This window comes from Triticum urartu, chromosome 5 (genome assembly GCF_003073215.2).
Source record: "Triticum urartu cultivar G1812 chromosome 5, Tu2.1, whole genome shotgun sequence".
NCBI classification, from domain to species: Eukaryota; Viridiplantae; Streptophyta; class Magnoliopsida; order Poales; family Poaceae; genus Triticum; species Triticum urartu.
The window spans coordinates 651,243,510-651,301,841 of NC_053026.1; the positions used below are offsets into that span (position 1 = coordinate 651,243,510).

General features: G+C 45.0%; 6 protein-coding genes and 1 pseudogene across 8 annotated transcripts; 1 reads left to right on the forward strand and 6 right to left on the reverse strand.

Moving 5' to 3' along the window:
• Window positions 1–10,183: 10,183 nt before the first annotated feature.
• On the forward strand, window positions 10,184–16,957 carry LOC125511579. The gene is made up of 20 exons (XM_048676988.1): window positions 10,184–10,350; window positions 10,440–10,711; window positions 10,805–10,898; window positions 11,000–11,082; window positions 11,181–11,401; window positions 11,553–11,691; window positions 11,923–12,005; window positions 12,139–12,351; window positions 12,437–12,793; window positions 12,868–13,039; window positions 13,278–13,469; window positions 13,553–13,759; window positions 13,855–13,947; window positions 14,049–14,248; window positions 14,364–14,891; window positions 15,135–15,215; window positions 15,307–15,392; window positions 15,465–16,118; window positions 16,223–16,373; window positions 16,498–16,957. The coding sequence occupies exons 1-20, from the start codon at window positions 10,251–10,253 to the stop codon at window positions 16,589–16,591; spliced, it is 4,020 nt and encodes a 1,339-aa protein (XP_048532945.1). The 5' UTR covers window positions 10,184–10,250; the 3' UTR covers window positions 16,592–16,957.
• Window positions 16,958–21,364: 4,407 nt separating this feature from the next.
• LOC125511580 lies at window positions 21,365–31,750 on the reverse strand (annotated as a pseudogene).
• A 63-nt stretch (window positions 31,751–31,813) lies between these two features.
• On the reverse strand, window positions 31,814–33,670 carry LOC125511584 (2-oxoglutarate-dependent dioxygenase 11-like). The gene is made up of 4 exons (XM_048676991.1): window positions 33,258–33,670; window positions 32,834–33,081; window positions 32,407–32,731; window positions 31,814–32,269 (listed from the first exon to the last, which is right to left on the reverse strand). The coding sequence occupies exons 1-4, from the start codon at window positions 33,468–33,470 to the stop codon at window positions 32,027–32,029; spliced, it is 1,029 nt and encodes a 342-aa protein (XP_048532948.1). The 5' UTR covers window positions 33,471–33,670; the 3' UTR covers window positions 31,814–32,026.
• Window positions 33,671–33,853: 183 nt separating this feature from the next.
• LOC125511582 (2-oxoglutarate-dependent dioxygenase 11-like) lies at window positions 33,854–35,634 on the reverse strand. Its single transcript, XM_048676989.1, has 4 exons — window positions 35,352–35,634; window positions 35,016–35,263; window positions 34,450–34,774; window positions 33,854–34,306 (listed from the first exon to the last, which is right to left on the reverse strand). Exons 1-4 carry the CDS (start codon window positions 35,580–35,582, stop codon window positions 34,064–34,066), a joined length of 1,047 nt encoding a protein of 348 aa, XP_048532946.1. The 5' UTR covers window positions 35,583–35,634; the 3' UTR covers window positions 33,854–34,063.
• A 302-nt stretch (window positions 35,635–35,936) lies between these two features.
• On the reverse strand, window positions 35,937–37,863 carry LOC125511583 (2-oxoglutarate-dependent dioxygenase 11-like). Its single transcript, XM_048676990.1, has 4 exons — window positions 37,587–37,863; window positions 37,235–37,482; window positions 36,538–36,862; window positions 35,937–36,397 (listed from the first exon to the last, which is right to left on the reverse strand). Exons 1-4 carry the CDS (start codon window positions 37,809–37,811, stop codon window positions 36,155–36,157), a joined length of 1,041 nt encoding a protein of 346 aa, XP_048532947.1. The 5' UTR covers window positions 37,812–37,863; the 3' UTR covers window positions 35,937–36,154.
• Window positions 37,864–38,051: 188 nt separating this feature from the next.
• LOC125511585 (DNA-directed RNA polymerases II, IV and V subunit 9B-like) lies at window positions 38,052–39,875 on the reverse strand. Its single transcript, XM_048676993.1, has 4 exons — window positions 39,742–39,875; window positions 39,547–39,622; window positions 38,964–39,122; window positions 38,052–38,363 (listed from the first exon to the last, which is right to left on the reverse strand). Exons 1-4 carry the CDS (start codon window positions 39,768–39,770, stop codon window positions 38,283–38,285), a joined length of 345 nt encoding a protein of 114 aa, XP_048532950.1. The 5' UTR covers window positions 39,771–39,875; the 3' UTR covers window positions 38,052–38,282.
• Window positions 39,876–41,209: 1,334 nt separating this feature from the next.
• Window positions 41,210–48,056, reverse strand: LOC125511586. Of its 3 annotated transcripts, none has more exons than XM_048676995.1 (15): window positions 47,808–48,056; window positions 47,395–47,489; window positions 47,091–47,209; window positions 46,961–47,019; window positions 46,639–46,721; window positions 46,310–46,428; window positions 46,183–46,238; window positions 45,770–45,855; window positions 45,459–45,577; window positions 45,338–45,390; window positions 45,144–45,251; window positions 43,992–44,144; window positions 43,001–43,910; window positions 42,114–42,252; window positions 41,210–41,907 (listed from the first exon to the last, which is right to left on the reverse strand). In XM_048676995.1, the coding sequence occupies exons 1-15, from the start codon at window positions 47,962–47,964 to the stop codon at window positions 41,707–41,709; spliced, it is 2,457 nt and encodes an 818-aa protein (XP_048532952.1). In that variant the 5' UTR covers window positions 47,965–48,056; the 3' UTR covers window positions 41,210–41,706. The 3 variants fall into 3 exon arrangements, with proteins under 3 accessions (XP_048532952.1, XP_048532951.1, XP_048532953.1); XM_048676994.1 differs by having other exon boundaries at window positions 46,636–46,721; XM_048676996.1 differs by lacking the exons at window positions 46,310–46,428; window positions 46,639–46,721; window positions 46,961–47,019.
• Window positions 48,057–58,332: the final 10,276 nt, after the last annotated feature.

Here is a 58,332-nt window from a genome sequence, read left to right on the forward strand (position 1 = left end):
GACACTTCACCATCATCTTCACCTTTCTCGTTGGGGCTTGACGCCTCCCAGTATTCCAGCTCCTCACCGCTCCATGCTTCTTCATCGTCTTCCGCATACGCCTTGTCACCACCGACAACATACTCAACACCTATAACATCAGGTATACCATCTTCATCCACGTCAAGGCACATCACAACAAGTTCCTTTTGAACAATGATCCCGTAGAGATCGCCGTTAAGAAAAGCGACGTCAAATACGGAGTAATAGGGCATCTCTCCCCGTTCGGGCAATCATACACCAGACTTTCCTGGACGACACAAGATAATGGGATAGTTGTTGTTGTTGGTCGTCACGGCGACGAGATCATCTTGGTCAGACCGCATGAGCACCTTGCGGATCTCGAAGCTGTCCGAGACCTTTCCGATGACAGAGTCCAGCCCAGGGAGCGGCACGATGGCGTTGGTGAAAGGGTTGTGCAGAAGATAGTTGCGCCGCCCCGTGATGGCGTCGGAGCGGTAGAGCGCGAGCCAGCTGCCGTGGGCGCCTATGAATCCCGTGTTGTCAGGGAACGGAACACGCCGGTGAAAACCGCAGTAGTAGTCCATGAAAATGCCGTCTGCGTGGATGATCCACGACAGCCCTGGAGGCACGTGGTCACGCACCGCCGAGTGCCATGGACGGCACACGGCACGGAAGCGGGCACGGTCGTCGGGGAAGGAGAGGCGGCCGATGAGCAGTCCTAGGAGCTCCGACGGAAGATCGGCCCACCGTTGAGAAGGCCGCGAAGCCGACGCCATGGTTGGAGTCGATCTTATGCTGCGCCAGCGGCGGTGTTCGACTACTAGCGCAGCGCAGAGATAAAAGATGCGTTGGTAATAAATATAGATACAGGGAAAGGAGATCCGATCGATATGGGGAATCTGTAAAAATCCACGTCGAGACGGACAAGGTTAAGAGACGGCCTCGACCAGGTTATATATTGAAAAAAATATATGCTATTTCAAACCACGGGCAATCATGAGATGGACTATATCTCTCTCCCGTGATGATGTGTTGCCGGCTCTAAACGTGCATCTATAGAGAATTGCGGTTTATTTTATTTGTTTTTGTGCGCCAAAAGTCATATACTACCTACGTTTTTATTTACTTCTTTTTTGAACACCTGTTTTTATTTACTTCGTATATTGGTTTTGTCTCCGGTCTAACTTTCCAAACTTTGACCAAGTTTGTAAAAAATAAATAACATCCACAATACCAAATCAATGCCATTAGAATCATCATTCAACATATATTCATACCATTTATATTTTTTATTATGAAAGTTAAGATTGTTCTTGATAAATTTGGTCAAACTTTAGAAAATTTGACTGAGGTAAAAGTTAATATACTGAAAAAATAAAAACGGAGGGAGTATTAAATAAAGTGGACCCTAATGAGAATTTTCTACAGTTGCTCTAAGCATGGATTGTCCCTATCACATCCTTTTGGAACTCATAATTGTTGCAGATGCACGTATATTATGTATAGACAAATAACAAGTTCTCCATTATGAATAAAAAATAAACATCACATTAATTAAACAACTAACTCTCGTGGGAAAAACCACGTTGACATCCTCCCAATTATTTCTTTTGGGGTTTGAGACTCTTGGTCTATTACGTCATGTACATGTGCGAAGTAGCAGATTAATCCATCCTCCTCGTCACTAAGTGCAGGAACATATGTTGAGTGACGGTCGCTCACGTACAATGTGCCTGTCATCTCCGTTGGAACCCACTCACCGGCGTCCATGTCCGCCTCTACAACATCCATCTCGAGTGTGTAGCTTCTAGATGTATAAGGGCATCTCCAGCCGTTGCCCCCCCCCCCCCCCCCCCCCCCCCCCCCCCCCCCCCCAGGACGCATAAAAATCGCCCCCTGGGGGCGAACCGGCGATACAATCGGCGCTGGGGGCGGTTTTGCGCCCAGTCGTCGCCCCCAGGCGTCGAAATTGGCCCACTTTGCAGCCCAATTTCGGCGAATAAAGGGCCCATATGGGCGAGAATACCAGCTACATTTAAAGGTAAATCGTTTGCTACCCTTGACCCTAATGAACTTGCTTCTTATACTACTAAAGTGGATCTTTGTATTGGTAATAGTAAGGAAGAGCAAAAAGATATTATCCTTGACCTAATTGACAAGGAAAAAATTAGATGTCTACAATTTGCTAATGAAAATCCAGAGATTGTTCTCCCTGACAATTTAGATTTGATGGATCTGAGTGTTCCTACCTTTGTTCCTAGGAAGGAGGATTTACCATATACTGGATCGGTTGGCACTGCTGGTTCAGTTATGGAATGCCCAATCTTGAATAATAAGAAAAAGCCGTGTGGCCTATCTCACCCATTTAAAGTTAAATGATAGGAGCTTTTTGGAATATTCGCGGTCTAGGTCAACCTGGAAAAATTCAGTGCCTAGGAGATTTTATCTGTAATAACCATGTGGATTTCTTGTGTTTCTCTGAAACCAAAAGAGCAATCATTGACACTTATATCCTTAACAGCATAGCTGGCAGGATAATCTTTGATTGGCATTATCTGCCTGCGATTAACACGGCTGGTGGGATCCTTGTGGGTCTTAGAAATGATCTGTTTGAAGTTATTGGTTTTGCTAATAAGAAATCTTGCATTGTTGCAACTCTGAAAAATAAAGCAGATGGTTTCATTTGGCATCTTATTGCTGTATATGGTACATCTTATAATGAATTTAAACTAGAATTCATTGCTGAATTGCATGAGGTTATGGAGGGGCTCACTTACCCAGTTTTACTTGGGGGTGATTTTAACTTAGTCAGGTCCACGGCTAACAAGAATAATGGTGTTATTAATAATCAGTTTTCGTACCTCTTCAATGATTGGATTAACAAATGGTCTCTTATGGAGATCAATGTGGCAAATAGGAAGTATACTTGGAGTAATAACCAAGACAAACCTATTTTTGCCACTATAGATAGAGTTTTTACTTCTCTTTCCTGGGATGCTCACTTTCCTTTGTCAGTAGTTTCTGCACTTCCTCGGGTGGGGAGTGACCATGCACCTTTGCTTTTGGACACAGGGGCACGGAGGGTTACCTCCCCCAAGATTTTTCGTTTTGAGAAATGGTGGTTTGACCACCCTGATTTTAAGAAAATGGTGATTGACACCTGGAACACCCTTGTTCCTGGAGAAACAGCTATAGATATTTGGATGAATAAAAGTAAGCTATTTAGGAAGAAAGCTAGAGGGTGGAGTATTAACATTGAAGCAGTTAGTAAAAAAAGAAAGAGGGAGCTTTTGCTCGAGTTCGACATTCTTGACGTGTTCTCTGAGAGAAACCAGATTGATGATAGGGATAGGATCATGATGGAGGAAATTAAAAAAGAACTTGCTCAAATCTGGAGCAAAGAGGAAACTGCCTTGTGGCAGCGATCCAGAGATCGTCGAATTATTGATGGGGACAAGAATAATGCTTATTTTCACACATTGGCCAACCATAGACATAGGAAGAATCATCTTCCCGAGTTAGTTGGGGATAATGGTCCAGTTTACACCACTCAGGAAATGTTGGGGGTAGCTACCACCTATTATAAAAACTTGTTCTGTTTTGAAAATAAACACAATATTTGTCTCGGTCCTTCCTTCTGGGAGAAAAATGAGTTGGTTACTCAAGAAGAGAACGACCATTTGCAAAAAAAACTTTTCTGAGGAAGAAATTAAAGAGGCGATCTTTGGGTCTTATGCCCATGGCGCTCCAGGCCCAGATGGACTATCTTTTCTGTTTTATCAAACCTTTTGGGAGGTTATTAAAACTGACTTCATGGCCCTGGTCAGAGATTTTGAAGAGGGCAAGCTAGACTTACAACGTTTGAATTTTGCCTTGATTGTTCTTATTCCAAAAGAACCTGATGCCAGGGAAATGAAGAAGTTCCGGCCTATAAGTCTGAGCAATTGTGGGATTAAAATTTTCTCTAAAGCCATGACCAATAGGGTATCCCCCGTAGGACGTAGATTGATTTCTTCTAATCAAACTGCGTTCATTAAGGGGAGATACATCCTGGAGAGTGTGGTTATGGCACATGAGGTGATCCATGAAATTAAAAAATCAGGCTCACAGGGTTTAGTTCTTAAATTGGATTACGAGAAAGCGTATGATAGAGTTAGTTGGGAGTTCCTATTTGATATGCTTCATTCGAGAGGTTTTGGTCCGAGGTGGATTTCTTGGATCAAAGGTACTCTCATCAATAGCACGTTTAGTGTGAGAATAAATGACACTACTGGTCCCTACTTTGTAGGAGGTAAAGGTCTCAAACAAGGGGACCCGCACTCTCCTCTATTATTTAACTTGGTTGCTGATGTTTTTACTAAAATGCTCAAAAAAGCTGCTTCTCAAAATTTAATATCTGGGCTTCTGCCTCATGTGATTCCTGGAGGTGTGGTTAGTCTGCAATATGCAGACGACACTATACTTTTTTTTGGAGAATTCTACTCAAAAAGCAAGAAATTTTAAATGGCTTTTGTCATGCTTTGAAAACCTGTCTGGGATGAAAATTAATTTCCACAAGAGTGATCTCATGACTATCAATGTGGATGATGCAGTTGCTAAGGAATTTGCTCAAATATTTTGCTGTAAAAAAGGCTCTTTCCCTATTAAATATCTGGGAGTGCCTCTGCACTATGATAAGTTAAAAAAGGAGGATTTACAGCCTATTATTGATAGGATCATTAAGGGCATATCTGGCTGGTTGGGGAGATATCTCACGTATAAAGGGAAAATTATATTACTATGTGCTTGTGTGATTAGCATTCCTGCTTACTTGATGTCTGTGATCAAGTTTCCTAAGTGGGCAATTAATGCCATTAACTCCCAAATGGCTCATTTCTTTTGGGGAAATATAGGAGACCAACACAAGTACCACCTGGCTAATTGGGGCCTAATTACTAGGAAGAAGGAATTTGGAGGTTTGGGGGTGCCTAACATTAGAGAGTATAATATGGCTTTACTAGCCTCTTGGGGTAAAAGATTTTTTAATAATCCTGACTTAGATTGGGTTAAACTTCTCTTGTACAAGTACAGAGTTAACTCTCCTAATCTGCTCTGGGCTAAAAGTGAAGGGGGCTCTACCTTTTGGAAGAGCATAACTTGGGCCCTGGCTGCTGCAAAAATCTTTTATAGATGGAAGCTGGGCGATGGAAAACTCATTAGTTTTTGGCATGATGTATGGGTGGGGGATTGTTCCCTTAAGGTACAATTTTGGGATTTATTTAGTATTTGTAACCAAAATGACAGTATAGTAGCCCAAGTGTGGGATGGTAATGATTTAAAATTAACCTTTAGAAGATGTGTTGATCTTCGTGGTATGAACCGCTGGGAACAACTTGTTTATGTGATCAAGCAAAATCCTCCTCTGGATGGAGTGGATACCCTGATTTGGGGCTTAGAATCCAATGGGACTTTCTTGGTTAAATCCTTTTATAAACAAATCAATTTTAGTGGGATAGTTCCTGCTATTAGTGATAAAATGTGGAAAATTTTATGTTCGCAGAGCATCCATATTTTCCTTTGGTTATGTGTTCACAATAAGATTCTTACTAGAGATAATCTTGCGAAAAGGAGGGGAGTTGAAGACCCTTCCTGTTTATTTTGCTCTGACTTTGAAACTGTTCAACACCTATTGTTTGACTGTGTGGTGGCCCAACAAGTTTGGGAATTTGTTGCAGAAGCTTTTGATATTGACAGAATATCTTGTTTTGAAAATATTGTGTCCCTCTGGCATATGCATAAGGAAAATGCTGTTTTGAATATGGTGACAACTGCTGCCTTGTGGAGCCTGTGGAGCCTGTGGAGACTAAGAAATGAGTTTTGCTTTCAGGGGCGCAAATGGAGAAGTATGAAGTGCATTCTTGCAAAACTAAGCTGCTTTTTACACCAATGGAAAGTTCTCTGCGACGATGGGCAGGCGACTCTACTGCTACGATGCATCCTTCTGTTGGACAAACGGCGTGGGGAACTCCTCCGGATCGCATGGAGATGATGCTGGGAGAGACCAACTGAAAAACTAGGCGCTGGAGATGACGGATCATTCTTGAAGATCTTCCTTTCGTTTTCCGTCGTTTCTCATTTCTGTTGGTGCTCTGTAATAAGTAAAATTATGCTCCTAGCCTCTAAACTGCTATATGACTTTAGGCTTTTATCGTTGATTTAGCTGCTCTGTAGTAGTCGGATGCTATTATGTAAAACTGGTGTCTGGTGTTCTCTGCTTCATTCTATAAAATGGGGCGGGGGGGGGGGGGGGGGCAACCCCCTTTCTTTAAAAAAAAAGAAGATCTACGCGCCGCGATCACTTGGATGATAGCCGCATTAGGACCTCCCGTCCCCTTGTTGATATCTTTTACCACTTCTAGGCAGTCTGATGCTACTACCATATTCTGAATATCAACATCATCTGCTAGGGCAAGAGCTTCACTGCATGCAAAAGTTTCGAGCATCATTGGATCACCAGTTTCCTTTTGTACGTGTAGCATTACTGGGAGAAAGACGAGCGTTCAGGATGGGCTGGCCCGTTAAACGTTTCAACCATTCCGGTTTTGGGAAGGTTTAGCCGATTTTTTCCCCGGTTTGGGAATCTTCCTTCTAGGAGGTTCCTGAAGCGGGTTTTTTTCCTGTTCTTTTCTTTTTTAGTTTTTTCCTGTTTCTTTTTCTTTCTTTCGGCACCCTGTATCTTCAAAAAAGAAAGCTATTAATGACCGTTTCGATCAACAAGCACGCCGGCTGCTGTCACTTCCATTTTCTTCTTTTTTCATGTTTATTTTCTTTTTAAAAAAGTTTACTGAGCTTATTGAAAAGAAGCGTAAATTTTCAAAAATGTTTGTTTTTCTTAAATTGTTCAAAACTTCAAAACAAATCCTGTTTTCCAATTTTGTTAACAAATTTAGAAAAATTGTCGCCTTTTCCCCAAAAACGGGGCTTCAAAAATTGTTCACATACGCATTTTTTTAGCATTTTCAAAGCTTTTATTTAGAGTTTAAAAAAATCTCTCTCTTTTTTTTCAAAAATGTCCGTGCTTTCAATTTTAGTTTTGCTCCCGGACGGCGTCCAAGCTTGAGGATTTGGCAGTCTATTTCGATAGAAGATGGTGGATCCAAGCAGTGGCAGAGCAAGACAAAAACCACTGAGGGGCAAAGGTAGATGGCAAAGATCTGGGGGCAAAACACTAATTTTCCTCTCATCTAGGCCCTTCAAAAAATCTTCTCACTTTTCTCCAAAGTTGGGTGGGTGGGTCCCCTTGGCCTCAACATAGCTTCGCCACTGGATCGAAGACCTGTGGTCGTCCATGCGTCCTTTGGTCACCTTTCCCCTGGAAGCAGCTGTGGTAACTGCTCCAGGGCGTTGGTTCGTCCGTAGGTGGTTGACTTCCTGACCGCAAGATAAAAAGTCTTGCCGGCTCTACAGAGGAGCAACGTCGGCACTGCAGCGCCATCCCCTTGTCCTGAAGGTTGTTGTCGGAGATACCCCAGATGTTTGTTTTTGATTTCTTGTTTGTTTGGGTTGTTTTTTTGTAATGTTGGTTCTTTGAATTTATTGAGCTTAGGCTTTTTTTTCACTAGTGCTAATTTTTTTGGTTCTTAGATTAGAATAATTTGCTTTTCGAGACAATATAATTATCTGGTAAAAGGCATGAAAATGGAGGTAAAATATGGTAGAAATCAGCCCACTCCGTTTTCACCCAGTTGACAATGGATTGCTCAAACGCGGGAGCTGTTTCTCGCATTCAGCGAGTCTAAAGATTTCTCTCGTTGAAGCATTCCGATTATCGGGCCGGCCCACTGTCGCACAACGAAATAGAAAAACCTTTCAAGAAAACAAGGGTGCGAGCAAACTTGGCCAAAATGGGCCGGCCCGGCCCGGCCTGGGTCCAACGGGCAAGGCACAGCACAGCACGGCCCGGCCAGGCACGCTAAGTACTCGGCCCGGCACGCGTGCTGGCCTCTTTGGCCCAGGCACGACCCCTTCACTACACGGGTCGGCACGTCGGCCCGTTTGTCCCGAGTAGGCACGTCGAGGCACGGGCGCAGCCGCGCAGCATCAATCGTTATTGCCTCATTGGCATTGCTGAAGAAAAAATGATGGTTGGCGACTCCAGGAATAAGGAATTGCAGTGCGCTCTTGAGCTTGTGTCGTGCTAGAGGCACATCGATTTTGCAGGAATAAAGAATTGCAGGCAGGCACGTCCCCCTGGTCCCTGCCTGGCTGCCTCCCTGTCCCGGGTATACGGTGTTTCCTAAATGGCGGCCGTTCCTTCATTAATTTCCAAACGGCGCACACCCCTCGCCACGTTTGGGCCGGCCCATTTCAAAAAAAATGGGCAGAAGCTGGGATTCGAACAACCGTTGCCTTAGTTCTACGATAGACGCAATACCACCCGACCTGCTCACATACGTGTGATTAAGTACATGTTTTTCATTCATTTCTTATTTCTTCAGCTTGATTTGTTTTTTCTTTATCCTTTTTTATGTTCGCAATAAAATTCTTCAAATCGATGAGCTTTTTTTTCAATATTGTGAACCATTTTTTTAAGATGATGAACTTTTTCTTAAACTCTTGAGTTATAAGAAAAGATATTTTTTCCCCAAATTTGAAGAAAAAATTTCAATTTTGTGAAGAAAAAAGAACAAATTAACATTTTTTCAAATTCGATGAACTTTTTTTTCAAATTTGATGAATTTTTTTAATATGACGAACTTTTTAAATTTCAATGAAAAAAGTTCATCCATGATTTTCAAATTTGATGAACTTTTTTCAATTCGACAAACTTATTTTTCAAATTCGATGAACCTTTTCAAATTGGATGAACTTTTTTCAAAAATTAATGAACCTTTTCAATTTGGATGAACTTTTTTCAAATCAATGAACTTTTTTTCAAAATCAAAGAACTTTTTTCGAAAATTGATGAACTTTTTTCAATTTATGATTTTTTTTCAAAATTGATGAATTTGTTTCAAAATTTTTATGAACTTTTTTCATTTTTCATGAACTATTTTTTAAATTGATTGACGTTTTTCAAATTCAATGGACTTTCCTTGAATAGGGGCAACATTTTTTGTATGTTCACGAACTTTTTCCCGAAATCTGTGAAGTTCTAATTTTTTGAAAGAAAATCATGTATGGGCAGGTAGTTTTTAAAGTGTTGGAGCTGCATTTGATCACTAGTAACAACATGTTGTAGCGGTTAGCCGAACGCTTGTAGAATGGTATGACTTCCGACTGGCTTTCGAAAGAGAAGCCCACTAAGCTTCCCTGTATGAGCCAGGTATGGTAACCAGCGCAAAAGGCGCCCGTTAGGAGCTCCCCGGGTATACGTAGGTAGCAGTAGGTTTTGCTCAAGAGAAATGTGCTAGTCGTGCCGTGCCGTGCTGGCGCACATGCCTGGCAAGGCAGCCCAGGCACGGCCCACTAGGTCACGTGCCGTGCCGGCTCGTGACGGGCCAGGCACGCGGGCTATCGTGCCGGCCCGACAATACCGGCCCCTTTGGCTAGGTTTGGGTTTTACGAACGAGCATAGAGCCGTTCAGATACGAGGGGCACACTACTTGAGGTAAAACACTGGAGGTTTTTTTATTTCTTCATTTTTCCTTTTTTGGTTTCTTTGGTTTTTTGTTTGGTCTTGTTATTTTTCTTCGGTTTTGTTTTATTCATCATTATAATTCGATTTTCTCCATTTTTTTTCATTTTCTTCTATGGTTTTTGTTTTGTTTTCTCGATTTTTTGTTTTCCTTTGGTGTTTTCTTATGTTGTCATTTTCACTCTACATTTACGCACATGTCAAAAACATTTTTTGTAACAAGTGATCAACATTTTTTGTACACAAGTTCAACATTTTTCAAATACTTATTCAACATTTTTTCATATACTTGTTCAAGTTATTAATACTTACTCAACATTTTCAAAAGCTTGTTAAACATTTTTATTTTATATACCCATTCAACATTTTAATACATGTTTTTTTGAGGGGTTCACAGTTTGTACATAGGAGTATTTGAATAATTTGAACAAGTATATGAAAACAAGACAAACATGGTGCCCATTTTGTTTCCGCTCCGTTTTAACTGACCGCCGTTTGATAAAAAAAAACCTCCGAAGGCGATCTCGTTTGGGCCCAAAAGCTTAAACCGCCAGAAAAGAAAACCCTACTCCCTTCCTTCAAAAAAAAAAAAAAACCCTACTCCCCTCTGCTCCCACTCCTCCGCCCCGCCATGGCCGCCGGCGACCGCCGCCTCCGGCTGGGCTCCTACCTCGGCGACGTCTCCGCGCTCTCCTTCCTCCCCTCCTCCCTGCGCTCCCTCCTCCTCGCCGGTAACTTCCCCTCCCTCCCCTCCCCCTCCCCCTCCCCCTCCCTGCGCTCCGTACGCTCAGCTCACCTATTACGCCGCGCGCTCTCGCAGGGACCGGGTCGGAGCTGCTCGTCTACGACGTGGACGTCGCCAGGCTCGTCGCCTCCTTCCGGGTCTTCGACGGCGTGCGCGTCCACGGCATCCAGCCCCGCGGCTCGCCCCCTGCCGACGGGCTCACCCTCGCCGTCTTCGGCGAGAGGAGGGTGAAGCTCCTCAGCCTCCGCGTCGACGCCGAGGATGGCGGGGCGGTCGCCGTGCGGCTGGAGCTGGAGCAGAGGCTCCCCGGGTTCGACCACTGGGTGCTCGACGCTTGCTTCCTCGAGGTATGCACGCTCGGTCGTGCTGTCCGGTCCCTGCATTCGCGCAGGGAAGCTTCGTTTTCCTCTGCCATTCATGTTCGTTTGTTTTCGGCGCAGGTGGACAGGCTGCTTGCGATCGGTTTGGGCGACAATTCAGTGGCATTGTGGGATTTGACGGACCATGTGTTTGTTACCCGAGTGAATTCTCCAGGTTCGACGACAATCGATGTGTTGCCCTAAAGTTCGAAACTATATTCTCTACGCCAGAATTTGTATTGATATACTTGCTTCTGGTGTGTTTTGTGGATGCAGAGAAGTGCCTTCTGTATTCAATGAGAATGTGGGGGGACTCTGTTCAATCCCTCCTCGTGGCGTCTGGTACCATTCTAAACGAGGTAATCTTATAATGCAACAAAATTTTGAGACACACAGAGTTTTGTTTTTATGTATGAACATTACCATAACTCATTAACTCCATCATATCTGTTTTCAGATTCTTATTTGGAAATTGGTACCCGAAACCCTGAGTACTTCGTTATTAAGCTCGGACGAGTTGGGTGCTACTGGTGTAGATAACAGTGAAAATGTTCATCTTAGTGATAATAAATACATGGCTGTTCATATTGGAAGGCTGAAGGAACACGAAGGTTCAATATTTCGAATAGCTTGGTCCTCTGATGGATCAAAGTTCATGTCCGTTTCTGATGATCGCAGGTCAGGTTCATTCTGGCTTTCACTTCTCTGCATTATCTGTGTCAGATTTCCTTTGCTGAAGTATCTGTATCTAGCTTCTGGAACTTTATTGTTTCAAATGGCCGTCTTTTGTAATATTGATCTTATGTGCTTGGCTTCATTGTTATGGCAGTGCTCGCATGTGGATGTTAAGTTGTCAGCCACAGGATCTTACCAATCAAACAGCCAAAATTGATGATGTGGACATTATACCCAAACTGACACTTTTCGGACACAGTGCTAGAATTTGGGATTGTTGCATATCTGATTCTGTAAGTTTGTTGCACTTTGCCTTTTCATCTTTCAGTTTTGAAGGTGGATTTGCCATTATGCTTGTTTAGCGACGGCCATTTTCTCAGTTCTTTTCTACTCACAACTCTGTCATGGACACATACCATATTATTGCATTAATGCTTTTTTTGCGACAAAAGGGGAACTTGATCATCTAGCTGTTATTGTAGACGAAATACAGCTTACTGTTTTCACCTCAACTTGCCTTTTAGATAGTTATAACTGCTGGTGAGGATTGTACTTGCTGCATTTGGGGCATGGATGGAAAGCTAATCAAAACATTCAAAGAACACATGTAAGTTGGGAAGATCAACTTAGATAAAGTGTAAGGCGAGCAAATTAAGTATGTCGGAGTTTGACTACCTTGACTTGCAACAAGTGCTTCCCTTAGTAAAACTTAATTTTCTATGCTGCATCTATTGTTACAGTGGCCGAGGATTATGGCGATGTTTATATAATCCAAGCTCACTAGTTCTGATCACCGCTGGGTTTGATTCTGCAATCAAAGTGCACCACCTACGTAACTCCTCTTTTCATGACATATTGGAAGAAAACGTGGCCCCGGATGGTCTGAAATACGATTCTGAGGTGTTTGAAATATCTTCTCCTATAGTATCAGGACAGCATGGTGCCTTGGATAGGTATGGTGTGCTTCCGTGTTTTCTTGTATTATCTCCATTTTTCATTGTGATATAGTGTGAGTGATTGTTTTTTTGTTTATCACAGCAAAAGCGAATATGTCCGATGCTTACATTTTGTGCAAGAAAATGTTCTCTATGTTGCCACAAACAATGGATATCTGCATCATGCTGAGCTCTCTGATACAAAAGATCCAAGATGGACTGAGGTTATTCAGGTCACTGAGAAAGCACCAATTATATGTATGGATGTAATGACAGGGTGCTCAGACATTTCTTTGGATAAGGAGGATATAATTGCCCTTGGAGACGGTCGAGGAAATGTTACTATCGTCCGTTTAAGCAGTCCCAGTCTTGAACCTAAAATAGATTTATCTGTTACCTGGCCAGCTGAAAAGGATAGGCAACTACTAGGACTATACTGGTGCAAGTCCCTTGAATGTAGGTATGTGGATTATTTCCTATTTACTTTCTGGTTAGCAGGTAATTATTGTTCTCAACAGTTTTTTCCCCTCGCAGCCACATTTTCACAGCTGATCCTAGAGGCGCTCTTAAGTTATGGAACGTAAGGAATGCCCTTTTGTCAAATGGCCATGCGATTACTACAGCTCAGGAGGTTTCACTTGTTGCAATGTTTGAATCTCCCTTTGGGGCTCGAATCATGTGTTTAGATGTATCACTTCAGGATGAGGTAATTCTTATAAACTTGCTCTGTTTCTCACTGAATGCAAAACCATAACAGTGGCTTATATAATATTTCACGCGAATATGAGACGTTCCATAATTATGACTACGGGAACACTAATTGTTTATAGAATACCAGTGCCTGATGTTCTAATAACTATCAAAAGAGAAATGTTACAGTTTGCTGCAAAGAATATATTTTGTTCTCTGATGTAAAAAAAAAGTACATGTTATTTTCTATGCAGATCCTTATAACAGGTGATAAGAAGGGTAACATCGCTGCCTTTCCTTTTCATAAAACATTGGCAGCACATGACAGCAGTGAGGCACAACAGAAGATACCTTTACGTGACCGTTTTAAAGGAGCTCATGGCATTTCTAGTGTCACAAGTGTTCAGATAATCACCTCAGCTTCAGATCATATTGAAATCCACACTGTATGTACAGAGTTTTGTTGTTCTTTCTATTGAAGTCATGAGCTTGGCCTGACATAAACTCCTCTGCTCTGAACATTTTACAGACTGGGGGAGACTGCTGTATTTGCTTCTTCAAGTATGGGAGACATGTCAAAAAAGTTGAATTTGTTGGAATGAGACAATTGAAAGAATTAGGCACCATTCAATCCATCTACGCAAATCATGCCTCTGGTAACCAATTGGTTGGTACCTATGCAATAGGTTTCACCTCTGTGGATTTTATCATTTGGGACCTTGAAAATGATACAAAGGTAAGACATACTGAATAAACTGGACAGTTTGGAAATTTGAATTTGGCAACAGTTGGGCTAATCTAATAATTCTGGATTTGTTTGCCCTTCTATAGCTGGTTCAAATATCCTGCGGAGGATGGCGGCGCCCTTACTCTTATTATCTTGGGACAGTCCCTGAGTATCAAAACTGTTTTGCCTTCGTGAAGGTTTGCTGCCCAGCCCTTGCTTAGCGATGTTTGTGGAAGTGTTTTCTTCACTGTTGTTCTGTGCAAATTTACACACCTCATGAGAATTGACTTCCTAGCAGGACCACAGTATTCATGTCCACAGACACTGGGCACCAGCTCAAGATAGGAAGCTGCTTCCTCAAGTTTTTCATACCCAGTTCCATGGAAGAGAAGTGCATTCTCTTTGCTTCATAGATCCAGCAAGCTATTCACATCCTGAGAGGAGTACAGATTTGTGGATTGCAACCGGGTGTGAAGATGGAACCGTCCGGCTTACAGGGTAAATAAGTTACTATTCATGCATAATAACAAACAAGGGTTAATCAAATACACCTGTTCATTTCAGGTGCTGTTATGAATCATATGATATATTTTGTTCTTGATCTTTGTTACAGGTACTCGGCTAGTAGTGCTGGAAGATGGTGTTCATCAAAGCTGCTGGGGGAGCATGTTGGCGGGTTAGCTGTGAGAGATACGTGTTTCATCCCAAAAACATACACATTAGCAGATAAATCGCGCAACTCTAGTGTCAGTTCTGCCGACACTTGGGTCGAAAACAAGGACACCACTTACATATTGATATCTGTTGGATCAAAGCAAGTTCTTACGGCTTGGATTCTAGAACCTAGGATTGCAGAGAACAACAAACAAGTGTGCTCGAGTGGTCTAGATTTAGACACCAAGCAAGGCTCAGAATGCTCAGACAATAGTGATTCAGCCGTTACATTTCAGTGGCTTTCTACCCACATGCCACCAAAGCTTGGCACCAAGAGGTTGAAAGCTGATCATGTAAAGCTGAACTTCGAGGAAGGCGGGAAAGGAAATTCCTCTGCTCAACCCAATCTGGCTATTATGGATCAGATGGAAAATGACTGGCGTTACCTTTCTGTTACAGCATTTCTTTTGAAACATCCGGCTACCGAGTAAGATTTGGCACTGCACTCTTATGAATTGCTCATAAATATAGGGCCCATGGTACTTTCTGTTTCAGCTCTTGGAAGAAATATCTCTCATAAATTGCTCACAAATATAGGGTCTAGGGCACTCTCTGTTTCAGCTCTTGCAAGAAATGACTCATGAGTTGCTCACAAATATAGGGTCTAGAATACTTTCTTATTAGCTCTTGCAAGAAATGAGGGTAATCTAAGCTCTTTGTTTTGTGCCAGGTTGACAGTTTGTTTTGTGGTTGTTGCTTGCTCTGATGCAACAGTTATTGTCCGTGCGCTTCTTTTGCCTTCTCGGCTATGGTAAGCAACATGAGATTTCTGAAGTGGAGTTCCTATTTATCTGTACTAGTCTTGGGGCTTTCAGTTAGCTGTTCCTTTTCTTTGTGTACAGGTTTGATGTTGCCTTGTTGGTCCCACAGGCATCACCAGTTCTTGTGCTACGGCATATTGTTGTCGCCTCTGGTGCCCACTGTGAAGGTCAGTTCTACTCTTCCTTATTTGTTCTGATAATGTTATTAAGCATAATGAAATTCACACATTTGCTTTCAGGTGATGTTTATAATGGCGATAGGTACATTATTGTGAGTGGATCTACAGATGGTAGCATCACATTGTGGGACCTAACAGACACCATTCATGGCTTTATGCAACTAGTATCAGAGACTAAGCCGCACATGGTTATTGACTGCCAAAAGCGGCCCAAGACAGGAAGAGGGAGTCAGGGTGGTCGTCGTCGGTGGCGACCACTGGCAAACAGTTCTGTGAAAAAGGGTAACGAACAAGCATTGCTCCCCAGTGAGAACAATCTGAGTAGCTCGCGCGCTGCTGCAGAGAGTCCACATGAAACTTCAGGAGTGGCAGAAACTGAGGCCATAAAAAACACTGAGGACACAGTTTCAAGTACCCAGTCATGTGATATACCTGAGCTGCAGCCATTGCAGATGTTCTCCGGTGTTCACCAGTCAGGCGTCAACTGCCTCCATGTTTCAGAGATGGAGCAGCGATCAAGCTCTGCACCTGGCTTGTTTTACTGCATCGTAAGTGGCGGTGATGATCAGGCGGTTCAGTGTTTTGTTTTCACATTAGGACCCCCACAGGGCTGCTCAACTAATACGTCAAACATAATCTCGCCTCCTGACAAAGGTGGATTTCAAATACTTGGCCAACACACGGTTCCATCGGCTCACGGATCAGCAGTGAAAGGTATGTCTGACACTGTTAATATCACGGCTTGGTTTAATTAGTATTTCAGTTTAGCAACTGTCCTTGTAAGCTGATGATACAAGCACCTGCGCTTTTACCGTCAGGTATCTGGACGGACGGTGCCTGGGCTTTCTCCACCGGGCTTGATCAGAGAATCAGATGTTGGAAGATGGGCCCGTCCGGCAAATTCATGGAGCATTCCCATGTTATCATCAGCGTGCCCGAGCCGGAAACTCTGGATGTTTTCCATGACCGGTGAGGAGGCTTCACAGCATCATCTATGTTCTTTTTTCTTGGCCGATGAAAATGTGTACGTGATGTTCTCTGTCGTAGTTCCATCTTTACGATTTTCTCACGGTGATTGTTGTTATCTTGTCAGTGGGAGCGGGATATACCACATCGCCGTTGCAGGAAGAGGGATGCAGATGGTTGAGTTCTCGCCGCCTGAAGACGACTCGATGAAGATAGCGTGAGAACAGCCTGAAGGCGCGTCGTGGAATTACTGCAGGCGGGAGGGTGCGCAGTCTGTTTTTTTGGATGATTTGTAACTCCATTTGATGTGTAGCTCTTTTTGAGAGAGGGGATGAATTATAGACAGTCAGCGATCTGGAAATCTGGTGGCATTGAAGGCTGGCTTGATTTGATTGAATGGAAGAGAGAAACCTCAAGTCGTTTCTCATCTGGATCTACTCTCCACTTGACAACCATGTGAATCAATTAATCCCTGTCAAATTTCCCTACATTGGTAAACACAAATACTGAATGTAATATCTATTTCAATGCCGGCAAGACATTAAAAGTATAAATGGCAGCTACTACCTCTGTTTCAGTTGTGCAAACTACTCCCTCAGTCCATAATGTAAGACGTTTTTTGAAACTAGCATGAAGACGCCACCGTGTTGAGCTGGCTGCCATGGAGGGTGTCGTCGTCCGTCGCAACACAAATACCACCGATATTGGTCGTAGTCGGTCGGACTTACCACTGTGGACGGCGTCGAGCGTCACCAAGGAAAAAGTACGCCGCGGCTGTTCATGCGTCCTCGACGAGGCCACCGCTGGTTTGATGTCGCCGAGCGCCGGAGCGACATAGTTGTTGGCTTCCTGGTCTTGTTCCGAATGCATGAAAGCCACTTAACAAAATTGATTAGCATATTAGTTTAATCAAAACAAGAAGAATCGAACGAGACATCTATTGATCCATCAGGATCGATTCCTCTCATCTTCTTGTTCTGGCACGGAAGTGCGCGATTGATGGGGAGCCGCTGTCTCGCCTTGCGCCTTCATGGTCTACCAACCTGCTGATTGCATGCCCGTAAAACGCTAGAGATAAAGAGTGCCTCCGTGGTGTACCAACCTGCTGATTGCGTGCCCGTGAAACGCTAGAGATAAAGAGTGTCTCCGTGGTGTACCAACCTGCTGATTGCGTGCCCGTGAAACGCTAGAGATAAAGAGTGCCTCTGTGGTGTACCTGTTGGGTTTCATAGTAATTTTAAAAAATTTCCTACGCACACGCAAGATCATGTGATGCATAGCAACGAGGGGGGAGTGTGATCTACATACCTAGTAGATCAACAACGGAAGCGTTTGGTTGATGTAGTCGTACGTCTTCACGATCTGACCGATCAAGCATCGAAACTACGGCACCTCCGAGTTCGAGCACACGTTCAGCTCGATGACGATCCCCGGACTCCGATCCAGCAAAGTGTCAGGGAAGAGTTCCGTCAGCACGACGACGTGGTGACGATCTTGATGTACTACAGCAGCAGGGCTTCGTCTAAACTCCGCTACAGTATTATCGAGGACTATGGTGGCTGGGGGCGCCGCACACGGTTAAGGAATAGATCACGTGGATCAACTTTTTTGTGTGTCTCTGGGGTGCCCCTTGCCTCAGTATATAAAGGAGCCAGGGAGAGGGGGCGGCCGACCAAGGTGGGCGCGCCAAGGGGGAGTCCTACTCCCATCGGGAGTAGGACTCCTAGTTGGACAAGGAGAGAGGGGAAAGAGATGGAAGAGAGGAAGGAAAGGGGGGGGGGGCGCCGCCCCCCTTCCCTTGTCCTATTCGGACTAGGAAGGGGAGGGGCGCGCGGCCACCTCTTGCCTCCTTCTCTCTTCTCCATCAAGGCCCATGTAGGCCCAATAAACCCCCGGGGGGGTTCCGGTAACCCCCGGTACTTCGGAAAAATGCCGATTTCACCCGGAACGATTCCGATGTCCAAATATAGGCTTCCAATATATCAATCTTTACGTCTCGACCATTTCGAGACTCCTCGTCATGTTCGTGATCACATTCGGGACTCTGAACAACTTTCAGTACATCAAAATGCATAAACTCATAATATAACTGTCATCGTAACCTTAAGCGTGCGGACCCTACGGGTTCGAGAACAATGTAGACATGACCGAGACACGTCTCGGGTCAATAACCAATAGCGGGACCTGGATGCCCATATTGGCTCCTACATATTCTACGAAGATCTTTATCGGTCAGACCGCATAACAACATACGTTGTTCCCTTTGTCATCGGTATGTTACTTGCCCGAGATTCGATCGTCGGTATTCTAATACCTAGTTCAATCTCGTTGCTGGCAAGTCTCTTTACTCGTTCTGTAATACATCATCCCGCAACTAACTCATTTAGTTGCAATGCTTGCAAGGCTTAAGTGATGTGCATTACCGAGAGGGCCCAGAGATACCTCTCCGACAATCGGAGTGACAAAACCTAATCTCGAAATACGCCAACCCAACATGTACCTTTGGAGACACCTGTAGTACTCCTTTATAATCACCCAGTTACGTTGTGACGTTTGGTAGTACCCAAAGTGTTCCTTCGGTAAACGGGAGTTGCATAATCTCATAGTTATAGGAACATGTATAAGTCATGAAGAAAGCAATAGCAACATACTAAACGATCGGGTGCTAAGCTAATGGAATGGGTCATGTCAATCAGATCATTCTCTCAATGATGTGATCCCGTTAATCAAATAACAACTCATTGTTCATGGTTAGGAAACATAACCATCTTTGATTAACGAGCTAGTCAAGTAGAGGCATACTAGTGACATTTTGTTTGTCTATGTATTCACACATGTATTATGTTTCCGGTTAATACAATTCTAGCATGAATAATAAACATTTATCATGATTATAAGAAAATAAATAATAACTTTATTATTGCCTCTAGGGCGTATTTCCTTCAGTAGAGATAAAGAGATAAAGAGTAGCGATCATAAGTTAGACATAAAAAATGTTGATTATGATACACGACGGCTGGGCCATGCAATGCAGTCAACAGTCAAAGCTAGGCTGCTTAACTGAGCGGAATAAGTACAGTGCAGTCATACCATATGTAGACTAGTAGAGTGCCCGTGCGTTGCCACAGGCTTTTGAAATAGTTTGCAAGATTTACATGTTAAATTTCACACATACAAATAATATAACACAAACACAATTATTGAATAATTGAAGTCCAATTTTGCAATGTAAATTGATAACAAAAAAAAGATTAATGACATGTGCATGTAACAAACTGAGCGATGTTCGACCTTAACATCTATTACAAAACTATCAATATCTAGATGATGCGTTTAAAAAATTCTTTCACAATATCAGAAAAGTTGCCTTTAGCTTCATTCCCACGATGTTTTAGCAAGTACAATAAAAACTGTTTCCTCAACTCATACCTATCTTGCACAAACATTATATGTAGTTGGTATGAAAATTTCACGCCGAAGGTCTTAAAACATGTAACGGACAATACTCACCCCGCACACCGGCTTACCAATTCTTTACCGTTCCACCAGAGCATAAAATTAAAAACAAAATAGCTAGACACATTCCTGCAATTTTTTAAATTGATAATATAAAGAATATGGTGATAACAAAAATAAATGTTTTTATTATGAATTCATTACCCATCTATACTCGTTGAAATACCAAACGGAAATAAATGTTGCCATTTAGATATATCAGAATTTCAACCAGGTAGCTTTATTTCGAGTGCTTCTTTGAAATCCCTTGCAAAACTTTTTAATTTCAGTGCATGCCTTAAATTTTTATCCTCTAACGATCATGATGTTTGAATAGGCTCCATAATATATAGACGACGTGCCTCTTTGTCGATGACGTATAAAATGTATCGGCCGATGGATGCATAGGGAAGATAAATCTACATGTGGAGCTATTAGAAACAACAATAAACCACGATAACAATAGACAAAATACTTTACTTATCATGTTGCACGATGAGATGTCGTTGTCTATCCCAAGCCAGCTATCAAATAATGTTGCCAACGTTTGGATAGTTTCCTTGTCGCAAAACTTCTAACCTCGTGTTGACTCTAGCATAATGGACCCCGTGTCCCCCTCGCAACCGATTCTCTCACCGCAACCACCCCTCTCACTCGTTCTCTCTGCCACGGCGTTGCTGCCACCATATCTCCCAATCGTGGCATGTCGCTGCCACCTTCCCATCCACGCTCACCATCCCCTCCCCTCCATCAATCGCTATGTCGCCCATCCCCTCCCCAGTTATATGTTTTGGTCAGATCTGATGAGCTGCGGTGAGCACATATATGTCACGGTGAGTAGCCGGATTCAGCGACGACATCAATATGGCCATCCCATGGCGATTTCTGGTGCCATGGGCTTCATACTATACGATTTCTACCTCGGGCGATCCGTGTCATCGACCTGGCCCTCCCAGGTCGATTTTCGGTGCCGAGGGTGATCTCCGGGTAAATTGGTGTCTTGTGCAACCACGTTCTTGGCTCGCCCCCGCTAGACGTTAACTGGATGGTCTTTCCCTGAATCCATTGCAAGTTAATTGCCCATCCGTTGCTACAGAGCATACATATTTTGTAGTTTAATATAAACCTTTAGGACACTCGTGCAAATAGGGTGGTGTTATCGACAATTCTTTGACCATTAAATAACTCTTCATCTTCTTTTCTTTTTCTTATTTCATCCACTATTTTCGTCTCTCCACCATCTATCCAAACTTGCCACCTCTGGCAGTTGTGCATGATGCAGTCAGCTCAAATTTCCTCTTACACCCCAATCACACACACATCAAAATTCAAACCCATCGGTCTGTGGTAGTGAACCCCTGGAGATAGCTGGACCTTCAACTTGTTATAGCTCATGTTGACTGATAATCACATATAAGTGCCTCGCCTTGATACTTGATACCACAATAGTTGTGGTAGAAACTGGTTGTGCCATCCTAAACGGGTCAAGACAATACAACTGAAAAGAGTTTCACACATGACATTTGCATAACAAGATGTCCATACATCCATCCATTTCATCGATCAAAAATAGTTTTGTAATCACTCATTTCATTTGTCAAGATAGGAGAACATATACCTACGAGCATGCACAACAATTTCATTGATACAAAAAGATTCCTAATCCTATATAGGTACATTATTCCCTGGGTGTTCATCACATTTCATTTGTCAGGACAGACCACTTGATAAAGTCTGAAACCAAATACCTGCCCGAGGAACAAGACAGATAGTAGAATAGGGAAGATGGACTCCATGGCCTCGATCGGGTGCGTTAAGGAGACCAAACTCATGCTGGTGATGACATTGCCCATCAGGTGTATTAAGGGCAAAGGCAGGATCTTTCTGTACTGCACAAAAGTGTAATTCATTCATTACAAATTTGCATTACTTTAGAATGTCACATGAATCATGAATGTGTTACCGAAAAGGAAATATTTAAATCCCAACACTATCAGGTAAATTTTAAAAAGGGACGATTTTTCAGTCACTCATGTGAGGCCTTATCCCATTGTAGAAGCTAAAGCTTGTTTGAAAAAGGTAACCATGGACAAATATATGTAAGAAACAAAATTCATGCCAAGTTATTAAGATAAGCATCGACAGGAGGTTGGGACCTTTTTTTATTTTGTTCCTAGGGGGCTCCCAGTTTTCTGTCGCGGCAGCCTGCAACCATGAACCATGTTAGCACGAAACATTCCGTCATGCTGAGTTAATGTAACAAGAGCACAACTGAAGCAAAGAAGATCAAAAGATGAAAAAATAGATCAGCATTATAGACAAAAAATTCCAGATGAATGAATAAAACAACTCTTTCTCCTAAATCTAACATAGCAGAGTATGCATGTCTAGCTACTAAAATTACTACACATGTAATGTACTCCCTCCGTTCCAAAATATAAGTCTTTTTAGAGATTCCACTACGGACTACATACGGAGCAAAATGAGTGAATGTACACTCTAAAGTATGTCTATATACATCCTATGTAGTTCGTAGTGGAATCTCTAAAAAGATTTATATTTAGGAATGGAGGGAGTAGTTTGTTTAAGATCCAATAAGCTCATAACCATGTTTAACACAATTTCTTTCAAACCCAACAAGGATTAAGGTTGTAATACTAAGAGAAAACGCCCAAAAAGCTACTCCCTCCGTTCCTAAATATTTGTCTTTCTAGATATTTCAACAAGTGACTACATACGGAGCGAAATGAGTGAATCTACACTCTAAAATATGTCTATATACATCCGTATGTGATAGTCCATTTGAGATCTCTAGAAAGACAAATATTTAGGAACGGAGGGAGTACATGGTTTTCCTGATTAACATACTGTATAGAGTTCTTTCAAGGTCTTTCATAAATGATTATGTTTAGTACAAAACCAACATAAGGAAAACTGACATTGTTCTATCCTTACCAATTGCCGCATTAATTAGTAAGAAAACTGAAACTTCTTTTGGCATCCCCAACAAAGTTGCTTTGCTCAAAGAACAAATTATCTGGACCTAATTCTTTTGTCATCCAGAAAAGGAGGTTGCTCTGCTCACAAAAACAAACAAGAAGAAATGACCTTGTAAGAGTGCATGATAAAAAAAGTTGTGACATTAGAACATTGTCAATGACACATATAGGAGCAAGCTATATCACAAATTATTCTCATGAGCTAGTTAAGTTACCAACAATCATTTATTATTAACCTCAAGCACTACTTTAATTCAAAGAACGTAAAAATGAGGAAAATCTGAACAAACATAACCATTTGGATTTTGGACACTGCTGAGATCAATATACAGATAGCTTGATGTTTTAAAAAGCCTATCAATGCTTTTGGAATAGTTATGATCAGAATGGGCCATTTGTTTTGAGATTTGACCAATACGCAGTATATTCTCATATGGCAACCTGTACATGAACACCAACCTGCTGAGATCAATTTTTTTGCAAACGTACTTGCTGAATAATATATAGCCTGTAATTGAAATATTGTATCTCGGTCTTTTGTCAGCAACATATAAGATTTCGTAAGCTTTGACAGTAAAAGACCAACAAGTGCAAGAATTGGAACATGGAAGAAGCTTACGTGGGCACGATGCCATCGGGTTGTATGCCAAGATCGTGGTTGTAGAGCTCCCTCTATCTCCCTTGCCAAGCTCTCCCTCCGACCAGCAGTAGAACAACTGCTCATGCTGCTTTTGAACACTCCTTCCATGCTGCCGCAGATCAGTTGGCGGCGTAGGCCAACTCTCGCTTGTATCATCACGTTGAACACAATATGCGCCTATGTTTACTTTCCTTGTGGGTGCTAATATAGAGGCGCTAGGATATCCATCCTGCTCGATTGCCGGTTGAGCCATCGATTCCCGGCATAGGGGGTGCATTGACGTGAGAAATAGCACCGAGTGCCTAGGTATCTCTTGGCGTGTTGGATGGATCGCTGCTACGCCGGCAAATTATATTAGCATCAGGTACCGTCTGCGTTAAAATAGATCTGCGCTTGGGTGTTTCTTTTTACTGTATTTTACAAAAAAATTAGTTCTCTTAAGCGCGTGTATAAGAGTCTTGCATTGAAGATGTCCTAAAAAGCGCATGTCTTCCAGTTTGGTGATTGCAGAGAGTATAAGACATTCAAAAGGAGTCGAAGGAGCATAAATGAATAATGTAGGTGCAAGAACAGAAACAGATATACATTTTTTTATATGCATTATAAACTCAATAGAGGAAGAGAAGTGCAGAAACATCCTCTTATGCTTTTGCCAGTTGGACCTTTCTTGCCTATCGAGAAAACAAGATAACACTTGGTTCAAAAATCAAGAGAAATGACCGTCCAGAGTTACTTGACACTGAAATGGATGTATCTAGACGTGCATTTCAGCATCAAGTAATTCTGGACGGAGGGAGTATATGATTATTTTAGTTCTCAAGAAATAATTGGACTAAAAGGAGAAAACAGAGGAATATAAAAGGTATGAGACTTGGAAAGGATGTCTAGAAACTAATTGGAGGCACACTGTTATCAACACGTATGAAAGAACACTCTTCAAGTTACAAAAGGAACTTCCTTTGATGTCCTAAGCTAATTCAGTCTCCTGTATGCATTGTTATTATCTTATAGTACAAAATAAAATAAAAACTAATAGTACCTCCAGATGTTTATACTACATGGAAGATAATTATTAGAGAAAAACGACCAATAAAGCATGACTGAAGTTTAAAATTTGCATCCCTAAAAAGTAATCATTGTACCAAAGGATTTGATCTGTGAGCATTTTCCTTTTTCCCAAGCAACAACATTTAACTTTTCAGGAGAAGGGTATATACAATATTTACTAAACTGAATACTTTCCACCTGTTTCTAAAAGGAATGGATCCTTCATCTAGTCCTTTGCTATCTTCTACAAATTCTTTAAAGAGTACACCTAAACTGCGGCAAATAATGCAATGCCTAGAGGTAAATCTATCAATTTTGGCACATACGTACTTGCATGGTGTTCTCCTCCTCTATCAACATTTGTCCGTCCAATTTGTGCCTACATGAACAATCGACTTCAGTTAAGAACATTGTACAAAAGTAGGCACATTAGTATATTGGAAGTGGTAAGGAATAAACACTAAAACATAGTTCCTGATATCAGCTATTAAAGCAGGAGCATAATTTTCACACCAAGTAAGTCCCTACAATAAACACACATCAAAAGATGAGAGAACTTTCAGGGACATGAAACAAAATAAATCTGAATGAATCCATTTATATGATTTATATGTAAGAACAATGTGTGGCTGCTGTATTAGAAGATGTCCTTTGAAAGATTTATTCATAGGAAGGCAGCAGGATTTGTATTGATCCTTATATATTGTCCAAATTTCTATATTGGATCGGACCCAACAGAAATTGCACACATTTAGCTTGTAGTGCAGATTTATAGAAATTAACTGTGAACGACATTCTCTAATAATTAATCGTACATTCTGAATTCCAACTAACCCATGATCACAGAAGCAGAAGCAAACAACTCATTTCCTTCACAATAGCAAGCCAATTTGATCATAGAAGGCAATCGTTAACTGACTTATCCATGTGTGTGTATATTAAAGTTTACAACACAATATCTATTCAGCAGCAGAACCTTGATTTTATTTTCTTGTATGTGCAAAGTTGAACCGCTAGTGGCCTCACCTCTGAGCCCATGCCCCACCTTTGAAAGCCTGTATCCTGCAATCAAATGAGAGAGGGATTGACAAAGGGGAATTGAAAGTGAACAAAAAGAAAAGCAAATTCTTGAAGTGAACTCTTTCCCAGAACTGAGAAAGGAGAACCATAGATGATTCTTCTATGACCAATTTATTTTCCCCTTTGATTTCCCAAATCCACACAAACAACTTTCTAGAACCATAGATGGGTGTGGGTTGAGGCCTCAGGAGGAGGTTTTTCCGGTTTCTAGTGGATAAGTCAAAGGTGGGAGGAGGTACCAAAAAAATCAGGAGAGGTGGGACTAAAGAAAACCTACCAACTGCTTCATTAGGAGTAGAGATTAGGCCGGGGGTCATCCTCCTTTTCTAAAAAAAAATTACCATATGTAGACAAGTCACGCCAGCCGCCTCAGCCTGAGCCTGAGAGTGATACACCACGTCTTGACCACGCAACACAATCATGCTAGGCTGTTTAATTAGAGTGGAATAAGTACAGTGGTGGTGCCGGTAGCGACGGAGAGCACACAAGCTACTAGTGGCGCCGCAACTTTCGTCTTCCAGATGCGTCCAGTCCAAGATCGCATACTACGAGAGAACATGAATAATATGTCCTAAATGACCATCATTCAAACTTAATTACTCTTTGGCCCCTGAGAAAATTTATTGGGATCAGACTACTGATCCTTCGCATATCCACCGTAGTAGGATGAGAGCCATGATGACCATTGGATCCAGCACGTACAGCCCCAGTCGTTTGCATGCAGCATGCGTCATCCCACACTAATTTCAATCAATTTACTTCCTAATAACTGCTCCTATAATTCAGGGCATATCAAATTGATTAGGCGCCATGCTTTTCATGCATGCCATTTGCTTCCATATAATTTTTTGGATGATCCCAACTTTAATTGCCTTCTACACGTGACCCTTTTTAGGCCAGCCTATGAATTTGTTTCCATGGAAAATACAGATTGCTTCCATCAGGTTAGAATATGTTTACTTCAGTCAGCCGATTTTTTTTGCTTCCACAGCAACTCACGATCGCCTTGATAATTTGTTTCCATTCAACACTCTTTAAATTTGCTTCCGAAGCAACTGGAGATTACTTACATCTGGTTGAAATCTGTGCTTCGGTCCTTCACACAAAGTTCTTCCAGGACAACCAGCAATCACTTCGATCTAGTTAGAATTTGTGTATTTGAGTCGTCCGTAAAATATTGCTTCCACTGTAAACAGGGATTGCTTTGATCTATTTATAACTTGATAGTTTCAACACATCCTATAAATTGCTTCCATGGCCACAACAACCAGAATTGTTTACAAAATATAGTTTGACAACAACAACAACGTAGCTCTGTCGGTTAAATTGGGACTTTGCTTCTGAAGCAGTTGGCATTTGCATCCAACAAATGATAATTTGCTTCAAAAGAATTTGGAACTTGCATATAAAGAAAATGAATATTTCCTTCCCCCCTCGCCCCCGCGGGCGACCTGGGGGAAAACCCTAGCCCCCGCCCCTCGAGTCTCCTCCTCCTCTCCCCCTCCTCGCCGCCGTCCATAGCGTCGCCGGGCGAAGCCTGGCCGGCTGGGCGGCGGCGGGGCTTCTCCCCATCCTCTCCGTCTTGGCTGGCGCAGGACAACGGGATCCAGAGGAACGCCGGGCGAACGTGGGGTCTGGCGGCGCGGCGGGCGGCTCTTCCATCGGCGTCGTGCGCGGCACGGCGGTGGCGACCTGCGTGCCGTGAGGTGGTGGCTGCGTTGGCCTGACCGGTGGTCGCGGGTGCCGCCGGATCCAGATCGGATCCATCTGGATCCTTTCTTCAGATTCCGTCGGCCGCCGCGGGGTGGTGATGATCGTCGCTGGCCACGTCGGATTCGGCGTCTGGAGATCTACAAGGAGTTCTTCTCGATCCTCCTTTTCTGGTGGGTTGAGCCTTAACCCGGCAATTCGATCCATGGGTAGCCGCGCCCATGGGCACCCGACCCGAATGGATAGGGTATGGGTCGGCATATTGACCCATGGGTAAGCCCGATGGGTAACCCGATTAGTCATGGGTAGGGTTTGGGCATGGGGTTCTGCCCATGGGTCGCCCGATGGGTCACCCGACTAATATTAGTGAGTAAAATATATTGATTATTTTACATGATGTGTGGACGTTTTGGCAAAGATACATGCTAATTAATTTCTTTAGCACAGCCAAGCACTGCCGGTAGAGATGCATCTTTGCTTCGCTTCTTATTTCCTGCCGACCGCTCCAGAATGGTAAGGCCCATATATACTACTACTACTTGGAAATGGTGTAGTATTTCGGTCTATTGGGCCTCCAATGATTTAAGCCCATGCGTGAGGCGTGTGCAGTGTGTTGTGCGTGCTTGCCGTGAACTGAGCAAAGGAGTAGCTCGTTTAGTCCCACCTCGCTTGCATGAGTGAACGGTAGGCTGGGTTGTGCTATAAAGCAGACAAGGAAGGGAGGAACACATGCAGTCAGTTCGGTAAGATAAAAATGAATTAAAATATTAGATCCGATGGGTGCCCTATTGGGTCGGGTAACCCGTTGGGTTCGGGCATGGGTCTTCTTCTTTGCCCATGGGCAGGGTCATGGCTAAGACTGCATACCCGTTTAATATTCGGGTCTGGGAAAGCTTGACCCGGTCAAACCTGACTGTCAGGTTGAGTTGAGCGCAGGGTGGTCGAGCTGTCTAGCGCCATGGTGGCGTCGACGGCAGGCCTGGCAAGGTCTGTGCGTCAGTACCTGCTCTGGAGATGGATCAGTGGGGCCTGCTCTGGAGATGGATCAGTGGGGCGGCGGTAGCCTCGGTGAGTGTGCCGGACCGGTGTGTGATCCAGTCCTGGTATGTGGCTAGAATGGGGCATTCAGCATTAGATGTTAGGATTTGGTGCGATGTCTATTTGGTATTAGGCTCGGACATTCGGCACCACTGCATCAAGGGGATAGGAGTAGCGACAAATGTTGTCTAGGTGGTGACTTCAGGCTCACTGATGTACTACTTTGTAAGATCTTTTGTGCTTAATAATTAATAAAGTGGCTGTATGCATTGTCGAGATGCAAAGGCCGGGGGTGCATCCTCCTTTTCTAAAAAAAAGTCTAATAGACCAGACAGACAGACAAGTTCAGGGGACGACGACGAGCGAGGCTTCTTTCTGCATTTTCAAATTTAATCTAAAACCACAACAATTATTACGGAACGGAGGGACTACTCTAGCTTCATACAATTAATCTATCTACATATGGTACCTCCACCACCCTTATCTAAGATACCAGATCAGACTAGACGGACACAGGTTTAATTAGCGAAACAAACTCAGCTTCTTTCCGCAGCTTGTTCCCTCATAGAGCACTACTTTTGTTTCGTATAAGCCAAAACAAAACAAGATAGTATAATAGCTAGTATTACCCTCGGCCAACTTTCTCACCAAACAGAAAGTGAACTCGTTACTAGCTGCATTGGAGGGCTCGAGGCAATTAATATGACCCCCGTCCCACCCACCCCAATCTTGACTCTTCTTTCTTTCTCTCACAAATTCATCAGCTAGTAGTGTCAGATAGAATGATGCTAGCTAGTGAAGCCTGAAACCTCTGAGACACTAGAGATAAGATGCATCCTACTACTCTACTTATACTCCCTCCGTTTGTTTTTATAAGACATCTTGCTTTGTACTCCCTCCGTAAACTAATATAAGAGTGTTTAGATCACTAAAGTAGTGATCTAAATGCTCTTATATTAGTTTACAGAGGGAGTACTATTTTAAACAGTGTTTGAACGTCTAAAACGTCTTATATAAGTGAACAGAGCTAGTACCTGGCAATGCAAATTATCACACAGCAGCTGTTTTCTTTTCCCATATATATGCATGGTATCATCCACCACAATGCTTCATCTCTCACCACACCACAAAGGAAAAGTTGGAAACAGCAACAAATTCGGAACCAACAAGTTTGGTTTACTAGTAGTATTACCTGCTACGACACGCGCCATTCAGTTCAGCTACTACTTGGGAGCTTCATCCGCTCCAAGAAACTCTTCCCCTCCAGCTTCGTCGCCAAGAAGAGCTCCCTCAGCCTCCGATAGAATGATGCTAGCTAGTGAAGCCCGAAACCTCGGAGACACTAGATGAGATGCATCCTACTACTCTACTTAATTATCAGCCCAGCAGCTGTTTTCTTTTCCCATATATGCATGTATGTATGGATATGCAGGGTATCATCCACCACAATGCTTCACCTCTCCCCACAAAGGAAAAGTTGAAAACAGCGACAAATTCGGTGGTTTGCTAGTATTACCTGCTGCGACGGGCACCATTCGGTTCAGCTAGTACTCGGGAGCTTCATCCGCTCCAAGAAGCTCTTCCCCTCCAGCTTCGTCGCGAAGAAGAGCTCCCTCAACCTCTCATGCTCCACCGTCGCATAGGCCTCCGCCTCCCCGTCGGCACGCGCCATGAGCTCCTTCAGAGGTGTTTGGAGAGTGGAACGCCGCCACCGACAGCCGCTCCTCCTCGGGGTCCACCACCACGCGGTGCTCGATGCTCCTGTACCTCCCGTTCGTCAAGATCTGTCATCAGGGGAGCAAAACACAGGCAACGCAATGCTTAGTTCTACAAAATACAGCATATACAGTATCCATTCATCGCCCTTCTATGGTTGGTGCTCGACCTCGAAGATATCTCCAATGTTGACGATGAAAGCACCCTCGACGGGCTTGACGGGAAACCAGCTGCCGTTCCTCTTGATCTGCAGGCCTTGGACGTGGTTCACTTGGAGGACGAGAGTCAGGAGATCGGCGTCCGAGTGCGGGGAGAGGCCAACGACTTTGTCTGCCTGAGGGCATGGCGGATAGTAGTTCATTCTGATAGACTGCAGCCCCCCGATGCATCTGTCGGCAATCACCTCTTGTTTCAGTCCCAAGTTCTCCGACATCGTCGCCAAGAGGGAATCCGCTACCTCCTTCACAGCGCAGGAATATCTATCCAGCGCTGATCTGAATAAAATTCAAAGTGCAGCACTTGAGAAGTCGATAGCAGGGCAAGAGCTTGAAGCCGCCACAAGTTTAATTTGCAGCTAGCACTTGATGATGTGTTGGAGATTGTTTTCTACTAGTACTTCCTCCGTTTTTATTTAGTTCGCATATTAGCTTTGGTCAAAGTCAAGCTTTACAAACTTTGACCAAGTTTATAAACAAAAATATTAAGATATACAATAACAAATCAACAACATTAGATTTATTATTGAATGTACTTTCACATCGTATAAATTTATTATGATAAATGTCTATATTGTTTTCTACAAACTTGGTCAAATTTTATGAAGTTTGACTTCAGTCAGCTCTAATATGCAGAGTAAATAAAAACGGAGGGAGTACCTGATTTTTTCTCCAAAGTAGGGCAAAATAATAAAAGAGGCGACCAAAAGTATCATTCCATTGTAACTAAGCTGAAGAACAGCGTGACAGGCACAGGCAGCGAAGAATGCCATCGCAATCTTACATACCTGAAGGTAGCAGGCTGGTCAGGCCAGAGCTTGGTCTTCCTGATCTCGGGTGGCTGTGCGTAGAGGAAGAGCATGTCGGCCCAGTCGAGCTTCTGATCCTCCGAGACGACGAACAGCTGACCGTAGCCTTCCAGCCGCCCTTCTTGCTGTGTGAATCGTCTCTTCGTCTCCGCGGGTAGCTGGAAGAATTCTTGGAGGCTGGCCTTCATTCCCTCCACCACGTCGTCCGGGACGCTGTGGTTAATCAACTGCAAACAGGAGAGCAATTCCAGTATCAGGATGATGAGGCAGCTACTAAAGAAAGTTAACTGAATGTTGGGTTCAGGAAAACACAGGCATAGCAACAGAGGTTGCAGTCAGCAGAGACAGGTGCGCAACGAACTAACCTGGAAGAAGCCCCAGTCCTGGCAGGCTGTATGGAGGCGTGCAGACTCCTCACCACGGCGGTCCAGCTCCAGCAGCAGCCTCCGGTGGTCGATGATGGGGATCTGAGCCTCCCCGTCATCGTCGCCGGCACCGGTGACCGCGTCCGCTGCCGCCTCTGGCCGGAGATACCTTGGCGGCACATCGACTCCGCCGGTGGCCGCCACCATGGCCTGCATACTCGGGACGGAGAGAGATTCCATCCCCTCTGGCCGCTCTTGAGAATGGAGATGCTACTGGTTCCCCTGTTCTGGCTAACTCGTGTCTTTTGGCATATATAGACAGAAGATGGTGAGGACGCATCATTCAGTAATTTAATATTCAGAAAATAAATCCAGCTACAATCATGCCAACTTGCTTGTTTTCTTCTTCTGGGGATCAACCTCAACCTCCATTATTCCTTTATTTTTCACACTGGATAGGAACTGAAACGATAACAGACACCACAGATGCACCGGATATTCGTAACCGACAACAACAGAGTTTAACTGTCACTCAGCAGCTGCTAGTTTAGCTTCATCCGGTCTAAGAAGCTCTTCCCCTCGAGCTTCGTCGCGAAGAAGATCTTCATGAAGCTCTCGAGGTCCAACGTCTTGTAGGCATCGTCCTCATGCGCGGTCAGCTCCTTCAGAGGACCTATCATGGCGTCCATGTCTGGGAAGTGGAACGCCGCGACCGACAGCCGCTCTTCCTTGGGGTCGACGACTGCCCGGTGCTCGATGCTCCTGTACCTCCCGTTCGTGAAGACCTGTCCTCGTCGTCAAAGCAAGACAAACAACGGAAATTGGTTCATTTGGTCGATGATATGTCAGATCTGCAAAATCTAGCATACGGCGTCATTGGCAGACAGCAGCATCGAATCGGTGTTCGACTGCGCGCACTCACCTCTAACATATCTCCGATGTTGACGATGAAAGCGCCCGGGACAGGCTTGACAGGGAGCCAGCTGCCGTTCCTCTTGATCTGCAGGCCCTGGACATGATTCACTTGGAGGACAAGGGTTAGGAGATTAGCATCAGAGTGCGGGGACAAGCCAACGACTTTCTCTGCTTGGGCGCATGGGGGGTAGTAGTTCATTCTGAAAGACTGCATTCCACGGATGCATTTGTCAGCGATCGTTTCTCGTTTCAGTCCCAAGTTCTTGGCCATTGTAGCCAAAAGGGAGTCTGATACATCCTTCAGCGCACCAGAATATCTATCCAGCGTCGATCTGAATGAGCCGACCAAAAAGCATCATTCCATTGTAATAACTAGGCTCAAAAACGGCGTGCCAGGTACAGGCAACGAAGAATATCGTCGCAATCTTACATACCTGAAGGTAGCAGGCTGGTCAGGCCAGAACTTGGTCTTCCTCCTCTCAGGTGGCTGTGCGTAGAGGAAGAGCATGTCAGCCCAGTCGAGCTTCTGATCCTCGGAGACGACGAATAGTTGACCGTAGCCTTCTAGCTGCCCTTGCTCCTGAGCGAATCGCTTCTTCGTCTCTGCGGGTAGCTGGAAGAATTGCTGGATGTTGGCCTTCATGCTCTCCACCACATCGTCTGGGACACTGTGGTTAACTAACTGCAAATAAACAGGAGAGCAATTCTAGCTAGTATCAGGATGATGAGGCATATATAGTACCAGAGGAGGAAGTTAACTGTCTTTGCTAGGTTTGTTGCGTTGAGGGGATTATAGGCATTGCAATTGCAACAGAGGCCGGTGTGCAATGGAAATTGTGAGCCAACGAACGAACTGACCTGGAAGAAGCCCCAGTCCTGGCAGGCTCTGTGGAGGCGCGCAGACTCCTCGCCGCCATGGTCCAGCTCCAGCAGCAGCCTTCGGTGGTCGATGATGGGGATCTGAGCCTCGCCGTCGCCGTCGCCGTCACAGGTGACCGCTTCTGCTGCCGCATCGTCTCCGCCGGTGGCCGCCACCAAGGCCTGCACACTCGGGACGGGGAGAGATACCATCTCTTGCCGCTCTTGATAATTGAGATGCTACTGGTTCGTCGGATGCTAGAGTCTTCTGATCTGGCTACCTCATGTCTTTTGGCACAGATAGGCAGATACAGATGGTAGCGAACACGCATCATCCAGTGATGTAATATTCGGAAAATTAGTCCAGCCACAACCATGGAAATAGAAAAGTGTGAACTTGCTTGTTTTCTCATTCTTTTATTTTCTGGGGATCAACTTCCATTCTTATCTTATTTTCTGGGAATCAACTGTTTTCACACTGGACAGAAACTGAAATAACACAGCAGCACATAGCCCACTTTGTACACGACATCAAGCACACAGGAACAAATCTATCAAAGTTTTGCAGAACACAAGCACGGTTCACGAGCAACTACTGAAGAAATCACAATATTATTATGTTTGCCAAGTTCAGCTCTCTTGCGCTCTACCAAGACGGCCATCAGGAACTAAATTCCAGAGCATGATCTGTTAGGGCCTCATTAAGGCTGGTTACACAGCATGAACTACCTGAATATCTGACAACGATGCGAGGACCAACAACACAGTTTACCTGCTATGCTGGGTTCGTAGCAATCAGCTGCTAGCTACTTCAGCTTCATCCGATCCAAGAAGCTCTTCCCCTCCAGCTTCGTCGCGAAGAAAAGCCTCATGAAGTTCTCGTGGTCCACCGTCTTGTATGCCTCGTCTTCGTCCGCCGTAAGCTCCTTCAGCGGGCCTATCGTGGCGTGGATGTTCGGGGAGTGGAACGCTGCGGCCGACAGCCGTTCCTCCTTGGGGTCGACAACCGCACGGTGCTCGATGCTCCTGTACCTCCCATTTGTGAAGATCTGCAGTCCTCAGCAGAGCAAAACAGGCAAAGAGAATCTGGTTTATTCGGTTGATTAATTCTACAAATTCTTATTGTATGGCACCAGGAACTTTATCATAATATCTGTTCATCAGCAGATAGCAGCATTGAGTTCACGGTTACCTCAAAGATATCCCCAATGTTGACGATGAGAGCGCCCTCGACGGGCCTGACGGGGAACCAGCTGCCATTCCTCTTGATCTGCAGGCCTTGGACATGGTTCACTTGGAGGACGAGGGTCAGGAGATCAGCATCAGAGTGCGGGGAGAAGCCGACGACTTTGTCTGCTTGAGCGCACGGCGGGTAGTAGTTCATCCTGACAGACTGCACTCCGCCCACGCATCTGTCAGCAATCACCTCTTGTTTCAGTCCCAAGTTCTCCGCCAACGTCGCCAAAAGGGAATCCGCTATCTCCTTCACAGCACCAGAGTATCTATCCAGCGTCGATCTGAATGTCATTCAAAGTGCAACACTTAATTATGACGGTTAAGAACCCAATGTTCCATCTAGTAAGGCAAGAGCTGGAAACAACAGGTTTGCAGTTAGCACTTAATGATGTTTTTTTAATCAACTTCCTACCCAATTTTTGCCCTCCATGTAGGGCAAGGAGACAGCAAAAAAGCATCATTTCACTGTAATTAGGTTGAACAGTAACAAGACAAGTACAGGCACATACATAGCAATCGTACCTGAAGTTAACAGGCTGGTCAGGCCAGAACTTGGTGTTCCTGCTCTCAGGTGGCTGTGTGTAGAGGTAAAGCATATCAGCCCAGTCAAGCTTCTGATCCTCCGAGACGACGAACAGCTGACCGTAGCCTTCCAGCTGCCCTCGCTCCTGCGCGAATCGTTTCTTTGTCTCTGCGGGTAGCTGAAAGAATTGCTGAATGTTGGCCTTCATTGCCTCCACCACATCGTGTGGGACACTGTGGTTAATCAGCTGCAAGCACCAATCATTTTTTTGGTATCAGGAACAGGCAAAATTACAAGAGGAAGTCAACTGAGAACTGTGAGCCAACGGTACTGACCTGGAAGAAGCCCCATTCCTGGCAGGCCCGGTGGAGGCGCGCGGACTCCTCGCCGCGGCGATCCAGCTCCAGCAGCAGCCTCCGGTAGTCGATGATGGGGATCTGGGCCTCACCCTCGCCGTCGACGATGCCGGTGACCGCCTCCGCAGGCCGGAGATACCTCGGCGGCACATCGGCTCCGCCGGTGGCCTCCACCATGGCCTGCACGCTCGGGACGGGGAGAGATTGCATCTCCTGTAGCTGCTCCTGAGATGCCACTAGTTCCTCTGATAGTTCAGTCTTGTCTTCTATCTACCTCCGCCTTTTGGCACATACATAGATGGAGACGACGCATCATCCAGTAATATAATATTCAGAAACTCAGTCCAGCTACAGCAACCATAAAGAAAACTGCCAACTTGTTTGTTTTCTTCTTCCTCTTCTTCTTTTATTTTCTGGGGATCAACTTTCTTCTATCTCATGGGAATCAACTTGACACTGGATGGAAGCTGAAACCATAGAGCTACCTCATGACCGCACAGCACATAATCCACTTTGTACAAAAAATCATCAAGCAGCATATAGAGGAATTAACAGTGGATAGGCTAGTAGAAACAATGGACCGAATGCGATTAGGTGACATAAATACAGGTTTGCAAAGCACACACTGAAACCACAACATATGTTTGACAAGTTCAGCTCTATTTGCCTCGAATGAGACGACTAGCTATCGGAAACTAAATTCCGGAGCATGGTCGGTTGCAAACCACCTGCACCAACATGGCTTATTACCTGATGTATGGGAGCATTCAGCTGCTAGCCAGCTAGTTTAGTTTCAGCCGCTCCAAGAAGCTCTTCCCCTCAAGCTTTGTCCCGTAGAAAAGCTTCATGAAGCTCTCTTGGTCCAACGTCATGTAGGCATCATCTTCATGTGCCGCTATCTCCTTCAGAGGACCTATCATGGCGTGGATGTTTGGTAAGTGGAACGCCGCGACCGACAGCCGTTCTTCCTTCGGGTCGACCACCGCCCGGTGCTCGATGCTCTTGTACCTCCCATTCGTGAAGACCTGTCCTCGTCAAAGCAAAACAAACAATGAGAATGAATTTATTTGGCTGATGATATGTTAGTTCTGCAAGCATACTGCGCCATACAACATATAGTCATCAGCAGACAGCAGCATATCGGTGTTCGGCTGCGCGAGCTCACCTCAAACATATCTCCGATGTTGACGATGAAAGCGCCCGAGACAGGCTTGACAGGAAGCCATCTGCCATTCCTCTTGATCTGCAGGCCTTGTACATGATTCACTTGGAGGACAAGGGTTAGGAGACCAGCATCAGAATGCGGGGATAAGCCAACGACTTTCTCTGCTTGGGCGCATGGGGGGTAGTAGTTCATTCTGACAGACTGCATTCCATGAATGCATTTGTTAGTGATCACTTCTCTTTCCAGTCCCAAGTTCTTCGCCATCGTGGCCAAAAGGGAGTCTGATACGTCCTTCACAGCATCAGAATATCTATCCAGCGTCGATCTGAATGAGATTCAAAGTGCAACAACACACATCATGGGTAAGAACTGCACTAGAATGTTCCATCTAGTACCGTAAGACTTGGAACCACAATTTGCGCTAGAAATGATGTTATTTTATATTATAGTTTTTCTACCTAATTTACGCTCTCAAGTAGGAAAAATTAGAGACAACAAAAAGTTATCTGAGAGACTGAGACAAGTACAGTCAACAAAAAATGTTTTTAAAACTGTTATTTTCCACCCAATTTGCCCTCCCAGGTAGGGCAAAACAATTAAGAAGACAACGAATAAAAAGTATCATGCCATCATTGTAATCAGGCTGAACAGTAGTGTGTGAGCCGCAGGCAGCAAAGAATCACAATCGCAATCATACCTGAAGCTAGCAGGCTGGTCTGGCCAGAGCTTGATGTTCCTGCTCTCATGTGGCTGCGTGTGGAGGTAAATTATGTCAGCCCAATCAAGCTTCTGATCCTCCGAGAAGACGAATAGTTGACCGTAGCCTTCCAGCTGCCCTGGCTCCAGAGCAAACTGTTTCTTCGTCTCCATGGGTAACTGAAAGAACTGCTGGATGCTGGCCTTCATTCCCTCCACCACATCGTCTGGCACGCTGTGGTTAATCAGCTGCAAACACCAGTTACTGGAAGTAGTTCTCTTGGGTTGAGGAAACATAGGCAACACACCACAACAGAGATGAAGCAATGGAAATTTTGAGCCAAGGAACTGACCTGGAAGAAGCTCCAGTCCTGGCAAGCCCTGTGAAGGAGTGCAGACTCCTCGCCACGGCGGTCCAGCTCCTGCTCCAGCAGCAGCCTCTGGTAGTCGATGATGGGGATCTGGGCCTCAGCGTCGCCAGCGACCGCCTCAGCCGGGCGGAGATACCTTGGCGGCACGTCGACTCCGCCGGTGGCCGCCACCATGGCCTGCACACTTGGGACAGGGAGAGATGCCATCTCCTGTTTCTTCAGGATAGCTCAAGTCTTCTGTCTACCTCACCTCTTTTGACACATCTAGATGGTGGTAACAAGGCATCCAGTACTTTCACATTCAGAAATCCAGTCCACATATAATCACAGAATACTACAAACCAGCTTGTCTTTTCTTTCCTGGGAAGTCGCACTGGATACAAAATTGAATCAATTGCACGATGACGATCATAACCCACTTTGTGCAGGACATCAAAAACAGAGGAATTAACAGTGGATAGGCAAGAACCAACCTATAAAATGTGATTAGAGACATAAGGGTTTGTAAATTAAGTACATGGTCACGAGCAAGTACTGAAACCACAGTTATATGTTTCACAAGTTCAGCTCTCTTGTGCTCTAACAAGACCGCTAGCTATCGGAAACTCTAAATTCCAGAGCATGATCCTAAAGGGCACGGGTCGACGGTAGCCTCCGCGGGAAGGAGATGCGAATCGTTCACTCCCTCCACCGGTTGCCGCAAGAGGGGTTGCAGCACACGAAGAACAGAGTCATCCCCTCCTCCCCTCTTGCTGTAGCCTGCACATCATCATAAACACAGCAACAAGTTAATAATTGCTGTATTCAGCCATGTTCAGTCAAATTATACAAAGGGCATTTTGTAACTAAGAACATTCAAGATTGGCAGGTAGATGTTGATGTACCATAAAAACAGAGGAAAAATAACTGACAGCCAACTTCGTTAAAGTTGCATTCATTCTACAGAGTACGTACATGATTGAGTGCTATGTTCCTGTGGTCAATCAGTTAGCAGTGTTGCATAAACATATCATTTAAGGCACAAACCAGAGATATGATGCAGTTTGGACTGCAGACATGGGGGCTATAGAATACAAGGGGTAAAGAGTTATAGATGCATGCCTCAGCATAAGTTCAAAATGGGCAACATTTGGTGCACGACAGCAACAGTAACAAGGTGCGGGTTTTGCAAGAAAAAAAGTGTGCAGCGCCATATGACGAATCATGTATGATATTTGAAGCCATATATATATATATATAATATATATATATATTATATATATATATATTATAATATATATATATAATATATATATATATAGAGAGAGAGAGAGAGAGAGAGATAAGAGGCAAATAAACAAACAGGTTGGTGGCATGGACCTGGAAGAAGACAGCCTCGCCGTGGCCACAGGCGGCGCAGCGGACGTCCTTGGTGCGGGGAAGGGTGGGGTCGGAAGCGACGTCCTGCAGGACCTGCGTGCGCTCCCCGGCCTCATGGTGCACGATGTTGCGGTAGACGCAGTTGTCGCCGGCCACCTCCTGGACCAACCAAGCAAGCAAGCAAGAAATTGTGAAACACACTTGCTCTGCTTCCGAGTTTCCGCAGATTGGTGAAACAGAGGACGTTTGTTTCGGGTATAGTTTGTCCGTAGGGCAACGGTAAATGATAATCTGTTGTGTGGAGGGGAAATGCAAGCATGACACGGCCGGTTATCAATCTTGACAGGAACAAAAAAAAATGTTTAACCGGTGGAGATTGGGGCGGGGGATCGATCGCGCGGCCGGCCAGCATTCGAGAGACGTGACACGTGCGTGCGATTTGGTCTGTGAGACGGGTACGATCGATCGAGGCCGCGGCGAATTGGGGCCGAACGAAAACCCTAGCTGGGATTTGGGGGCGTCGAGGATGAACCGCGGCATTGCGTAAAGGGGGCGGCGGCGAGAGGGGGAAGGGTGGGGGTACCTGGTGCTCGCAGTTGCGGCAGGCGAAGAGGAGCACCTGCCGCTCCTTGTCCTCCTTGGGGTACAGGATGTTGTTGCTGCCGCCACCGCCAATTCCGTCAGTTTTTAACCAAAATCGACCGGTCGATCAACTCCGGCCGTCGTTAGGAAGAAGAGGAAGAAGGGAGGGAGGGAGGCGCGTCGGTTAGGTGCGTACCACTCGCGGCAGAACTTCATGGCGCTCATGGCGGCGGCGGCGGAGTTGGATTCGCGCGTTCCGCTTCCTCCTTGCTGATGGAGCAAGCCGAGTCTCTTTTTTCTCTTCTTCTCTCGTGGGTTTGGTCGTGTCGGGTTTATGTACGGACGGGACGGGACGCGAGTCGGTCTCTCACCGTCTTTTGCCCAGGTCGTTTCTGTTTGTTTGTTTATTCCGGTTTTACCCCTTTGCCCTTTTGTTTATTGCTCCTTCTATTCATTTTTATAAGACTTTGAAGATATTTCAGATAATGTGCAAAACAGCCTATTTTTAAGCTGTCTGAAACGATTTACAAAAGTGACGGAGGGAGTATTTTTCTCTACCCCTTTGCTTTCTCTCTATATATATCTTCTTTTTAGAACGAAAAAAAAGGAGAAAATTTTATTTTCCATCGATTTCCTTTACTTTGTGAATGAATGCCACAAGCCGAACCCTGCAAAGCATTCCTCATGAAGACAGAGTGGTTGAAGCTCACCGCCTCTCTTCGACGCGTAGCGTGCCATGCCGCGCCTCACTTGCTCCGTGTCGCCCACCAGAGCTAGGAAGTCGCTCGACGCCGCCGCCAGGAGTAGCCGCCGACGATGGTCTGAAACGTGTGGACCGTCGAGCCAAGGAGAAAGGCGAAGGCCGGACGAGTGGACCCTAATCCAGTACACAAAACGGTCAATTTTTATTAGGACATGTCAACGTCCATAATTTTACATTTCTACATGGACAAACAGGTGTCCTTGGCTCTCCTTTCCGATGGGATATCAGATCTCAACCCACACTTTACTTTTCCACTTGATAATTTGTCCTGCACCTACGGGTTGCTAATTCAAAAGTTAGATGCTTTGGTTTTTTCTGCAGCATTGTGTGACCACTTTGCCCCTCTTGTCTTCTTCTCTTATTATTTACTCCCTCCATTCCTAAATATAAATATAGATCCGTAGTTCATATTGAAATCTCTAAAAAAAAACTTATATTTAAGACCGGAGAGAGGATATAATATTGTATATCTTTATTTCTTCAATCATTGTTGCTTACCCCACACAGACCCAGCACGAACGAGGCAGAAACTAACTCGGCGGGTCCAAAAGGAGAATGCAACATATTACTACTCCCTCCGCTTCTTTTTACTTCACGCATTAGGTTTTCTTACATAGAAAAAATGCCAACATGCACAATACCAGTTCAGCATCATTGGTTCCATCATGGAATATATTTTCATGCTGCATTTATTTGGCATTGTAGATGTTAATATTTTTCTATATTAATGTGGCCAAACTTTATAAAGCTTGATTCAAGACAAACCTAATATGCAGAGTAAAAAGAAACAGTACTACCAATCAATTCACAGAGCAGTTTTTCTTTTTTTGCGGAAATTCGCAGAGCAGTTTTTTTTTTTTGCGGGAATTCGCAGAGCAGTTTCGCCTGTCAGCAAAAGGGAGAAGAACAACAAGTTGTCCATTATTATTAGACAACAATATAACACTCCCAGCACAGCCGCTGGAAACAACAATTTTTGTCAGTCAGTCAGGCATGGAAATCCATCCTTAGTACTCCAGTACATAAGATTAAATTAGCTGAGACTACAAGTCTTCCATCATACAGTTCATCAACACATAGCCTGGAGCATGAGTCTTGTCCACATGGCGGATGTGCAGTTCCCCTCCCTCCCAGCTGCCATCATCATCATCCATGCACATCCATCTCACTGAAACCTCTCCCCCCAGCCACCATGCATGTCCACATACGTTGTTGGTTCATATATCGGAGGGAGTCACCAACTCAACATAAATATAGACAGACGATCGCCCGCCGCGCCACATATACAACAGAGGGCGAAACAAACCTCTAGGGCAGAGACGTTTCGCCCGTAGAGCGCTGAGGGCGCGGCCACTTCTCTTCCCTTCCACCTACAACAGCAAGATGAGGATTGGTGTTTCAGAAGCAGCCGTCTCCTACGCTGCCGTCTTCAGGACACACACCCAGCTTGTTCTTCATGCGGTTCCACTTTTTCCGCAGGTCGTCCGGGCAGCGCGTGGGGTGGATTGACTCCCTGCAGTACTCGTGTATGCGCACCCATGAGATGGACCTCTTCTCCTTCGCGGCCTCCCCCTTCGGTGCGAACTTCGCCACCGCCTCCTGAAACCGGTGGAAAAATAGTGCGTGAATACGCGCACAGTTTACATGCACATTACCTACTAACCAGGGAACTGAATGAAAAATGCTGGCCCAGCTCAATCACGAGGTGGTTCAGAGTTAGCAATGAAATTCCATGGTAGCCTCCCTGAGCCATCCATCATATCGATCAGTGTGTATTCCAATGAAATTACGACCAAGATGCATACCCTCAGAGCCACCTCCTCTGCCTCGGTCCAGAAGATCATCTTGCGCCTCGCGGTTGTCGATGTAAAAGGCGTTTTACCTGTAAAAGGCGTTTTACTTGGCGCCAGCGGACTCCTCATAGCTGGTGTGTGTGGACTGTAGCTGCAACACAGATTTTGAGATTATGAAAACAGAGCATGTATCATCACATTAGATGGAAACAAGGGTATTTTCACAACAAATGGGGCGTCTGCATTTCGAAACACTGCTATTGTAAAAGAAATTTTAATGTGTGCTTCCCTTTTCCATGTGTGTGGATTATTTTGGTACGTGCACCGTCAGATGTGAAACTGCACAGCAGAGGGTACACTGCCATGCAGATTACTTTATGTGCCTACGCAAAACTGCTTAACAGTAACAACATGTCCATACCTATGCCACAGGCCACAGCGGCCAGCGTCATATGCAGATAGGTACAGAGTAGAGTACACTCTAATTTCACCGTCCTAAATATAAATTCATTCGAACTAACCACGAGTGTGAAAACTACTGCAAATCCAAAATTATCCATCAATGAAGAGACTGACTTTCCCTCGTACCAGTACATGGCATAGTTACCCCTCACTCTAGAGATTTCTATTCTTCTCAGGCTTATACCATCTCGAAGCTAAATGGATCATGCTATCATGATACTGAACTAACAACCTTAAATAATTCAGTTAAGCAGGAGAAACTGTGACTTGGTAGGTTCCAGCCTACAAACATCCATGGCACAGCATTATTTAATTGCAAGTATAAATCAGGGGGTTTTCTGTAATCTGAATCTAAATTAACCACAGGTCACAGGCATCCTTAATAAGTAATAACAATTCAAAGAGTGCAACTGGAAAAAGAAGTACTTAGCACTTACTAATGCTCGGGTGGGTATGGATAATATCTTTTCCTTGCTGGTGAATGCACGAACTGATCCTGGTACCTCAATGTTTTCCAAGTACTATTTGGTGCCACTGTCCCCATTTCTTGAAAGCTTACTTTGCGGCGGCTTATGTTTCGCGAAGATATAGCTCCTAGTCTATCAGAAAAATTGCAATTGGGAGAATTCATAAGACAATTCTCTTTGCCAACCCCAATGTTGCGATTTGCAACAGAACTGAATCTATCCCGAGCTGAATATGGCGCTTCACGAGACAAATTGCTATTGCTGTCTCCATGGGATTTTGCATTTTCAGAACTCGAAAAAATGGTTGTCTTTGTGGTGACTACCTTCTCAGGACAAGCATCACTTGTACCATTTTCTTTCAGATGACTAGGCTCTCCATCCTTGCGACATAGCTCAGCTGCTTCAGACTGACCTTGCTTTTTAGCTGTGTGAAAGCCATTCATCAGCTCACTGTGTTCCTTAGAAAATTGCTTCCAGCCGCTGCAGAAAACAGATAATTTTTTCCTAGCTTCAGAATATGTTTTCTTAGCCTTTTCCATTGCTTTAGCAGCTTTTCGGCAATAGCAAACAGGACAATCAAAATGGCCAGAGTCATCAAATATCACCGATGAACCAAAACAGCTAGCATGGGCGGCTAAGAAGCAGCTGGAACATTTCAGCAGCTGCCCATCTTTACCGCATTTCACACATGAGTCCAGTTCCGTCAAGCTTTCTGAACTTTCCAAGGGAGTGCTGCCGCAACGAGACTCTAGCCCACCATAGATTGTATTATTTATCTTTCTGTCATCAGGTGGCTCTTGATCTAGTTTGTCAGCACAACTGACTGCCAGCTGAACCTCTCCGCCATTCTGAACATCCAAACCTTGAGCTGCGCAATAACCTGCAAACTCATTTATTTAGTGATGATAGAACAACAATATAAGCATGTGATTTATCACATAAGACAAGGTATTTACTTTACCTATCACAGACTTGATGGGTGTCTCAAAGCCAGTCACTGGTGACTTCTGGTTCTGCCATTTGCTAGTCTGTGCATCAACGAGCTCTGAATGTGCCTCCTTCAGCTCAAACTCCTCAAAATTCTTCATGCTGTTAGGAGAGGGTTCTAACGGGCCTAAAATGGTATGTCACATTCTGTCAGCACGTTTAGTGAAGATATTTTTTCTTAAAGAAGATTTCATTCTTTCTTGCAAATATATGTATGTTTACTAATAAGATATTCAGCTAATTCGGAAAATTATATGTTAAGTTTGTTTGTAGAAGCTAGTTTTGAAAGCATGTAGTCCAAGTATCCCAAAGCTCAAGAACTCTGTATATCTGCTGTGAAAAATATAGTACTTTCTATACATTTCGTTCTAAATATTTACATAAAAGTAATGGTCAAAGTTGTACACAGAAGTTTGTGCCCATATTTATCCAAATATTTTTTTTCAAGAGGTAATCACAACATATTTGACTAAAATAATGTAATATGAGGTATTAAAAGAGAAATACTATCTAAAAATGATGAAAGAACAAGATGACAAAACCCAGGAAAATTGGAAATACAGAATACATGTACCACGATGTGTAGTTGCGAACTAGCTGATACACATTGAGATGGAATATTTGATCTCTTGTTTGGTTTTGAATTTGATGGCACATTTCTCAGCACATTTCTCATGTTAACTTTTCATCATAATCATTAACAGCTAGTTGCGAACTAGCTGATACACATTGCAAACTAGCTGTTAAATTTGATGGCACTGACAGATGTTAATATTTTATGATGAAAACTTTTCTATAAAATAGCTAACAAAACAATATAATTGGTAATTTAACAGCACATTTCTCATGTTAACTTTTCATCATAAATCATTAACCATTTCATGGATTCTTAGTTTCTGCACCAAAAACAGCAGAAAAAGTTTAAAAATAAGACGAATTGACGCTCTTATAATTATTGCAGTTATCTAAACTGTAGTTGTCTTTTGAAAATATGGTGGTACTAAAATCCTATGTGAAACTATTTTTTTGCAGGAAAGATGTGTGTGTGCCACTGTGCTAGTTTTACTTAGTGATGGAACAAAAATAATATAAGCAGTTGATCTACCGCAAAATATAACGAACTTACCATTCTGGGAACTAAAAGGTGTCTCAAAGCCCAGTGGTGACATTTGGTTCTGGTATCTGTCAACAGCAGCACGCCAAACCTCCTCCCAAGCATGTTTCTGACCCTCCACTGTGTGTTATCACAAACATTAAAGGGTAGAAAAGGTAAACACAGAGCACAGCAGCGAATCTACATCGACATGTATTTGCACATACCAGGTTGTCCAAAGGCCAGAACCATGGCAGCCTTTGATGGTGGTTTTCCCTGTCTAAAAAGAAAAGAAAATTACATTGCAGAAACTCAAATAACTGTTGAGACTTAGAAGTAATAACTCACTTAAGATCTGCAGTTATTAATATATGTGCATACAACTGCGCATGCTGTTCATCAGTGAATGCTTCATGCGCCAAAGCTTCACAGGTGCTCTTAAGCGAACTTCCAGGTGTCCTCACACCCTAACAATTATGATAAATCATGTTAATATATTCCAACTAACCAAAAGGATTGACATGTATAAAAAATTAATTTCTGAAAGAAAAAACTCTTCAGCAGGGAAGGAACCAGACCATGTAGGAGCGAAGTGATGCATGAGCAAACACACCTGCATGGAATGCACAGAGAGATGGAAAGAGGGGGAAGGGGATTACCTCGGTATCTGGAACAGCTTGAGACCCGGCATAAGGTTTCCATTCAGGAGTCTGAATCTCCTCTGATGAATCTGTCAGTGCTCGCTCTGCAAACAAAAGGCTCTCTGTATTATATCAGCTTGACTGATTTCGAGCAAGGTAAGCGGCCAAAGATTCAATTTCACAATCTAGCCAATGCAAGGCAGGAATCCAACCTCAGGTAAATCATCAGTAGCCCAAATTTTGGAAGGCTATAAAAAATCCTATTTTACACCCAAAGTATATATGAATTTGAAAGAAAAAAGAGGGGCGGCAAAGGTGACTTGGGCACGTGAGCAAGCACAGCAAAATCACAAACTCGCTGCACAAGCTATCGATTGAGGGGCTCAAACAGAAATGAAAAAGCAGAAGCCAGGCGGCTGGCGTCTCCATACCTAGAGGAGGGTTGTGCATGGGGCGTAGGGCGGACTTTGCTGGTGGTTTTCCCTGGCTACAAAGAAGATAAAATTAAATTGGAGAAACTCACATAACTTTTGAGATTTCCAAGTAGTAATAGCTCACCTAAGATCTGGATTGACCAGTATCTGTGCATCCAACTGTGCATGCAGTTCATAGGCGAATGCTTTATGCGTCAAAGCTTCACGGGTGCTCTTAACCCAACTTACAGGTGTCCTCACATGCTAACAATTATGATAAACATGTCAATATATTACAACTAACCACAACAATTATGACAGACCATGTCAGTATTAAAAATAAATTCTAAAAAATAAAAACAGTTCTTCAGTAGGGAGGGAGCCAGACCATGTGGGAGGGAAGTGAAACATGAGTAAACACAGCTGAATGCACATGATCTGTGCATGCATACAGAGATGGGAGGGGTTTACCACAGTTTCTGGAAGAGCTTGAGATTTGGCATAAGGTTTGCACTCAGGGGTCTGAACCTCCTCTGGTGAATTTGGCAGTGCTCCCTCTGCAAACAAAAGGTTCACTGTATTACATCGACTGGACTGATTTCGAGCAAGGTAAGTGACCAAGATTCAATTTCGCAATCTAGCCAATGCAAGGCAGGAATCCAACCTCAAGAAAGTACTAATATCAGTAGCCCAAACTTTGGCAGCTATAAAAAACCCTATTTGCATCCAAAGAAAGAGGGGGCAAGGTTCGGACAGAAATTAAAAGGCAGAGGCCGAGTGACTGGCATCTCTGTACCTAGAGGAGGAGAGTCGCGTGCAGGGCATATGGCGGCCTTTGCTAGTGGCTTTCCCTGGCTACAAAGAAGATAAAATTAAATTGGAAAAACTCACATAACTGTTGAGACTTGCAAGTAATAATAACTCACCAAAGATCTGCATTGACTAGTATCTGTGCATCCAACTGCGCATGCCGTTCATCGGTGAATGCTTCTTGCGCCAAAGCTTCATGGGTGCTCTTAACCAAACTTGCAGGTGTCCTCACGCCCTAAAAAGTATAATAAACCATGTCAATATAACCAAAACAATTATGATAAACCTGCCAGTATGGAAAAATAAAAACAGCTCTTGGGTAGGGAGGGAAGACCCATGGGCAGAACAAAGACATACACAGCTGAACGCACATGATCTGTTCACGCATACAGAGAGAGATGAGAGAGGGGAGGGGTTTACCTCGGTTTCTGGACCAGCTTGAGATCCGGCAAGAGATTTCCACTCAGGCGCCTGAATTTCCCCCTCCGACGAGTTCGGCAGCGCCCCCTCTTCTTCTGCAAACAAAAGGCTCTCTGAATTATCTCCACCACTCGACTGATTTCATTGCAAGAAAGGCAGGTGGCCAAAATACAATTCCGCTGGCTAGCTAACCCAGGGAAGGAATCCGGCCTCCGGCAAGCAACACAGACAGCAGGCCAAGATTTGGCAGGTAAAAAAAACAAGAAAAGGCCAATCTTGCGCCCGGAACAGCACGGAGGGATTTGAAAAAGAAGAAAAGGGGGAAAGAGAGCGTCTTGCGCAGCGGGCGGCCGCGAGTCGGCCGAGGAGCTCGAGCCCCAGAGGAAACGGAAGAAGGGCGGCGCCGGCCGTACCTCGAGGAGGGGGAGGGGGGTCGCGGAACGGCGTAAACCCTAGCTCGCGCGGGGTGACGGGGACGAGGCGCGCGGGATCCGGCCGAGCGGGGCCGGCGTGCGGCGTCGCGGCGGTGGCCGGCGTCGATTCTACCGGGTCGACGGCGGCGGTGGCCATCGGATGAGGTGGGGAGTGGAGCGGGGGGAGAGAGTGGGGTTTGAAATTGGGTGACGGGACGAACACGAACGCGACGGCTGACCTTTTTTTCGCTTGCGGAAATAGATTGGGAAGACGACAGTGGGAGAGGAAAGGGAGAAAAGGGCCTGGGCTGGGCTGCACATGGGCCTGGGCGGCGTCTGTTCGAGCAGCGCCGGCGGCTGCCATTCGGCCCGATAGCTAATGAGGAGACCTAACTCTCAAAAAATAAAAGACGGAGGGGGTGGCGAATCCTATTTGACGCTACAGGCGCCCATTAACGTGTATTCTGCAAACGGGCGTTGCACGCGATGGGCCGGCCCATATGGCGTTTTTTCCCTTGTTCTAAAACACCTAAAAAAAGACGCAGCGAGGGGGAGTCGAACTAGGAATCCCAGACCTCCTACGTAACAGGTGGAAACACTACCTTGCGTTTTTCTTCATTTTATTATTTCCTTCATCGGGTTTTTTCAAAGCGTGCACGTTTTTATTCTTTTCCTTTTCTCTTATTTCTTGTTCTTTTTTCTTTGTTTTCCTTTTTTCTTCTTAAATGCGTGGATTATGTTAAAATCTAATGCGTTTTTCTAACTTGATGAACGTTTTTTCCAAATTCGGTGAACTATTTTCTAATTCAGTGAGCTGTTTTTTTCAAATTCAATGAACTTTTTTCAAATTCGGCGAACTGTTTTTTTCAAATTCGATGAACTTTTTTCTAATTCGTGAACTATGTTTTTCAAATTCAATGATTTTTTTTTCAATTTTGATGAAATTTTTTTTAAAAAACGATGAACTTTTAAACTCTTTTTTCAAATTTGGTGAACTTTTTTAAGTTTCTGAACTTTTCTTCAAAGCTAATGAACTATTTTTCAAAATTGATGAACTTTTTTTAAGTTTGTGGACTTTTGTCTCAAAATTAATGTACGTTTTTTAATTCACAATTTTATAAAAGTAAAATAAAAAATGATAATAAATCTCGCGGCCATACTAGTTTATATATAGTTCGCGCAAGAAAAATCACAAGTGACCAATCGGTGTGGTGGTGAGGTAAGCTCAAACAAGCCTTGCGTTTTCTATCGATCCGAGTTTGATTCCTAAGCAGCCACGGTTTTGCCTTTTTTTGGTGATTTATGTTCTCTATCGATCCGGCCCATCAAGGCGCTGCAGCGGGCGCCAGGAACCTGTTCGGGCGCTTAAGGCGCCAAACAGGAGCTCCCGGAGGTCCATGTTCTCACGGTCAATTTTGCCCCCAACCATACCGTGTTTAGTGGAGATGCAATTACCTAACGTACGTGACGAGATGCTAGCTCAATCTTTTGGCTATGATAGATCTTTTGTTGCTGGAAGCTCCGGGAGGAGCGGTGGACTTGTAATCTATTGGAATGATGCAATAAAGTTAGACGTCAAGGGTTATTCTTGATATCATATTAATGTTAACATAGGTGAGCTTGGACCGAGACCTTGGAGGCTAACATGCATGTACAGGGAGGCCCAAGTGATAGATCGTTATAAGACATGGGAAATATTATGCTCAATAGTAGGAACACCAGATTTGCCGTGGGTGGCGCTAGGAGAATTCAACGAAGTGTTCCTGCAATCGGAACATGATGGAGTTAACCCGAGGGGGCAAGGACAAATGGATGGATTCCAGGATGCCTTAGATATTTGTGGTCTTGCTGATCTTGGATACAAAGGGAGGATGTGGACGTTTGAGAGAAAGGTCTCAGGTGGATCATACACCCGCGTTCACCTAGACCGGGCTGTTGCAGATTCGGAGTGGAACTCGATTTCCCCCTTTGCAGAAGTGGTAAACAAAATGGCGGCGTGTTCGAATCATGGTCCTATAGTTCTGAAGATGTTGGAAGATAATAATGAGAGCCATCAATCAAAGAATTTTAAATGTGAGGTGATGTGGGAGAGGCACCCAGATTTAAATACTTTTGTTGAGGCCAAGTGGAATGGTGAACACAAGGTGTCATAGGCGGCAGAAGTACAGGAGAAGTTAAAGGAACTTGTTGAGCATTTGTACACCTGGGACAAATACACCTTTGGTAGCATTAAGAGGGAGATAAAACAGCTTATGAGCCAGCTCAAAATTCTGAAGGATATACGAGGCCGGACTAGCCCTAGCCATTTAGAGATAAAGGTAACGGACATGCTAGCAGAGCTGTACCAACGGGAAGAGATATTGCACAGGCAGAGGCCTAGAGTGGATTGGCTTACATATTGGGACAAGAATACAAAGTATTTTCAGCAGAGAGCGTCGATGAGGAGAAGGAAGAATCGTATCACAGCTCTTACTAAGCCAAGTGGGCAGGTAACAGAAGATAATGACGAGCTGGGAAACACTGGTAGAAAAAGGGCCTGTTGTCCCGGTTCCTGAACCGGGACTAAAGGGTCGGTACTAATGCCCTGCCCCTTTAGTCCCGGTTCAATCCAGAACCGGGACTGATGGGCCTCCACGTGGCCTGTGCGCGGAGCCCAGGCAGGAGACCCTTTGGTCCCGGTTGGTGGCACCAACCGGGACCAATAGGCATCCACACGTCAGCATTTCTGTGGCTGGGGTTTTTGTTTTTTTTGAAGGGGGGAGGGGTTGGGGGTTTTGGGGGGTTAATTTAGGTGTTTCATATATTGTGTTAGCTAGCTATAATTAATAGAGAGAAGTGTCCTCTCTTATGTCCATGCTTGATCGACGCTACGTAGTATACATACGTATAGAGAGGACTAGACACACTTGCTAGCTAGTAAGCAAACGAAGGAAACAGAAGATCGTCATGAACATATATGCATACAGAGAGAAGTGATATCGACCACCTCTCCTTCTCCGAGAGATTGGTCGAACAACAAGTTCTCGTATATCTATCCGACACTACCGGCTACATATATACAATAATTATCTCTTACAAATATAATCATACGGACTCATGGTCCACATAGTATTCTCTGTCTTCAGCGATCACGTGGTCAAGAAAGAATGCCGCCAATTCCTCTTGAATTGCTCACATGCAAGCTGGTGCTAGGAGTTCATCCTGCTTCCGAAACATCTAATTTGAAGAAGGGGGTCAATACATATATATATATATATATATGAATGAATGAAACTCAACACAAATGATGGTAATAAAATAAAATTGTGAATGTTGTTATTTACGTACTTCATATTGTTCGTCAGTGTAGCCCCGCTCACAGGTCGTGTGGCGGATGGACTCGCAAACGTAGTATCCACAGAAATCATTCCCTTTTTCCTGCCACAACCACTTTACAAGAAATAGAGGTCAACCAAACTGATAAGCAAGAATGCCAAATCAATAGGAGATGTGCGGAACATGCTACTATAGTACTTACTTTCGGGTGTCTAAATTGCAGCTTCTTCGGGAGTCCTGGAGCTTTTTTGGAGAATTTTTTCCAAACCCTGCCAGACAAAGAAAACAATTACTTGATATATCAGGAAATGAACAAAGTTGCTGATATGGTGGATAATGATCGATTTAACTTACTTCTCGAGCATTTCAGTCATGTCCGCATAGTCCTGGGGATCTTTTCGTTTTGAGTCTAAGACAGTTACTAGTCCCTGCTCAAGCTTAATCTCTAGGAGAATATAGTGGTAACTGCACACACGTGCATAACTCATCAATTACATTACTATAACCTTGACTAATATATATATATAAGGGAAACCGAATACGCACAAGACAGTAACACTCACTTGAAGTTGTAAGGAAAGAGTATTATATCTTTGTTTTCATTTATTACCAACGATCGTAGCAAGTTGGCCTCGGTATCTGCGGCATGAAATTTAACCTGAGTTACATCTATGAGATATGTGTTAATGAACCCAATATCACCGACTTGTCTTTTCTTCAATTCGTCGATTTTCAATCTGCATAATATAGTGAGGATGATTATAAATACATGCAATGAAAGAGCTGAGCTATATAGTGAGACTTAATGACAGAAGTAGTACTACTTACAGACAGTAGCAGGTGACCGTTGTTTTATCGAGGGCCAATTGATTGAAAAACTGAAAGAACTCCTCAAATGAAACAGGCAACAGTTCAATTCCAATGAGGTCATGCTCCTTTTTAACTTTCACATACAAAGTACTCCTCCCCCCAGAGTCTCTGCAGATTTTCAAGTACCAATCATGCAATCTTCGCATCATCGTTGATAGAGATCTTTCATCTTTGACGAGAGGCTTCCCGTATTCGTATCTTTGTATCTGCACCTCCATGGGTTCATAATGTACATCGTCGGGCAGGTAATCAGCAAGATTGCTATAACCGGGCACCATCCTCGGATCATTAGCGACGTTATCACTAGGCACCTTGAGCGGGGGGCACGATTGCTTCGCTTGTTCGCCGAGCTGGGAAATTTATGTTGGGGAACGTAGCAGAAATTCAAAATTTTCTACGCATCACCAAGATCAATCTATGGAGTAATCTAGCAACGAGGGAAGGAGAGTGCATCTACATACCCTTGTAGATCGCTAAGCGGAAGCGTTCAAGTGAACGGGGTTGATGGAGTCGTACTCGTCGTGATCCAAATCACAGATGATCCTAGTGCCGAACGGACGGCACCTCCGCGTTCAACACACGTACAGCCCGGTGACGTCTCCTACGCCTTGATCCAGCAAGGGGAGAAGGAGAGGTTGGGGAAGACTCCATCCAGCAGCAGCACGATGCCGTGGTGGTGGTGAAGGAGCGTGGTACTCCAGCAGGGCTTCGCCAAGCACCGCAAGAGACGAGGAGGGAGAGAGGTAGGGCTGCGCCAAGAAGGAGATGTTCTCGTGTCTATGGCAGCCCAAAACCTCAAGTATATATAGGGGGAGGGGAGGGGCTGCGCCCCCACCTAGGTTTCCACCCCTAGGGGTGGCGGACAGCCCTAGATCCCATCTAGGGGGGCGACCAAGGGGGGAGAGAGGGGGGCGCACCACTAGGTGGGCCTTAGGCCCATCTGAGCCTAGGGTTTGCCCCCTTCCACTCTCCCTTGCGCCTTGGGCCTTGGTGGGGGGGGCGCACCAGCCCACCTGGGGCTGGTCCCCTCCTACACTTGGCCCATGCAGCCCTCCGGGCTGGTGGCCCCACTTGGTGGACCACCGGGACCCTCCCGGTGGTCCCGGTACATTACCGATAAACCCTAAACTTTTCCGGTGACCAAAACAGGACTTCCCACATATAAATCTTTACCTCCGGACCATTCCGGAACTCCTCGTGACGTCCGGGATCTCATCCGGGACTCCGAACAACATTCGGTAACCACGTATATCTATTCCCTATAACCCTAGCGTCATCGAACCTTAAGTGTGTAGACCCTACGGGTTCGGGAACCATGCAGACATGACCGAGACAACTCTCCGGTCAATAACCAACAGCGGGATCTGGATACCCATGTTGGCTCCCACATGTTCCACGATGATCTCATCGGATGAACCATGATGTCGAGGATTCAATCAATCCCGTATTCAATTCGCTTTGTCTAGCGGTACGATACTTGCCCGAGATTCGATCGTCGGTATCCCGATACCTTGTTCAATCTCGTTACCGGCAAGTCTCTTTACTCGTTCCGTAACACATCATCCCGTGATCAACTCCTTGATCACATTGTGCACATTATGATGATGTCCTACCGAGTGGGCCCAGAGATACCTCTCCGTTTACACGGAGTGACAAATCCCAGTCTCGATTCGTGCCAACCCAACAGATACTTTCGGAGATACCTGTAGTGTACCTTTATAGCCACCCAGTTACGTTGTGACGTTTGGCACACCCAAAGCACTCCTACGGTATCCGGGAGTTGCACAATCTCATGGTCTAAGGAAATGATACTTGACATTAGAAAAGCTTTAGCATACGAACTACACGATCTTTGTGCTAGGCTTAGGATTGGGTCTTGTCCATCACATCATTCTCCTAATGATGTGATCCCGTTATCAACGACGTCCAATGTCCATGGTCAGGAAACCGTAACCATCTATTGATCAACGAGCTAGTCAACTAGAGGCTTACTAGGGACATGGTGTTGTCTATGTATCCACACATGTATCTGAGTTTCCTATCAATACAATTCTAGCATGGATAATAAACGATTATCATGAACAAGGAAATATAATAATAACCAATTTATTATTGCCTCTAGGGCATATTTCCAACAATTTGTTTCCCAGCTCGTCGTTCTTTCAGCCTTTGATCACTGACCGTACTTCCCGACCGCTCTGCTTTGGCAAATTCCTTTCCAATAGTGCGCTCATAGTTTCCTTTCGGCGGAGACTTGGGTGGTTTTGTTAGGGCAGCCAGAGTGCGCTTCACTTTCACCGGATCTACCTTCTCCTCCGGAGGTGGATGTCTCTTTGCTTTCAACCCTTGAAACCAGTCATCCACTTCGGCTCGCGCGATCTCGGCGTTCTCCTCCGGGGTCCTCTCGTATGGTAACTTCTCTGGAGTCTTCAGAGAAGGACCGAATCTGTATGTCCTCCCGCCTTTGGCTGTACTGCTAGACGCCGGCCGAGCAGACGGAGCGGTTGTCTTCTTTACTTGCTTACGAGGCGGAGGAGAAGGACTACGACGCGCCGGAGCAGCCGGAGCGGCGGCAGGTCTCTTCCGCCCTTGCTGACGAGGCGGAGAAGGAGGAGGCTGGCTGCTCGGGCGCGTCGGCGCAGGCGGAGAAGGAGGCGGAGTGCCGCCACGCGCTGGAGAAGGAGCCGGTCGAGTGCCCTGATCGTCACTCGCCGGAGGAGGAGGCGGTGGAGGAGGTGGAGTGCCCTGACTCGCCGGAGGAGGAGGCGGTGGAGGAGGCGGATTGCCCTGACTTGCCAGAGGAGGAGGCGGCGGAGGCGTCCAGTTCGGAAGGTTGATGAGCTCCTTCCGCCATAGGCATGGAGTCTTCAGAGCAGACCCCAGCCTAGTCTCCCCTTCACCGGTAGGGTGGTCAAGCTGGAGGTTCTCAAATCCCTCTGTTATTTCATCCACCATCACCCTAGCATATCCTTCTGGAATCGGCCGGCAGTGAAAAGTTGCGCCAGGTTCAGTAGGATAAACAGAGCCAACAGCCGCCTTGACCTTCAAATTCATCCATTGCGTCATAAGGTGGCAATTTTGAGACTCCGTGATAGCATCCACGGGATAGCTGGCAGAAGCCGTCAAGGCATGCTCCGGCTGAAGCAGCTCGGTGGAAGCCACGCTGCTTCTCCGCTGAGATGGCGGGGTAGCTTCGGGGGAAGCTTCGGCAGTACGTTTGCTGCGATTTGCTTCTCGTTCCTCTATCGCTTGTACCCTTGCTTGCAGTGCCTCCATTTGGGTCTGCTGCACTTTTTTCCTCCTCTCATGGGATTTGTAACCGCCTGCGTCCGGAAACCCAACCTTCCACGGAATGGAGCCTGGCGTGCCTCGTGTCCGTCCAGGGTGCTCAGGATTCCCGAGGGCCATTGTGAGCTCGTCGTTCTCTCTGTCTGGAAAGAACGTCCCTTGCTGCGCTGCTTCGATATACTGCTGAAGCTTCCTGACTGGTATGTCCATTTGATCGTTCGTCCAAATGCACTTCCCTGTTACAAGGTCCAAGGTTCCGCCAGCCCCGAAGAACCAAGTCCGGCAACGGTCTGTCCAGTTAATTGTCTCTCGTTCGATCCCTTTATCAACCAGATCATTCTCAGTATTGGCCCACTTAGGCCGGCTACGAGGTAGCCACCTGACCCCGTGTGATGGTGATGCTTCTTCTTCGCAGCATTTTTCTTGTTTGTCGCCGACATCTTCTTACTCTTTTTCGATGTCTTGTGGGCCACAAATGCGGGCCAGTGATCTCTGATCTTCTCATATCTGCCCTTGAATTCTGGTCTCATTATTTTTGACAAACTTATTCAGCTCTTTCTTCCACCTCCTGAATAGTTCTGCCATCCTCTTAAGAGCAAAAGACTTGATTAATTGCTCTTTAACTGGCTTCTCTGGATTATCCTCTGGCGGTAGGGTGAAATTTGACTTCAGCTCAGTCCAAAGATCATTTTTCTGCATATCATTGACATAAGACACCTCAGGGTCTTCTGTAGCCGGCTTAAACCATTGCTGGATGCTGATCGGGATCTTATCCCTAACCAAAACCCCGCACTGAGCAACAAATGCGCTCTTTGTCCGGAGGGGTTCAATCGGTTGGCCGTCGGGCGCGATTGCTATGATCTCAAACTTTTCATCCGAGCTCAACTTTTTCTTCGGGCCTCGTCTCTTTACCGAAGTTGTGCTCGATCCGGAGGGCTAGAAAAAAGAACAAAGACTTAATTAATATGTGTACATACCAAAACAATGAATGCATCAATTAGCTAGTCACCAGAAGCTTAACTAATATATATACCTGGCCGGACTCGGTTCGGTCACTGGAGACGTCATCACGGTCTCCTTCTTGCACCGGCATTGGGTCACCGGAGCCGTCCTCACGGTCTCCTTCTTGCGTCGGCATTAGGTCACCGGAGCCATCATAATCATAGCCAGCTGCTTCCAGACCATCGGTGTCGTTGAGAAACAACAAGCAGACGGCATCACTTCCTCGTGCGATTATGTCCCCCAACAACTCTTCTTGTACTTCATCTCGGGCGGTGTCCATAGTTTCTACAAATATTGACAACATGGCAATTATTATTCAAACATGACAGATGGATATATTAGTGGCAAACGTAGAACTAATATTAATTAGTGGCCTCAATGCTGCTTCTCTAGGGTTTGGGGTGGCCTCGACGCTGCTTCTCTAGGGTTTGGGGTGGCCTCGACGCTGCTTCTTTATCGGGAACGAGGGTCGTCGAGGGTCAGGGTCGCCGAACAGTAGAGGAAACCCTAAATAGCAAGTATCGTGGGTGTGAGATACATGTGGCCGTCGGTGTCGGACACTACATCCACGTCCCACAAGTGACGTGGGCGTCGAAGCCCGCGCCACTTGTGGGACGTGGATGTAGTGTCCGACACCGACGGTACATGTATCTCACACCGACGATACTTTCTATTTAGGGTTTCTCCTCTACCGCTCGGCGACCCTCGACGACCCTCGTTCCCGATAAAAAAAGAGGAAGAAGAAGAAGAAAAAAGAGGAGAAGAAAGAATAGAGGAGATCTTCTCCTCTATTCTTTCTTCTCCTCTTTTTTTCTTATTCCTCTTCTTTTTTTATCCTCTTCTTCCTCTCATGTTCGACGACCCTCGACCCCTCGGCGACCCCAGACCCCTCGAACCCTCGACGACCCTGGAACCCTCGACCCCCATACGACCCTGGAACCCTCGACCCTATAGAACCCTTGAACCCTCGACCCTCTACCCTAGTTCTCGATTCTATTTTCTCTTCTACTCCACTATTCCTTTCTTCTTTTCCTCTTCTTTTTCTTCTTTTTTCTTCTTATTTATTTCTCCTTTTCTTCCTCTCCTCTTGTTCTTTCTTTCCTCTTCTTATTTTCTTCTTTCCTATCCTTCTTTTCCTTCCTTTCTTAATATCACTTAGCAAATTTTGCAACGATAGGGAGGGGGTGCTCCCGTGGTCTAAAATCCGTCTATGCACGATAGAAAATTCTGAAAAAATACATCTATTATCCCTCAACGTCCCGCCTGATCATGAACAAAAAAAATCTGTGAATTAAAAAAACATCATGTTCTGTGAACAAAAAAACATTATATTTCATCCACATTTGTGCATACATCATATATGGGATCATCTATGAAAAAAACATCATATTCTATAAAAAACTCATTACATATATATAAAAAACAAGCATATATATAAAACAAGCATCTATATTTTGCATATATACATGAACATATATATACACAGAGAACATATATACATACAATCATATACTCACACATATACATATAATCTGAAAAAAACACCATATATACATGAAAAAACAGATCGGGGGGGGGGGGGCGGCGCCGGCCTGACAGGGCAGTGGCGGCTGGGCGGCGCGTGGCGCCAGTGCAGGGCAGGGGCGGCGCACGGCAGCCGCGCAGGGCAGGGGCGGCGGCGCGGCGGCCGCGCAGGACAGGGGCGCAGGGGCGCGGGACGGGAGGGGTTGTGCTCACAGGGGCGGCGGCGACGGCGAAGGCGATCAGCCTAACGGCGTCGGTGGCGGCAGCGACGGCGAAGGCGAGCAGCCTGACGGCGTCGGTGGCGATGGCGACGAGGAGGAGCAGGGGCGTTGGGCGGCGACGGCGACGAGGAGGAGCAGGGGGCGTCGGGGGAGAAGTGAGTGATTTGGTCAAAAACTGCTAAGTGTGTATATATAGCAAGAGCATTGGTCCCGGTTCGTGAAACCAACCGGGACTAATGCCACCTTTAGTCCCGGTTGGTGGCACCAACCGTGACCAACAATTTTCAGCAGCCCAAAGGGCGGGA

Coding starts and splice junctions, on each gene's coding strand:
- LOC125511579 (XM_048676988.1), top strand. CDS start 10,251: ATGGCCGCCGGCGACCGCCGCCTCCGGCTGGGCTCCTACCTCGGCGAC. Junction 11,692..11,922: donor ATTGTTGCATATCTGATTCT/GTAAGTTTGTTG, acceptor CTTGCCTTTTAG/ATAGTTATAACTGCTGGTGA. Junction 14,892..15,134: donor TTGAAACATCCGGCTACCGA/GTAAGATTTGGC, acceptor GTTTTGTGCCAG/GTTGACAGTTTGTTTTGTGG.
- LOC125511584 (XM_048676991.1), bottom strand. CDS start 33,470: ATGGTATCTCTCCCCGTCCCGAGTGTGCAGGCCTTGGTGGCGGCCACC. Junction 33,082..33,257: donor AGGACTGGGGCTTCTTCCAG/GTCAGTTCGTTC, acceptor GTTTATTTGCAG/TTAGTTAACCACAGTGTCCC. Junction 32,270..32,406: donor ACATCGGAGATATGTTAGAG/GTGAGTGCGCGC, acceptor CGACGAGGACAG/GTCTTCACGAACGGGAGGTA.
- LOC125511585 (XM_048676993.1), bottom strand. CDS start 39,770: ATGAGCGCCATGAAGTTCTGCCGCGAGTG. Junction 39,623..39,741: donor ATGAAGTTCTGCCGCGAGTG/GTACGCACCTAA, acceptor CGGTGGCGGCAG/CAACAACATCCTGTACCCCA. Junction 38,364..38,963: donor GCGAGGCTGTCTTCTTCCAG/GTCCATGCCACC, acceptor GATGATGTGCAG/GCTACAGCAAGAGGGGAGGA.
- LOC125511582 (XM_048676989.1), bottom strand. CDS start 35,582: ATGCAATCTCTCCCCGTCCCGAGCGTGCAGGCCATGGTGGAGGCCACC. Junction 34,775..35,015: donor GACCAGCCTGTTAACTTCAG/GTACGATTGCTA, acceptor AATGACATTCAG/ATCGACGCTGGATAGATACT. Junction 34,307..34,449: donor ACATTGGGGATATCTTTGAG/GTAACCGTGAAC, acceptor TGAGGACTGCAG/ATCTTCACAAATGGGAGGTA.
- LOC125511583 (XM_048676990.1), bottom strand. CDS start 37,811: ATGGCATCTCTCCCTGTCCCAAGTGTGCAGGCCATGGTGGCGGCCACC. Junction 36,863..37,234: donor GACCAGCCTGCTAGCTTCAG/GTATGATTGCGA, acceptor AATCTCATTCAG/ATCGACGCTGGATAGATATT. Junction 36,398..36,537: donor ACATCGGAGATATGTTTGAG/GTGAGCTCGCGC, acceptor TGACGAGGACAG/GTCTTCACGAATGGGAGGTA.
- LOC125511586 (XM_048676994.1), bottom strand. CDS start 47,964: ATGGCCACCGCCGCCGTCGACCCGGTAGAATCGACGCCGGCCACCGCC. Junction 47,020..47,090: donor CTAGTCAATGCAGATCTTTG/GTGAGTTATTAT, acceptor TCTTCTTTGTAG/CCAGGGAAAGCCACTAGCAA. Junction 41,908..42,113: donor CAGAGGAGGTGGCTCTGAGG/GTATGCATCTTG, acceptor CACCGGTTTCAG/GAGGCGGTGGCGAAGTTCGC.